Source organism: Dipteris shenzhenensis, chromosome 24 (genome assembly GCF_047967505.1).
Source record: "Dipteris shenzhenensis isolate YYH24624 ecotype China chromosome 24, Dip_SZ_1.0, whole genome shotgun sequence".
Classification (NCBI taxonomy): Eukaryota; Viridiplantae; Streptophyta; class Polypodiopsida; order Gleicheniales; family Dipteridaceae; genus Dipteris; species Dipteris shenzhenensis.
In genome coordinates this window covers 43,491,766-43,563,854 of record NC_141619.1, presented here as the reverse complement: position 1 = coordinate 43,563,854, position 72,089 = coordinate 43,491,766, and the positions used below count along the sequence as shown (strand labels likewise).

Here is a 72,089-nt window from a genome sequence, read left to right as displayed (position 1 = left end):
CCCAAAATCAACATTGGATACCGGTTTGCATTTTGGGGCTTGGCATTCTATGAGTAAGTTCCTGCAAGTCTTGTGAGTTTTTAATGAATGTTCTTTATAGCTCATGGCATGCCATTAAAAAACTCCAATCTCAAATGAGCCTAGAGAGTCATTGCTCAACATTGCTCAAGTAAAAAGTTTCTTCAAAAAGCCCAAGAAATTGTATGTGTACCAAAAAAAGAGGGAATTTTATGTTCAAAAAAATCAAGTGTAAATAACGTTCTATTGCTTAGCTCAATAATGGAAAATAATTGATAAATTCATAACCGTGTTTATCTGAGCTTTGTCTGCATGCCTATAGCCATGAAGGTGTCTAAGTAATTTTTATTTTAAATGGAAATAAATTTATATTATTCTATTTATATGATCATTCTAATATATTTACAAATTTCTCTATCTAGGAAAAACAATAGATCTTATGCCTTGTGGCCCATTACAAAGTGGTGGTCATATGTGGAACACATGTGCTACAACCCCTCCATGGCAATTATGTAATATGCACCCATTGATTTGGCCCAAAAAACTAAAAATGGTGGCATGGTCCAATAGGCTGTTGTAGCACTATCTTTGAATCTCCCCATGTGCTAGGCATTGAAGAAGATGTGTTGTCTATGGATTCCTTTGGATAGAGAGGGAAAGCACATCCCTTTTGGGTCATATATTGTTCCCCATACCATAGACCATTAGAAGGTAGAGTGTGCTTTCCTCATGTAGCAAAGAACTTCTGTTTATGTAAAGGGAAAATTTTGTGAGGTGAATTGTAGGTATCTCATCAAAGGAGTGGCATGTGCCCAATATTCCAATAGCCTAGATTGTAAGAAGGACTCACTAACGCAAAGAACTTCTGTTTATATACGGGAAAATTTTGTGGGGTGAATTGTAGGTATCTCATCAAAGGAGTGGCATGTGCCCAATATTCCAATAGCCTAGATTGTAAGAAGGACTCACTAACGCCCATATCTCGGTTATGTTTTGTGGTGAGATTTATTGCTTTTCATCTCCAGACCACTTCCTTGCATTTTCTATGCATCGTAACATATGAAATTTATTTTATTGTTATCTTGTTTGGATTAATTAGTCACCCATGTCATTTTTGTGAGGGGGTTTGCATTTTGATTTACTTTATGAAGGTGTTGGGCTCAGAGCCTTTATAACTTTCAATACCATACCCCTTGTTTCCATGAGAGGAATGGAGTAGGGGAGGTTCCTTCCAATAAGATACAAAATCATGCATCATAACTTCATGTTTGTAGGTTGAGCGTAAAAGACTTTAATTCTATGTCAGATAAAGCTACAACCAAGGTTTGGAATGTGTAAATTTCAAATGCCAACATCATATGTTTTCCTTCCTATAGTTATTCTGAAATGCAAGGCATCTTGCTTCTAGCCTATTTTCTATAGAACGAGTATAAAACCTTGCCACTTATCATGGGAAAGAAGTTCCACTCCCAATCTCGCTATGTTGTCCTTTGAAGGTCAAGTGCATTTTTTAATCAAAGAATTGGAAAAATGGAAAGTACATATAGGTATTTTTTTCTACTAGTATCTCGAAAGTATCTTCCTAGTATGCTAAAATTTGTTTCATGCAAACAACTCCATCCTACCTCGTCTGCCCTCCCTCCCCCCCCCCCCCTCTCTCTCTCTCTCTCTCTCTCTCTCTCTCTCTCTCTCTCTCTCTCTCTCCCCCCCCCTCCCTATCCCTCTCTTTTTCTATCTTTGTGTATGTGTGTTTGTGTTGTGCATGTGCATGCATGCACATGTGTGTGTGTTCTCATAGTAAATATGGATGACAAACATCATTTTGGTAAATACTCACAAAAACAACCAGCCAACCTCTTCTATAAGGGTAGCAAGGTTGAGGCAAGTTAATCAATCCTAAGAGATGGGGCAAACCTGTGTCAAGGGCACATTGACCACCTTTAGGTATTTACAGTTTAAGTTTCATTACTATAGGTGGAATGATTGTGTGGAGAAAAATAGAGCCAAGGTGGCAATAGTGAGGTTTAAAATGACTACAAGGTGACATTGTAGATATTCTTTACAAAATGTATGGAATAGAAAATGGAGACAAATCACATGAAGAGCCTTGGTTTTCATGCTTGAAATCTTTGAGGGATGATATGTGTATTGTATAACTCGATTACACAAGAACCAATGTCCATAAACTATCAAGTCTACCCTATCGGATTCAATGCAGCTATGTTTCCCTTCTCATGGGTGTAACTGCCAAAAAACTAAAAAAGTTTCTTATTGGCTCTAAATTGTAATGGGTATCATCAACCTACAGCCCACGTGCTATGATCCTTGGTTTTGCATAATGAGCCTAAGCGATTTTGTGCTTGTTCAATCGATTGACCACATACAATGTTAAAATCTATTGCTTTTGAATGATGTCCAAAGGGAGAAAGGCAAATGCCTACTTTTTAGGGCTGATATCTTCCACAAACTTCCATGGAAATTTGCACCTGTTGATCCATTCTATCGATGTTTCATGAATTGGTCCAGCAAATAGCATGAGCACCAGGGTGAAAGCATGCTATGGTGTCAAAAAAAGTACTCTTTTTGGCAAATTTTCTAGCATAGATATAGTACTAAATTGTGTACTAAAAGGCACTGATAGTTGGATTAGATTTCCACATATCGAGGAGTCCACGATTTTCAATTTGCAATCCACTCTCAATCGAGGATGATTTCCCTGCACATCGAGGAATCTGCGATCTGCAATATACTCTCAATTGACTCTCTTCTGTCTCGTGGAATCACTCGCACATGTTTGAAACCATTGACAGTCGACTCTCTTCTCTCTCGTGGAGTCCTATGTCTCTATCCTTGCAATTATCTCCGCTCATCTTCACTAGAGGTCCATTGCTCTCTCTCTCCCCAGCTCTCTCCATTCTTTGTGCAAACTGGCTCTCCCCTTCTCTCATTGAAGCCCTCGCACTTTGGACTGTATGTCCTCTCTAGCACAAAAACCAATTATGTTTGAGTGATTCTACAGCTCTCTTTCTCTCTCTCTCTCTCTCTCTCTCTCTCTCTCTCTCCCTCTCTCTCTCTCTCTCTCTGTCTCTCTCTCAAGATGACTTTCTCGTACAGTAAGATTGAGCATGCATGTTTTGACATATTGTCTTCTTGTATCATTCATTAATTTTTTATTTACCATTGAAATACGATTGTGTTCAGGATGGAGAACTCCGCACTAGAAGTGCCACACCATGAAGGGAACTCGCTCAATGCACTGCCACAACATTGCTCCGAAAGGAACATGCGACACTTGACAATAATAGTTGTGCAACATGGTTGTCAATGAGACTAATTTTCAAAGCCAGTCCATATCAATGGCAATAGTGGATAATCTAAAGACATCATTGAGTCTTGTAAAAAGAGTAGAAAGTGCTGATAAGTTAGCTGTGAAGAGAGCAACTCTGCACATGATTGCTAACACTTCAGCATTTAAAAAATATAGTGATAGCAAAGTAGCTAAAGCGCTTGGAATTCAAGCACGGATTCTGAAGAAACATCACATGGACATAAAACAAGCTTCCTTCAAATGGGCAGATGGAGGTCAAAAGCATAGACAGGATTCCTTAAGTTGTGAGGTTGTTCAATGTGTTGTCCAGCTCTAGAAATACAACACCAGGGCTTTCCCAAACAAGAAGGATTTTTGCAGGCATAGGCTTGGCCCAAAAAAGTATGCAATACATCCCACCCATTTCTTGGAGCTCGCAGAGGTCCATCCTCCTTCTTTCAACGAAGCCCAAGTTACACACTATTATTTGGTACTCTTTACAACTATATAGTACTGTCAAGCATAATATTAGTATTGTTCAGATGTTAAAGTTAACATTTAACATTGTAACAAACTCTTTATGAAGCGAATTTAGCACTAAATCAGAGAATCACAGTACGAGACTTAATATGTTTATAGTATCGACCATATTTTAGAAATCGGTCCTAGGAATAAAGATAGGACAAAATAGTATTGTTTGCTCTTTCAAACAGTTATTATGACTAAATAGTACTATTTAGTGTTAATTAGTAGTGTGTGTGATGTTTGAAATTGTTTGTATTAGAGAAGGACTTCGAGCATAATCATTCTCTCCTTGCACTAACCTTGCTACTAGTTCTATTTAGTACTATCTAGTACTATCCCTTGCATTAACCTTGCTACTAGTACTATATAGTACTGTTTAGATATTGTTCTCTTCCTTGCCTTAACTCTGCTATTACTACTATTAGTTCTATTTAGTATTATTTTGTTGTATTTTAGCACTATTTAGTACTATGTAGCACTTAGGAGCATTTAGCACTGAGTAAGTACTATTTAAGACTCAATAATTCTTAGGACTTAGTAATATTAGCACTTAGTAAGTACTCTTCAATACTATCTAGCACTTAGTAATATTAGCACTTACTATTCAATAATAATAGTACTATATATCACCTAGTAATATCACACTTACCATCTAGCACTTGCTATTTAGTACTAATAGTACTACAAATCAAGCATTTACTATTTAGTAATATTAGCACTTGCTATCCAGTACTTACTAATATTAACACTTCCTATTTAGTACTATCTAGCACTTACTGTTTAGTACTATCCAGCACTGGTAATATTAGCACTTACTAATATTACCACTTAATATTTAGTACTAACTACTAATATTACCACTTAATATTTAGTACTAACTACAACCTAGTAATATTAGCACTTACTAATATTAGCACTTAGTAATGTTAGCACTTTCTAATAGTACTATCTACTCACTATCTAGCACTTAGTAACATTAGCACTTACTAATAGTACTAATATCAGCACTTACTAATAGTACTAAACTAGCAATTAGTAATATTTGCACTTAGTACTATCTAGCATTTAGTAAAATATTTAGCACTTAGTACTATGTAAACATATTTAGTACTATCTAGCATTTACTATTTAGTACTATCTAGAATTTACAACAATACTTAGCACCTAGTACTATTTAGCATTTAGTACTATCTAGCCTCTATCTAGCACTTACTGGTATTTGGCACTACTAGTAGTAGTTAAGACTTAGTAATTGAGTGATTGAACTTAGAAAAATAATGATAGCACTCTAAGTTTTAAATAACTTATAGTTTTTTTGTTTGTTGTCTAGGTTTAAATAATATTGATTGTTGATGATTGATTTTGCAGGTAGAATTCTTCCTTAATTTCAAGGTGGAGCATCCTTCCATAGATATTGGTTTCTGTTCTTTTCAGAATCTGAAGCCCTATTTCATTAAAAAATTAAAGGAAAAGAATACTTGTTGTTGTATTTACCATATAATAATAGACTTGTTCCGACTAGCAATGAATTCCATGAGGCAGAATAGCACATTGTTGCATGGAGATATGTGTGATTGCTTGTGCAAGGTTGTAGGCCCCAAGGGGAGGACACGTGTGTTGCCCACACCAACAGTTGTTCTTCTATGTCTAAAATGTGGTGTTCGGCAGTATGTCGAAAGGAAGAGGATGCTAAATGGCACAAGCTTGAATGCTTATTGCCCAAATGTGACAAGTGCCCACAACCATTGTTTTGCCCATGTGAGTTGGATGATGCAAACGGTGCATTGATAAGATGGAATACGTATGAATATGTCACCGAGGATATGGGAAAAGGTGATGCAAAGAAAAGAATAAATTTCTTATACAAGGAAACTCCTCCATCCATCATCATTCCTCAATACTTGCAACACTTAAATGTGTTTATCACTCACAACTTCTGTAGTTACTGGCAACACTCTCAATTCAAAGAGTGCACCACAAATTTCCCTGATGATGTGTTCTCAGCTGTTTACTTTGCAGAGAACTATACATTCAAAGTGCAGAATGAGGTTCAATCAATGCATTGGCATAATGACCAAGTGACCATCTTGGTTCATATTTGCTATTGGAAGGAGACGAGTGAGATAAAAAAGAAATCCATCTTTTACATTTCAGATGACAAAGAACATGACACACTATTTGTGCAGCATTGCTTTATGCTCCACCATCAATGGTTGGTGTCTAAAGGCTTGAAGTTTAAAAGACACTGGGTTTGGTCAAATGGGGCAGCATCTCAGTTCAAGGCCGCTCACCCATTTTACTTTGTTGCAAGGTAAGACATTGGACATTGCCCCTTATTTTCTACATCACATTGAAGATGTTGCATATTTTTAAATGCAATATATATATTTGTTGCAAGGTAAGACATTGGACACTGCCCCTTATTTTCTACATCACGTTGAAGATGTTGCATATTTTTAAATGCAATATATATGTTGTTTAATGTTATGCTAGGTATTGCTCTTTCACTGGCATTCGGATGACGTGGAACTTTTTCAGAAGCGGTCATGGCAAGGGAGAATATGATGGGGCTGGTGCAGTCATAAAGCGTGCACTAACCAATGGATGTAAATGGTGAAAAGCTACAAAATGCACACGATGTTGTGGAATGGTTGGATGGAAGATGGGAGATGATTCTAAACAAATCCAACCCCTCTTTTGGGTAGTCTAAGTTGATACTTCTCTCCCAAGTAGAGAGTTCCCCTAGTACTTCATCTTCTCTCAACTTTTTGATGTATTAGATGTCAATAAAAAACAAATAGTCTCTATTTTTAATCAAAACATACAGAAGGGTTTGCATCAAAACCTCATCCATCTACTTTCATATCATACTACTTATTACTATTTGGTTAGTCCTATTTAGTTCTATGTACTACTATCTTAAGTAACTCATCTGTTGTTAATTGAGAGAGACAAAGAAGAGAGAGAGAGAGAAAGAGAACCATTGTACTACTGTCATATCATGCTACTTAGTACTATTTGGTTAGTACTATGTGATACTATGTAGTACTATCTTAAGTAGCACATCTGCTATCAATTGAGCGAGAAAGAGAGAAAGAGAGAGAGAGAACCATTGTACTACTATCATATCATATTTTTGTAATGTTGTTCCTCTTTTTAATATATTGCACTTATAATTTAGAATGAGCCATACAAAATCAGAAGGCACCATATAAAACCATAATGAGACATATAGAATCAGTCATATGACATTACGAAGCCTAAACAGCTTGGATACAACAACTTTGTGCTGCACTCCACACGCCCCAATATAAAACCCGGTCAGAGGCTTGGATACATACAGCAGCTCTACAGCACTGTACTCCACACATTCCAACATACTATGTCCTAGGAAGGAATGACCCTAGAATGTAGCTTGAGTTTTTTGCCCTTCTTCCTTAGCATCCTCATTAGTAGCCGACCCAAGGGACTGTCGTCTTGGACATCCAAAGTTGCTATTTCTTTTGGTCCATACCCTGCATCTGTAAGGTCTCTAAAGATGTTATCAGCCCTTTTTGCAATTCTAGCCTATAGCTCTAGAGCAAAAGAGTGTATAGCTCTATTACACATTGATGGATCTGTAATGCCAGTCAAAAATAGCCAACTGTATGAGCACCATAACAAACATGACACATGATCCCTTAGCTTAGACTTGACTAATAGTTAGTATTATTTTGTCCAGAACCAAATTTGGTATTTTATGGTTGAGCAAAAAATACCATAAAAGACAACATATAAAAAAGGACCATATATTTTATTGCATCAGCATTGGCTATTTATACACTGGTTAAAACAATGGCTCACCTAATACTTTTATCAGCAAACACCAATACCATTTAACAGCACCAATACCATGTAAGAACACCAGTACATTTATCAGCTCACCATTAATTTTATCAACAAAGTAACTAGCAAAGTCTGTATTACAAAGTAATCAGTACAAGTCTGTATTTAGAAGGTAACGATGATCTGTATTCATCAATGTACAAGTCCTTTACAATCTAGCCTTCAAGGCCTAGTGTATGGTGGGTATTGGTTTGCATAAGGATTATGCCTAAGAATCTGTTGGCACATCTCATGTGGAAGGTCTCCTATTCTTTGTTGGATGATAAACCAATCCGTGGGCTTTGGATCTTTAGTTAACAGTGAAATGATGGCATTAACATAGCCCATGTCAACATAATCTGCAGAAAAGACTTCAACGAATAATTTAGTTGGATGCTCACCACGGGCAACTGCAATGCACTCAATCACATGGCCTTCATAAGGGTATCTCATTGTAAAGGCAAAAACACTTTTTCTAGCATTTGCTAAATCCAATAAGTATGGGAGCAACTGATCTGATAGCTCATCATCATTAGGATTTCATCATAATCGAAAGGAGTTATGTAGGGATTGAGTGGATTTAATGCTGCTTTCAAAGGAGTGTCGTCAACCAAGAGTGTGTTCATGGGATCATAGTCAATGTCATGCATAGCCAATGCACTAAATGGCTTAAGCAGGCACATCTCATCTAGCCGTGTTGGGTGGCGGAATTCTTCCCTTGTACAACAATCCTCCTATGCAAAGTTGAACAGGAACTTGAACTCCCTAAACTCATCATATCCCAATTTGCTTTCTATCAAAGACACTATGGGACTGATATTTCTCCTTGTCATACTACTCCATGTAGCAATCTCAAAATGCTCCCACAAAGATTTCGTGAAATTGATCAATTGTGGCCCTGCAAAGAGACAATACGGTTGCCTAATTTATGAACATCACCACCTTGGGCCATTTCACGAGCAGTCTGCCACCACCTCTTTAACAATATTCCATTCAAATCAAAGATTAACAACTTTTTTTGAGGCAGAACATCTCCAGAGTCACCTAGAAGCAACAATAACACATATACAAATCCATCACACTTGAGTTGATGAATTCCAAAAAGAATTTTATATTAACTTACGAGAAGATAAATTTCAAAAAGAATTTCATTAAAAAAAACAAGGAAGATATATTGCAAAAATAATTTCATTCAAAAAAATTGTTAAAAAAACAAGAAGATAAATTGCAAAAAGAGTTTCATTTAAAGCTTACTAGACCAGCTCTCATACAATGTCATTTCATAGATGATCTGGTCCTAACATTTGGGGTTGGGCATTTGCTAGGATCAATCAAATACGACTTAGTAACTATTTGACTAAATTTCCTCTTCTTTGTCCCCGCAGGGAGAAGTCTAGGTCCTAGTACTGTGTCATCCTCCATTTGCTCTCCATCAGAGCTATCAAGCAGTTTAGGCTTTAGCCTTGATATATAATCTCAGTTGTCTCAGTGACCCTCTTACCACTATCTGTGTCGAGCTTTTCACCAGTATCCGTGTGTTCACGCTTACTGTTCTTTCCAGTCAAATCCCCACTGCCACCTATTTCTTCGTCCTTACTATGGTTTCTCGGCAAGTACTGCATGTCCAATCTTGCTATTGCTTCCTCTATAATCCTGTCCAGTTGCTGCAGATTTTCTTCATCCAAGTTCAGCAGATCATCTTCATCCAAGTGCTGATTGTCTTTGATGTCTCCAAGTAGATTGTCTACAAAGAAATAAAGTCAGATCAAAAATGCATTTGAGGTGCTGTACACAGAAGACTGTAAATGTGCATCTTCACAAAAAAATACCTACCCTCCTTTTCCTCTATATTCTTGCTTTTGTATAATGACCGCACATCAGATTTCTTCTTATGGTGTATGTGGTGCTTCATCTTAGTAAGGGCTTCCTTAACTAGCAAGCTTTCATCTGCTGAACAATATATAATACATGAATAGATGCAATATATAAAACAGGAATAAATGAAATAGATAAAACATGAACTTATAAAAATAAATACCCTCTTTTGGCCATATAGGAAAAAAAAACAGCCCTACCTCTCTCCTCTGCAACTTTCAGGTTCCCCTCTACCACTGCCTGCTCCTTTTTTACTTTGTCCAACATTTCATCCTCGTCATATTCCTGATCCCCAACATCCTCCAAGGAGTTGTCATCTTCCAACTTACAAGCACGCTTGTACTAATATCAAGCTGACCTTTCCCTCTCACTATTTTCCCAATAGGTGATTGATTATAGATAAGATAGTGCCAGCTAGTTAACAAGCCTAGCTGGCAATGCTAGGTTAACAGTCCTAGCTAATAGTGCTAGCTAGTTAATAGTTCTATCCAATTTGATTATTCTTCTTGACAGTGCTAGTTGACAGTATGCTAGGCAGAGCAACTCTATTGAAATATCTATTCAATAGGCTCATGTATGAGGGGTCTATACAGGTAAATGCTATGAATAATGATAATGCAGATGGTAGTGTGATCAAATACAAGATCCTCATTAGTATGGCATTGATTATGAAAAGGCCTTCATCCCAATGGCCACAATGGTAACAATCCATATGGTGGTTGCATTAGCTATAGCTAATGGCTACAAAATGCATCATATAGATGTCAAGAATGCATTCTTGAATGAGATATAATGGAGGAGTTCTATTTGCAACAACCTCTTGGCTATGAAGATGAGAGATACCTACATAGAGTATGTAGATAATTTTGGAAGGCAATTTAAGGACTAAAGCAAACACTGCAAGCTCGGCATACCTGGATTACTTTCTACTATAGTAATTAGTCTATTATGCATGTCCACCAGATTCATCTCTCTTTGCATTGGTACAAGGGACTGATAAGGTGCTCATAATTTTGTATTTTGATGCTTTGATAGTCACTAGAAGTAATGAGAATCTTATTGCTCAAGTGAAATCACTATTGCAGATTGAGTTTGAGATGGATATTGGAGAGAGATGTTTTTTCCTTAGCATAGAGGTCAACAAGGTAGATGATGACACATGGATGTTGCACCGTGGTGATAACGCATGGATGTTGCACTGTCAATATGCATTAGACATGTTGGCAAAGTATGGCACGACTACATGTAAGCCTATGTCCACTCCCTTGCATACGAATGTGAAAATGACAACAAATTTACCTAGGAAGCCACACTTGGATGTTGTCATGAGAATCATGACATGTGTGAAGCATACACTTGATTCTGGATTGCACTATAGGGGTGATGTAGAGCCTAATCTTTATACATACATATATGCTGATTGTGCAAGTAGTGCAAATGACAAGAGATCCACATCAGGATGTGTGCTCAATTTTGAAGGGGTGACAATGTCATGGTCTTCAAAGAAGCAATAGACCATTGAGAGGCTGAATATAGAGGGGTAGTAGTTGTGGAATGTGAGGTCATCTGGTTATGTAGTCTACTAGCACAAATTCTCTTTAATGTGGTGGATATTATACCTCTTTATTGTGATAATATTAATAGCATCACGCTAGCTAATAATCATATGTTTCATGCTCATACAAAATACATAGAGGTTCACTACCATTTCATCCAAAATTCTAGTGAAATATGAAATCTTGTGTTTTGTGATTTTATAAAATACGTAGTTCACTACCAGAGAAGATCCTCACTGGAGAGGTAGGCTCGTCTACCAAGGAGTAGATCATAGACATATTCATGAAGGCATTGCTCCATACAAAGTTTGACTAATTGTACTAGTTTATGGGAATATGTTGAATGAGTAGTGCAATCTCAAGCACTCATCCTTCTTGTGACTTCAACCTGAGGAGGAGCGTTGAGTTGTATAGAGACATGTATCCCTCTCGGCCTACTCATCATTTATAGGTGGAGCATACCAGTGACCTATAAGTGAGACATTTAGTCTATCTTATCCCACATTCTAATTCTATTTGTATTTTTGTTAGTGCCCATGTATATGTGGCACACTTAGTCTAGGTTGTATTTTGAGATGCTCACTAGAAGAATAAGAAGGCTTCCTTCATCTCCCTCTCTCTTGTGCGTGTATGTTACATGATCCCATGTCATTTTCGAAACAATTTCAATGCGATTTTATGACTTAAAGACTACAAGGTTCTAAGCGAAAATATCAAAATTCAACATCAATGTATTCCATAGTCATCATCAAGGTGGAATTTCAAGGAAATTTTACTCAAATCATGTTCAAGCCTATTCCATGTTTCAAAGACTTATAAGTTTCATGGTGTCCAAATTTTCATCTAAACAAGGTGGGTTTTCCACAAGTTCCACTAAGGCATATATGATGTCCAACCTTTGGTGCTTTATGTTCAAGATTTACATTCAAGTATCTCAAATTCAATGTCCTTGTAAATTGAAAATAAAGTGCTTTCATTTTAGCTTTTGGAATACATTCGATTGAGATGACTCTCAAGTGTCCATTGTATTGTTCATACTTGATAATACCACTTTAGGAAAGTAAGGACATAGATCTAGGTCAACACAAGGGAAGCATGAAAACGGGGGCATTTGCCACTTTAGCATATATTAGATTTAGGAAGATGTTACACCTTCTACTTTCATACAAATGCAGCATGTGGACATCAATGGGGAATTTCTCCCCACTATGTAGAGTACGATGGGGAAAGTCCAAGGAACACAAAAGTTGTACCACATTTGCCAAATAACTTAAACTCATGGGTCACAACTATCTTGTCGTTAGCAGAAAGAGAACCTACTTTGACCATGTGTTATCATAGGGTATGTACCAATGTATGATTTTGATTCTCATCTCATTGGCCTTGAGAGATTGTACATAGATGATACACTAATCATGACTCTAGATGAGATTGATTAGCAGAAAGAGAACCTACTTTGACCATGTGTTATCATAGGGTATGTACCAATGTATGATTTTGATTCTCATCTCCTTGGCCTTGAGAGATTGTACATAGATGCTAATATCCTAGTAGGGACCATCTTCACATCTAACCATGTGCATTTGATGGTAAGTCCTCAACATGAGGCACTTCCATTTACATTAGCATACATTGAATCTTGTGATGTAGGCCGTCATATGTATGCATAGATTTGAGTCCAAACTATGCAGATGCATAGTAGGAGGTCTTAAGTAGTGACCATGCTTGTAGGGATCCGAATCCACCTTTTTATCATGCAAATTTGGAGTAACTCCTTAGTACAAGGCTCTCACAACTCTAGTAGCATGTAAAGATATATGCTACATTTCATCCTTAGTCGATTTCATTTGATCACCCATCATTGATGTTTTCACCTCTAACATGAAGCATATCACATCCTTGGACCCTCAGTGATAAGTAAATTATTCTTTAGGACAGTACTTCATCGGCTTAGTTACGTCACATTGGATCACACTTGGAAAAAATATCACCACCACCACTTCAAATTGGCAAATTATTCCTTACCGCAAGGACACTTATGCATCATTGCAGTGGACATTATCTAGTTTGGCCATAGGGTAACCTAGAACTTCAGTGTTCCATCATGCAATTATGGTTATCGTAAATAGTCCATACTTGGCTCTAATTAGTGGTTGGACCCAGGATGCCATATGTATCTTGACATCATCAATCCATTTCTCACATGACTTGGGGACATCTTATGATGTTTTAGTTGTATTTTAGGATTTTAGGCCATTATACTATCAACTCCACTATGATCCTATGGAAAATGTTAAATCCTATGTCAATGGTGTATAGTCATTGTATAGTCATGCACGAATGATGGAGTCAAAAAGGCAAGAAAAAGACATCAACTCAAATCCTAGTACAAACTAGAGAAACAGCTTGAAGGAATTGAGACCCAAACAAGAAAGCTCAAAAAATCAAAGAAGAGGAAAAATCCTTGGTTGAGGGTGGTGATGACTAGGCCAATGAGTTCATGAGCATTGATGCCAAACAAAGAGAGGTAGAAGGGAGTGACAGAGGGAGTCAACAAGACACTGTAGCTCTAGTGATTTTTGGAAAGCTTATGCAAGGACAAGGGAGACGGTCCTCATTCCCATCACAGGAAAGAAGAATATTGAATCTGCAGAGTGAGTTAAGATGGAGCAAGCTAACAGATCTGATAGAGCCAACCTAGATGAAGCCGAAGGGCCTGGTAGGCGCAATTGATTTAACTAATTTGATTGAGAGGAGAGACACAAACGAGTTGAAGTTACCTCACCAATCACTACAATAGGTAGCTCACATTGAGGACCCGATGGAGCAAGAGGACCGAAGATAAGGATGAAGTTTCAACACTTCAAAGGGTATGAGGGAGAGCATCCCTACTCTCAGTTCACAATCTCCTAAGAAGGGCTACAATCCTACAAGTCATTCGGGAGGAGAAGTACTTGATGTATTTCCCATCACATTCACCAACAAGGCCATCAAATGTTATGGCCAATACGTCAATGGAAAGTTCACCATATGGGATGAGTTGAAGAGAGTGTTCTTAGCAAGGAGGACGTATTGCTGAAACTCAACCATCATAACCGAGCAAGGGCAAAATGGTATATGACTTCATAGCAAAGATGAGTGCGTCAACCAACCAGCTCACCAATGTGCAAGATGAGGCAGAATTGCGGACCTAACTAATGCTTCACCTTGTGAAAGCAGAGCCACGGAACATGGAGATAGCATACACAATGAGGGAATATGATGAATTTTCCAAAGACCAATTGCAATAGAGAAGGGAAACCCATAACCTTGAAAGAAAAAGAAGCCACTCGTCCAGAGTGGAGAGCAACAAGAAAGAAGCAGAAGAAATAGTGCCAAAAAAGACACTAAGTTGAGAATGAGGTGCTCAAGAAGCTCTAGAAGGAGATTGGCATTTGATGGAAATGCAAGAAGAGTGAGAACTACAAAACCCAAGGTCACACAATGAATGTGTATCAGTCATGCAAATGGTACAAAATGTGCAAGATGAGCAAAATGAGTGTCAAACGTGCAGATGTTGCAAAGTTTCATAGATGGGGTGAAATTTCACATATGGTGCAAATCTAAAGCTGCTCAACTCACTAAACCAAAGACTATTGTACAACAAGCAAAAGAGAATACTTTCCAACTTCTTTAACTTTGTGATCCATGAAAAACCTACACCAAAAAGGAAAGTGATATCATAATCAAAATACCATAATATAAGATTATGCACCAAGAAGAGTCAATCTACTAGCCTAGTAGAAGGCCCTTCTTTGTTTATAATATTAATAGATATCCCTTTTTAGATTGACATGATTTGCTCTACACCCACTATATTATCAATTGAGGCCATGATAAGATGTAGGTTTTTTTGGACAGATATGGATACACGACAAGGACTTGGCATTGAAGAAGAGCTTGGGAATAAAAGATGTACTTTTTTTTTTTGGGGGGGGGGGGGGGGAGGGGGGGGCTACTAGAAGAGAGAAGGTGCACTTTTTGGTAGAGTGCCCAAGCCTAAGATGGGTGCACTTTTTCAAGGGCTAATGGGACTGCCACTAGGCATGGTTAATCCTTAATTCATTTTCCTATTCCATTCCTTATGAGGCCATTTTGAGTCTAAATCTACCCAAATGGATGTACTACAATGGGACAAATTTTTGAAGGGGGTCTCACTTTCATTCACCAAAATTCTATGGTTGTCACTTGAAGAAAGCTCCAGTTCCCCCCCAAAAAAAAAACTATGATAAAAGGCACCTCGACTAGTTAATCATGGTAGAAAGAAAAAATTCGTTAGCTAAGTTCTTCACCTAATGGACGGGAACATACAGAGTCGTGATGAAGGCAGGAATCACAACTCACGCCCTTGAACAATATGTCCCCCTATAGAGCAAGACCAAACAAGTCATCTTTCACAAATCAAACCCTATATCTTTCACAAGGTCGCTTTTATAAGGGGGGGAAAGACATGATGTGTCCTAACATTTAGTAGGTGTGTCAAAAAGTGATTCATCCATGTGTAATTTGTAATTAAGTAAGACCCTACTGTTGTAATCAATTAGAGGCATTACTTCTTGAAATAGAGGAGACTCGAGGGAACATCAACAAAGTCCATTGCTCTTCCTCTCTCCATTTGAGATTGTCACACACTCCTCCCTTTGCCTAATTGGTATGCCTTGTATGATTGTCACAATGATATGGTTGGATCCCCTCTTCAATATCCTGCCCGAATCTTTCAAGGGTGCTCAAAAGGTTACACATGCAAGGCGATGGGCCTTGAGGACCCCCATACACTATGAATTTTTAGGTTAGGTACCATGTGACATTAGACCTAGCAAAACTATTAAGACCAGAGCCACATGACACAAATCCAAAAGTCATGCCACATATGGTAAGCCCCTCCACCCATCCCCAAAAAATCTTGAGCATATGGTAAGCTCCAAAAACTCATGCCGCATATGGGGGTCTGACCCATACTGTATTAAAGTCTAAGGACCCTCATATGTAGCGTGTCTGGTGCCATGTGGACTAGATGTAACAGTGGTATGAATCTATGATGGTAGTCCACTCACACCATGAGTTGTGACAAGTGGCAGGTGCTTGGTTTAGTTTCAGTCAAAGAAAAGGATGTGGTGTTGTGAGGTGGAAACCTATTGTGCAGTAGCAACCAAATCCTAAATTCATAAAAACAAGTGGGTGGCTCTCATGGGTATTGGATGGCCCATGGTGGTGGCTAATGTATGCTAATGCACATCCATGCTCGATGGCAATAGCACGGATTTCATGGGTTATAAGAGTCACAATGGCAATTGTCAACCACCACTCGATTATGGAAGAAATTAGACTATAGCTATAGTACCCAATCATCATAACGACAAGAATCTTATGGATGTAGGTTCGATATATATTGATAATCACTATGAATCATGGAGGTGCACGATCAAGCAACCACCAACACAAATATTAGGATATGGGTCGGTTAGCCTCGTGTAATGGGTGATTTTGGCCTAGGCGAGGGGATCGTTGTGCATAGGCCTCTTGCCCTTCTTGATGGCTTAAAATATATAATATTGCAAGCACGCACCTCCTTGATGTCTTAAAATATCCATCTTTGCATGCGCGTATGTGGATGTGTGCATGCATGGATGCATGTGCATGTGCATATGTACCTTAAGACTTTTGCATGGATATTATCCTAGAATAAATTTTGTGGTGATGTCATCTCAATCTCACAAATGAGGTGAAGCACAATGCAGATGGTTCTGTGAACAGATACAAGGCAAGATTAGTTGTCAAGGGGTATGTACAGACATATGGCATTGATTATGAAGAAACATTTAGTCCAGTTGCAAGGATGGCAACTGTAAGAGTAGTCATTGCTATGGCTGCATCAAAGGGATGGTCTTTACATCAGATGGATGTAAAGAATGCCTTCTTGCATGGTGATTTGCAAGAAGAGGTCTTTATGGAGTAGCCACCAAGTTATGTTCATGCTGTTCATCCTGAGTTTGTTTGCAGGTTGAAAAAAGCCTTGTATGGCCTAAAGCAAGCACCTAGAGCATGGTCCGACAAGATAGGATAGTATCTTGTCACTATTGGCTTTCAGATTTCTAAGGTAGATTTCTCACTTTATGTGAGAAAAACAAAGAAAGGTATTATGCTACTTGTCAATTATGTTGATGATTTGCTCATGCCTCATAGGAGCTATTCATAAACTAAAAACAACACAAATCAAACTTTCTCATGGAAAAGAAGCTAGCTAAAGAAGCCCTTCGACAAGACTAGCTTGAGTTTATAAAAAATGCAAGTAACATGCTACACACATTCTTACTTTGCTATAAGAGGTAAAATACAAAATCCTTGAGTTGTAATGCAATTCACATTCATTTGAACAATCATAGCATCTTTTTCCACAATATTACTAAGATACTAATTTCAACATTACATGGTCAAGAAGAGAATTATGTAGCTTTTAACTCGACTAATTCTATTGAGCTAGAGATTGTTGAGATTTTTGTCAATGGCAAAATCCCATGTGCATCTACAAGTTTTATACATTGTAGCTTCCATTTTGCCAACAAGAACTCAATGGTTCGATGCCCGCTGCAAAAAGCAAACCATTACGACTAAGCTCTTTTCATCCTTGCTATAACTTGGAAGAGTAAGAATTAAGAATTACAACTGAGAAGGCATGTTCAAGGATTTGATACATCAAATACCAGTAAATATTTTTTACTTCATTTTCTAAAGCCAAAAATGTATAGTACTCCATAGAGTTTTGAAGGTAAACAACTATAGAACAAGCAACTTGTGTAAGAAACAAAACGCAATTATGGCTCAAAAGGCATGTTCAAGGATTTGATACATCAAATACCAGTTTGTGTAAGATGGCACATAGGTTATTCTTTTTTGTACCCAAAAGAACAAATCTTATGATAAGATTAAGATGCAGACCCTCTCCCATACTTAGATTATGTTGAACTTACATGACATCTATATAAGCAAGTTAGGTAGTGAATAAAGCATGGTTGCACATGTTCATCCCATGCAAGGATACAGAAACCAAAGGGATACCAAAAAAGAAAGAATTCACTTGACAAATCGTCTTGAGATTTTGTTATTTTATCTTGGGCTAGGACCCTAGGAACTATCCTCAAACTTCAAAGGACAAATTGATGGGTCACTACCCTCCTCCATGCACTCCCATATGAAAGATGATGATTTTCAAAATGTTTCATGGATGGATGAGGTTCCTCGCAACGAAATTCTATTCTAGCTTGTTATGGCACTTGCTCCCACCTAGGGTGAGTTATGCCAACCACAATGCCCTCAATCTTGTATTTGCATTTGTTGCTTTGGATTTTGGTTCAATAGATGAGAGATAGTATTGAATGTTTCATACTAAGCCACGAAATAGGAGCTCATCCTAACATACAATATTTGGTAATGCTATGTTCCTCTCAGGACATTCAATTCTCAAGCATTATTGGAGCAATTTCAAATTCACCATGTCAACAAATCCACTTGCACTGCTACAATCTTACTTCCATTGCTAGAAAGAAATACTAAAGCACATAAAGATTATTCTTTATGGGACTAATGGGGAATCTTCTGAATTAAGAAAACAAATGTATCTCCTGAACAAGAAAAAGAAGCTTTAGGATCGTAGTGCTAAGAAGATGGCCGAGGAAACATAAATACCCCGTGGCCTGAACCCTACAGGTTCAATCAATGGCAAGCCAAATTCAATCGACCATCTATGTATCCACTTGGTTCAAAAAGAAATTAGATATTCTCAAATCTTCATTATGGGTTAAACATACCATTCAAGACATATACTACGTACACGCTTCACACCATACAAAGCTTTCTAGAATTTGTACACTTTATGCTCTCATCCATAAATCAAAAAACATTTGGCTACTACTCATAAACCTCTTCCTTAAATCCACCATTTAAGAAGGTATCTTTTGACATCATTTTCCTGTACACCATTGAAGGCATATACTGCATGCACACTTCACACCTTATAGAGCTTTCTAGAATTTGTACACTTTATGCTCTCATCCATAAATCAAAAAACATTTGGCTACTACTCATAAACGTCTTCCTTAACTCCACCATTTAAGAAGGTATGTTTTGACATCATATTCCTGTACAAACCCCTTGGCTAGCTAGGAGATGGCCTTGTGCTTTTCAATCGTCTCATCTACCAAGTATTTTATCATCAATTTTTTAGGTTTTGAATCATCCATCAAAGTAACCACAAGAGTAAGATGACATCCTTTTGTGCTCTTCAACACGCGCTAGCCAACCAAGCTCTAATCCATCCAGAGGAACAATTTGAGTATTGCCTATTATTCTCATCTCAGGATTTAAAACGAATGTTATTGCTCTAACAAACAATACATTAAAGAATTATTTTGATGGCGTTGCAGAACCAACATTGTCAATAGTAGTCCTATCTATTTTTGCTTGAAGCATGCATGGCCAAGAATCTTGAGAAAGAATGCATGTATGCCAAACAGCTAGGACACAATACAATAAGACAACAAAACCAGTGATTGAGGAGGCTTATGATATCATCCCATGTGAAATGGACCGAAAGGTGCAACCTATAGTTCAACAAGTTATTTACAAACACTAACCCAAATACTACCCAAAAATTACAACAGCCGAAAAGATGAAAGCTACCACCAGACAAACAACCAAGTCTACCCAAAATCACAAAGGCCTGGTGGAACTAGTAAACTCTTAGTTTGGCTACAAGATTATAACCTCAACCATAGGAAAAGACCACACCCTCACCAATGGACTAGAAGAAGGGCTCAAGCCATTCATTGGAGCAAAGAAATAGATGTGGGGCATGCACGAGGAATTTGACACAATCAAGCATTGCCAAAAGGATGCCAAGCTATCTCTCACAAAGTGGATCTACACAGTAAAATGTAAACCAAATAGAAGAATTGAAAGGTACAAGAAAATCCTTATTGCATCTAGATTCATATAGTGAGAAGGGGTATAGAGTAATATCAAACCCTTTTTCTCCAAATACAATACCACCACACTTTTGCACTTACGACAAGAATCAAAATACTACAATCAATTGAACTACCTCCTAGGATGGACCATCTCCATTTTTCAATGAACTTGGATGGGATCTCAATCAAATAGATGCCATAACAGCATTGATACATGGCAAGCTACTTGCAAAATACTACAATCGATTTAACTACTTCCTTGGGTGGGATCATTTTCTTTTTTCAATGAATCTTGGCCAGGATCTCGATCAAATAGATGCCATAACAGCATCGATAGAAGGAAGGCTACTTGATAAAACAAACAATGACTTAAGTCAATGAAGCAAAGAAAAGCACATTTGTAAGTTTAACAAAACTCTCTATCGCTTGAAACCATCCTCAACTTGGTACCAAATGTATGTATGTATGTATCGATAAGATTGACTCCTTCAACAATGGATTGACGTGTGTATGTGTGTGTGTGTGTGTGTGTGTGTGTGTGTGCATGCGCGCGTGCGTGCACACATGTACACACGCATGCACACTCACACACACACCGTACATGTACACACTTTTTTTTTTGTGAAACTAAGAACATTATCGTACATGTACACACACACACACACCGTACATGTACACACACACACCGTACATGTACATTGAAAAGTTATCCCTTCCGATAACCGAGCGACTCAAATGCCTTCTCCTCATATGGGGGGCTTACAAGTAGAGTTAGCTAGTTTTGGCATACCTTTACTCATAAATTAGTTTTGTGTTTAGATTTGTGATGTTTACTTTGTTAAGTACTAGACTCTACGTAATTTTACAAGTTATAGGAAAATTTTTCGGGTCATACTCCTGGTTAGTCACCTTCTCTCCTATGTTGTAGACAACCTTAATCAAACTCCATCTTGAGAGGGAGGAGGTATTTAATATTCTATTTTCTTCAGCCGACACAAGCAACGAAGGATCAAAAGGGTAACCTATGTTGGTAAGTTTGAACCACTGACTCATCATGAGGCAATTGCCAGGATTATTGAATCTGATTAATAACTTCAAAATTGACCATATTCAGAAATTGGACCCTTAGAGAGGCCATCATCACCAACACAAAGATCACCCATATTGGATATATCTCGCCATGCCTAAAGACCTTTTGAACTAGCAAGATATATCTCGCCATGCCTAAAGACCTTTTGAACTAGCAATGGTGATGACTTCTCCTTTACATACCAATGCACACTTCTAATATCACAAGGCATGTTGATTACTCACCTATCAAAAACCATGACTCTCATAGGCTGGAGGGAACCACTAAAAAGGAGTTATTTGGCCATAGAATTATTACATCCACCGTAGCAAAAGTCAATCTTTAGCTGATGCATAAAACCACTAAAATATTTCCTGCACATCATTGTTGTTTGGAATGCAAGAAGCAATAGTTTCCTCTCACCTATTAAGTTTATCCCGTTAAAATGTTAAGCAGCCTCTCCCATCGTAGTTACCATTTTTTAACAACCAATACAATTCCTCCAAAAGAAAGTCTCATTTTAGGATACGCTTACTTTATACATTTATATTTTGCAGAACAAGTGATTGCAATGGTTCAAATTTGAAAAACTACCTGCGAGGTTCGTAAGCTGTAATGAAAACACCCTGCGGCTTGTCACGGAGTAGAAATGCCACTGTTGCAAAGATATCATCGAAATCTGGATTTTACATCGAAGTCCACAATTAGATAAAGGGATAACATGAAGCAATAGCAAACGGTGAGTACCAACTCTCCACAAACTTAGCATCGACAACAGTCCTTAGTATAACAATACCCTTAATGATGTGATAGATTTAGAACATAATTATCAATTTATTTACTTACTTCTGGCTACTACTTCCAAAAACATGGACACTTTTAAAACGCAAAGACTAAACTATATGTTGTCACTTTTCTCTCATTTCCAAGTTCCAAGGTTCTAGTCACCTACAAGGTTAGATGTTGGTCATAGTAGAGTGTTCAAAATTATAGCATAGAGCCTCCAGTCGTATTTCGCTTGGATATACACGCTAAGGGTGGAGAGAATATTGCACATTTAGCTCAGTTGTAGGTTTTAGGAAAACGTTGCAATGTTCAAAAAGGGATAGGGTTGAGGAGTAGGGAGCTTGTCTCCTTCATGGATCAAAGGGGATAAGGTTGAGAAGTCTAATCTAGGAGTTTTAAGGGTTGCAAGAGTAGGAGAGAAGGATTGTGAAAGTAGAATGAGGTTGGAGTTAGAAAGTCTTAGAATTTAGACCGTGGAAGTTTCTTAAGCAGCCCAAAAATTGCATGAAGTCACAAACATAGAGGATCGGCATTTGTATCACATGAAATAACGGCGAGATAAAATAGCAAAAGACATAAATGCCCATAACTTTCTCCCTGCCAATCGTATGATTCTCAAAATGAAGAACCGGCACAGTAAATGTCTAAGTGACTCCTTTATTGAAAACACAAGGCTGGCTGCTCACCTCGACTAACTTTGTTGCAGGTTTACAACATAGATGGCAACTCAACTATGGACCTATGAGCAGATGCTTGTTGGAGATGTCATAGCCAAAGAGTGTGTGAGATGTGTTGTGTTGGTGTGTTGTGCTAGAGATCTAGTAGTGGTTTGATGTGTGAGTGCCATGTGTGCACTTGCCTCTCTCTCTCACTCTCACCATGTTTCTAACATGGTATCAGAGTAGGTCAGCCCTGCACTAACTCGCCCTGCCACGTCATCATCTTCGCCACCCTAACCCTAGTTCTGCTCAGCTCCTTGTGCAGCCGCCTCTAGCTGTCTCTTTCTCTCGCCTCATTTCTGCTTCTAGCTGCCTCTTCTTACAGTCATTTGCATCCGTCTCTGCCAGCCCACAGCCCGCCTCCATTGGCACCCTCATTTGAGAGCTACTCGAGCTTTGGGTGCTGTTCACGGCCTTTATTACTTGCTGGTCGGCAGTTCCTGCAAGAGGCGCCTGCATGTGTGGAGGTTTTCAATGCCCAAAACACTCTTTTTGCTATTGCTGTGTAGTCGGGCACCTGACAGCATTCTCTGCAGTATTTCGAGGCCTTTGAAGGCATTTTCGAGCAGTCTCTTGGCTTCCAGCATATCTGCATCAGCCGCCTTTCACACAGACAACCTGTTTTTACACTTCGGAGTGCCCTGATGAGCCGTTTTAAGGATTTCAAACCTGCTGCAGCACTCAGTTCTGCATTTCGGGACATCACTTGCTGCTCTTTGATTCAGATTCACATTTGGAGCACCACCAAACATCTATATCTTCCCTTTTGCACACAAGGAGTTTGCTGTTGTGTTTTGAAACCTGAGACCAGCCCATTCCTTTGCTGCTTCTTCATCTCAGCTTGCTGCCCGCCTTCACGAAGGCCTTTTCCATCATGACTTCGTTGTCTTCTAGTTCCTTGCTCATGGAGAAGTTCAAGGTGGATGGTTTTCCCACATCGCAAACCAAGATGCAGCTGCTCCTTATGCGCGAAGGAGTTTGGGATGTTGCTGAGGACGACAAAGTTGATACACTTGATCAGCAACAACGCAAGCTTTGGAAGCAGCAGAATGCAAAAGCCATTGCCCTCATTGGTCTTTTCTTGGCCAACTCTCTCATCCATCGTGTAGACTTCAAGTCAACTGCTAAGGTGATTTGAGATCTCCTTGAGACGTTATTTGGTAATAAAATCAGCAACTCCAAAGTCTTTTTGAAGCTCAAGATCTATGGTTTTAAAATGGAAGAGAGTGACGAGTTGAGTGATCATGTAGCAAGGTTTCAATCTCTTGCTCAATAACTCTCAAGTTTGAAAAGCGCACCTGATGATGAACATAAGATGGCTGTCCTTATGAAGAGTATGCACGGGATACCATGCTTTGAGGAAGCTCTTTAAGTACTCCGCCTTGCCACTACCATGTTTGATGATATGGTGGCTTTACTCGTTGAGAAGGTCTGTCGTAACAAAGAAGCCATTCTTGCCTCTCTTGGTAATCAAGCATTTGCTTCCACAAGCAAATGGAAGACCCACAAGAATATTCTTTGGAGGTTTTGCAAGAGGAAAGGACATATTGAGGCTCATTGCTTCAAGAAGGAGCAGGAACAAGAAAAGCACCATGCCGATCTTCTTGCTGAAGAACAGGCCAAACCTAAAGAGCCCCCAGAGAAGATACATGCAGCTACAGCTACGGTTCACGACCTCTCTCTTGAGGAGCCATATGACTCAGGTTGGGGTTTCTAGGCCCCATATGCTGGTGTGTTAGTGTTGTGGTCAATAAAGGTTCTCAGCCTTGAGTTGTCCCTCTAAAATGAATGTATTTGGAGTCAATAAGAGGTACTCTGCCTTGGGTTGTCCCCCCAAAATGAATGTATTGTCTTTTACTTTGGTATCATGGTATTGACCACCCAGTTCAAAGTAAGGGGGGGTGACGAGTGATGGTTTGCCCTTGCTGGTCGCAAGCTGACTAAGAAGTCACTATCACACGGGAGGTGTTGGATAGTTGGACTTGCTCTTTGCAGTATTGCCGTAGAGGGCGGATTGGTCGTTGTGTTTGGTGTGTTGTACTAGAGATCTAGTAGTGGTTTGATTTATGAGTGCCACATGTCACCATGGGGCTTATCCCATATGTACTTGGTGCTAATATGTGTGTGTAGCCTATAAAGGCTTGTACTTCACTTGGCTGATTTGGTGATGATGATGTCACATGCACCCCTGCACTTGCGTGCAAGGTGACAACGGGCTTCATCGACAAAGTGCAAATAGTTCCTATGATGGGATATTTTGTCATACGCTATCACCCCATTATGAGCCCTCGTCCAGGGACAGTCAGGCACGAGCTACGTAGGTCAATCTCTCAGCCTTGGGTCAAGTCATAAAGTCAGTACTTGTTCACTAGTACCCATTGGAGAACAGTAGGTTAGTGTTTCCGTCTAAGGGTTCTAGGTAGGTTTAGGTCTCAGCCTAGGATAGGAGACCAGAAGGGGGCTCAGACAATGACCTCCCATCAAGGGAGAATGGGCTGGGGGAAGGGCTGCCTTTATAGGCTTCCCTATGCCCCTCCCTAGACAGCTAGGGCTAGGGAAATGAGCCCAACCAGCCAGCCAACCAGCTGACTGGCTGGTCGGCCTGTTTCGGGCTCGTTGGCTCATTCCCTACCAGCCCTACAGCCCCCTATATAAAGGGGTGGCTGCTGCCTTAAGTTCTCGTCCAGCCCCCAGTAGAAAGCCTCCTTTTCTTCCAGCCCGCTGCAGCCCTCAGTCTTCCACAGTCCCCTGCAAGACAGCAAACATTCAGCAGTCCCTAAGGGTGATCCAGGAAGGAGTTTACGCAGCACCATAGCTCAGCTCGCAGTTGAGGTTTGGGGTTCCTGTTTCAGCAGTTCTTTTTACAGTTTCTTTTACAGTTTTCTCAGCTCACTCACAGATCTTATCACTCAGCTCTCAGTTCATATCTTAGCTCTCTTTTAGCTTCCAATACTCTCACATTTCCGTCTTCCCTTCAACTCTCACACTCATGTAGCTCTGCTGCATGCCTGGGGACAACACAAGCCTGTTCAATAGCCTTGCACAATGGTCCACATCTTCCGTGTGGGCAGCATGGTCTTGGTCGAGATTTGGGTTGCTTCTCAGGCATTTGTGGGTCAGCTCTCCGTATCAAAGGGTCGTCCTCAGAGTGTTCTCTCGAGCTGTCTGAAGGAGTGTCATTTGTATTCTTTTGTAGTTCTCCAAGATATAAAGCAGATTCCTTCCTAGTTGGGGAGGGGGGCCCTCAGTGGGTACAGGGACCCAATCTGGTGTCGTCTACATTCTCTCTCTCAACCCTACTCTCTCTATCTCTATCTCTTATGGGCATACGCATACGCCTCACACAAAAGTTTAAAGGTCTTGATGCGCATTACACGATCATTCACCGTTGCATGTTACAGATGATGAATGAATGAAATCCTTTCATGGCATTGACATTTTGAGTATCACTTCTCTCCCTAGCCTCTCTCTCTCTCAATGCTCTCCAACGTTTCTACTAGCAAGAGAGATATGTGTAGGCGACTCTCATAGAAGCTGCAAGCATATCGGCTCTCGGCCTAGCCAAAGAGACGGAGCCGTGTAGCATGCATTATATATATATACTTCATAAACCACCTCAAGTCGGACCTCTATAATCCCCAAGAGACATTGATTGCCCAAAAACATCGAAACCACTCAAAGATGATTGGTCGTCCATGCTGAAGCCACATTGCAAGCCATGCACCACCCTGTGTTGCCGCCTCCACGATCCATTGCATTTCAATTGGTTGCTCCATGTCCACATCGTTCCATCCAATCACGTCAAGCTGAAGACGTTTGGCCAATCACCTCAGAGGGTCTTCATAACTTATGAAACATGGAATGAAGGACCCCCCCATGAAGGGGTCGATCCCTCGAGATGAGATTAACCACATCATACAGTTAGATCTCCTCCAGCTCTATACATCTTGGACTTGAAGAGGGAGGACCACGAGTTCCACACCAAGATCCAGTTTTGTCGTGATCATTTCTTGAGAGTCATCACACCCCACTACCTTGAGGATAGAGGAGTCTCACATTCTGACACCATCTCTCCCGCTACAGTTTTCTCACCGATTATGACACCTACTTTGGAGGGGTCATTCACTGTTCCGCACTACGCCTCGACCTTTCTCTCCCCTCTTCCTCTCAATCAGCCCACGTTCCCACACCCTACTGGGATCGCCTCATCCAGGCCAATATCATCCCCATATCGCACCGATCTCACCCAGTCATCACCCGGCCTCCAATCTCATGCTCACTTTCATGCCGCAGTCTTTTTAGTTTCCGCTAGGGCACGGACGAGCTAACTCATCAGAGGTTTGGGAGGACTTGCTGATGGAGGTACATAATATCCGATAGCGCGAGATGGAGCTGTCACGCTTCGTACAGGAGCAGACACGCTTCACCCAGGAGCACATGTGCATTCTTCTATGTAGTGTTCACTGTCTCCGCTGTGTAGAGATCATATGGAATTGTGTCAATCTATGTGGAGAACGTCTCATACAGGAGCAGGCTCAGGCTATCCGAGACCAGGCTGATCTGATTCAGGGACTCAGACAAGAGATCTCACAGCTCTAATAGGAGGTCACAGCTATACGCACAGTTCCAAGGAGCACCCCAATGGTGGAGGCACAAATTGCGAGCATGCCATCTACCATCAAGGAGACGTCCAGATGGGTCGACGTAGCCAAACGGGAACTTGCAAGGGTAACTGTTTCGGCTACCCTACTGGAGCAACAACAGAGAGCCAGTAAGGCTCTCAACATCAGAGTACGTGGGATTCCACGCACTGAGGCTACACCGATGGCAGATGCGACGGTCTTTGTGGCCACTACTATGGGGGCAATTGAGCACAGGATTAAGAGAGCATGGTGGGTGGGGAGGGACCCTAACCGAGAGCAACCCCTGATCATACGGTTCCATGATGCTCACGCACGACTTTCGGCTTTACGTCGTAGGTCAGCCTTACAAAACCAGCCAGCGATCTCCATGGATGAGGACCTCACTCCACTACAGGTTGAGGAGAGGCGCTTCCTGTTGCAGTAGCAGGATCAGGCCCGCAAGGAGGGGAAGTGGGCAGTAGTACGAGATGGACAACTCCTTACAGGCACCCACCTCCCCTCCCACATAGGGAGACGGGGTCTATGAGACTCAGATATCCGAGACCCTATCCTGCACCATTTGGAACTGTAATGGTACCTTATGGTCAAAACCAGGGAACTTCTCAGAATCCTATACAGGTCACGACATAGTCTTTTACACAGAGACACATCAGAGTCCAGAGCATCCACTACCAGTAGTCAACGGGTATACATGGGAGTCTGCCTACAGAGATGAGATGAGAGATACAAGAGGGGTCCGAGGGTCAGGAGGAGTCGCAGTCCTTTACAAATCCACACTTTTGGGGGCCATCTCAGTAGAGCAGAGAGATGCACATTCCAGGTTTCTTTGGATACAGATTCGGCACATGGATAGCCGTTATTGCAATTTGCTACTTCCCCCCTGAGACCTTCCACTTTGCCAGAGATATTCAAGGTGAGGATGAGACATCTCCATTTGCTGCTCTTTATCAGCCCATTGTTGACTTCAGAGAAGTCCTCCTAGTTGAGGACTTTAGCGTGAGGACAGGCGCTCGTTAGGCACCACTCCTCGACTTCAGGGATGATTCCACTCTACTGCCAGACATTGACTTTAAGGAGGCAGGTATGCTACGGGTTTGAGCTGACAGACGAGGACCATTCATATCTTATGGGCAGGCCCTATTGGACCTCGACAGGATGCATGATCTCATTATTTATAATGGTCTTGATAGATGGCCCGCCTCAGGTGGTTTCACGTGCTTTTCACATGGGGGAGGCTCCAGTGTTGTTGACTACATCATGGGATCCCCTACCTTCACATCTCGCATCACTGACTTTACCGTAGCACCTCTTCCTCTAGGGGTTGATCATACCTATCTTTTCTTTAGCATTTCCACTCCCCGTCGCACAGCACCTTCCACCCCGCTGAGTTCTTACTCCACTTACCATGATATACACTTTGATCGCGATCACTCACCTACTTACTCTGGCCGTCTATACATACTTCTCGCCTACATTGACTTCATACCCCTATTAGAGGATCATGCTGCCCTAGTCACCCGCTCACTACACGAGGCTGTTCTTCACGCTTTCCCCCACACCACCTCATAGTCACAATGAAACATGTTTCATTGAATTTGAAACGTTTCGAAACGTTTCATGTTCAATGAAACGTGGCTAGGGTACTATAGGTTTAGATTAAAAATTGTACTTTTTGACTTAGACTATAGAGGCGAAATCTCTCATACCGCGACGTGCATGCGCAGGTGACAGCCCTAGATAATGCAAGTATTTGTCAGCGCATGGGTGCGCTACTTGAGAGTGACTATCCGCATATCTTATAGACTCCCTGTGCTGCACACAGTTTGGATCTTCTTATAGAGGACATAGGGAAGCTTCCTTGGATTTCCTCGGTGGTTGACAAGGCACGGAGCATGGTGACTTTCTTGACAAGGAAGCATAGAGCCCTTGCAATTTTTCAGCAGCATAGCTCCCATGAGATTCTGAAGCCCTCAAAGACCCGCTTTGCCTATCTCTTTATAGTCTTGTCACGCTTGGTAAAGGTGAAGCCTAACTTAAGGCGCATGGTAGTCAGTGAGGAATGGTTGAGCTGGGATAAGTCTGTTTGATGGTGATTTTTGGCATGCAGCTGAGGAGATTGTGGGGATTGTGCAGCCCCTTTTCAGTACCCTTCGACTTGTTGATAGAGAAGGATGCACAATTGGACTCGTGTATGAGTTCATGGAGAAGGTTGGAGAGGCACTGAAAGGGTGCACATGGCTTGATGCAACAAGGTAAATGCAAATCAGGAATCTTGACTTGTCAATTCACTGTTGGCTGCAATTAATTTTCTTATTTGCAGCTTTAAGGCTTTGCACGTATGATGTTACATTTGTATTTAGAATCTAGAATCTAGATTCTAGATTTGCAGAAACCTAAATATATTTCATTTGCACCCTACAGAGAACAAGAGATTATGGCCTTGTGGGAAAAAAGATGGACATGGTTCCATAGGCCTATTCATGCAGTAGCACACATTTTGCATCCTCTATGGAGGAGGGAGGACCAATCGGATGATGCTGAGTTGACTGCGGGTGGACAGGTTTCCTTGAACGTGCATATCAAGATGCAATATTGCAAGATGCTTTGGAGGACCAACTCCTCTCATTTAGGAACTCCTTTGAGGAGTTTGGCTCAGCTTGTGCATGTCTCCGTGATGCTCAGTTGAGGCCTGTTACCTGGTGGGAGAAGTATGGTCGGGGCACGCCGGAGTTGAAGTGCATTGCCCTCCGAGTCCTTTCACAAGATTGCTCATCTAGCGCCTGTGAAAGGAATTGGAGTGTGTTCTCACTTATACACACTAAAAAAAGGAATAGACTAGGCACTGGACAACTTGACAGGTAATTCATATTCGCATTCATAATTTTGTGTGTGAGCACTCACCATATCTATTTTCTTTTATATGCACTCAGCACACAGTTCATTATTGGCATTTGAATTATAGTTATGCTACAACCTACATGTATTTACTGTTAATTCATTTGGTGTATGGTAGGCTTGTATATGTCCATGCCAATCTACGACTTATTCGACGAATGAAGACCATTGAAGGTCCACACGAGGTGGATCCTGATAAGATACGTGTGCAAGTCCCTGAGGATGAAATGCTTCATCCTGTGCATGAGGATGATGATACATATGCATTCATTGCTGAGGAGCGGGCATCGTTGGCACGTGCCACACGATCTCAGGCACGCAGACGAGCAGGGAGAACAGAACCAACTTTAATAGCAGTTGCTCCAGAAGAGCAAGAGACCTCCTCATCATCAGAAGAGGATTCATCCACTTCTGCAGATTCTGATAGTGATGATGGGGAGGAGGAAAAGGAGAGGGCTGAGGGCCAGGGAGAAGATGCCCAAGCACCTACAGATCTTGCTGATTAACTTGCTACTTTCTTTCAGATTTCAGTAGAGTTTGAACTTTAGTTTTGTTTGAAATTTAAAGTTGATGCCTTCACTCTTGACTCTTGAGTTATGTAATCTAGGTTCTAGTAGACTATTTACAAGAGTGAAACTGAAAACTTGATTTATGTCCAGACTCCATGGTTGTGATTCGTATATGATTAAGTTTAAGGCTTGAGCTTGTAAATTGTAATCTGAAATCTGATTTTGCGACCTATCTAGTATCTACTCAACAGAAATCTAAAATTTAAAGGCTTAATTGAGCTTTGTAATCTAGACTCTATTCTAATTTCTAGCATTGGCCATTATAGGCTTGATTGATAAAGTTGAAGGCTTGATTGAGCTTTCTAATCTAGAGTCTATAATCTATTCTACCATTGGCCATTATAGGCTTTCTGTCAAGTCTTTTTCTATGTTTTTAGCTAGTTTTGCACAGTTTTGGCATACTAAATGTATGCAGGGATAAATTTTATATTTTTTAGACCAAAAAAATACAATCTGGTTTTTTGAAACTTCACCTATTTTTTTGAAACGTTTGAAACGTTTCACGTTTCAACCATCTGAAACGTTTCATTGAACTATGCACCACCTGCCCACCACCCCCTCGTACCGTACCCTGTAATAGCTGGTACGATGATGAGTGTAAGGCTTTACACCGCCAGCTCAGATTCGAAACCAAAAACAGTCTTCCGAGCGAACCAGAGATGCTACGCCAGTACCATCGACTGGTACGCAGAAGAAACTAGACTTTGTTCGTCGAAACGAGGAGGAGCTACTGAACATTTTGTTCAGTAACAACTCTAAGGACTTTTGGCGGAGATTTCTAGAGGGACGGTCCCCTCACCACTCACTAACACTCAGGTGTGGTTTGATTATGCACGCACACTCTATGATATCCCAAATCATCCAGTCCCTAACCTCTCACATAGGCCACGCCCCACATCTTGCACCCTCTTCACTGGGGGGGGGGTAAAAGATGCCGTAATGAAACTTCATAATGGCAGAGCGAAGGATAATGAGAGACTATGCACTGAGTTCATTGCATATGGGATTAACCTCCTAGCCCCAATCTTAGCAAAGCTATCTAATGAAGCTGTTTGTTTGGGGTTTCCACGCACTTGGGCCATTAACACTATCTCACCCATTCGCAAGGCAGGGGATGTTGGGGTAAAGGCACATTGCCAACCCTTCTTTAAAAGATAGGACACCTATGACTGTCCTAAGACAGTCATAGGGTAAACCTAATCCTAATAAAACATAAGTGAGTTTGTCGTGTGGCTCATTCTTACTTCACACTCGCACTAGAGTGTCACTCTCTCTCACTCTCACTCTCTTGCTCTCTTCCACTACTCTCCCCCTCTCAACTGGTATCAGAGCCTATCAAGCCTCCTCTCCCTAGCCTCATCCGCCTACCTCATCCTTTCCGTACGGACAGATCCGTACGGCCGTACGTCGTCCGTACGACCGTACGGACAGATCTAGACAGATCTCGACAGATCTCGACGGGCGCGGGCATCGTCAGGTTGCAGGCGGCGCATTTCGTAGGGCTGCAGGGTGAAGGCGCGGGCGCGGGCTGCAGGGTTTTTGCGCGGGCTGCAGGGCGTCGTCGGATTTTTTGTTGCAGCTGTGCAGCAGCTGCTGTACGCAGCATTTCGTCGCTGCATCAGGCAGCTGCCTAGCTGCTGTGCGTAGCTAGTCATACGGCAGCCGTACGGACTGTCCGTACAGTCGTACGGACTGCCGTACAACTGTGTACGGGCGTCTCCTTCACGGTTGTACGGACGACTCCTTCACTCGTTTGTTTTTTTGCTGCAAGACTCGATTTTTGGGGGAAGCGTGCCTGCTACAAGCACCGATAGTACACAGGTACTCTGCAGGGACAGAAGTACAGCAGGTACTTTGCAGGTACTGAAAAGTACAGCAGATTTTTTGATTGGAAGAGGAATAGTGCTGAAGCACTCTGTTTTGTGCATGTGCGCGCAGTACATGAAGTATTTCTGATACATTCCTGAAGCATTTCAGCAGTATACTGTGCATTTATTGAGGTACATCAGGTACTCTCGTGTCACTCACGCTTGAGGTGACTTGTGCCACAGTGGTGGTGTTTGCGCAGTTACTTGTCTTTCAGGAAGGTCAGATGCTTGTTTTGCCGAAGCTTCTATGCATTTACTGAGTGCAATTCTCAGTTTTGGGTGACCATTTCAAAGGGCTTTTGCCTGGATGTGTTTGCAGTATATGCCTTGAGGCAGTGTGTAGCCAGGGATGTGTAGCCAGGGAGCACACATTTGCTTTGTTTCCGCAGTGCATTTGGTGACATTTGTTGCAGGTCACATTCTTTGTACGCACTTTGAAAATCTCAGTTGAGCCACGCTTGGTCAAGGCGCATCGAGTTTACTCGGTCCCTAACTGCCCATCGTTGACAGTGCTCAAAAGATTTTCTTCTTGGTGTTTGTACTTTGTGATTTGTGTTGTTACTGAGTACACAGGGGCAGTCTATGCATTGCACATTGTCAGGTACAAGTGTCAGAGAGATTTCATATTGCATGTTACCTCAGTGTTGAGGTGTTCTCCACTTGATTCAGGTGTCAGATCAAGGGGCTTTTGCCCAGACTTTGTTTGATAGCACTTGGGTTACCGACAGAGATCTTCAGATGCATTTTCTCCCCTTGGTATAAGGGTGATTGCTTGGGATTTATCCCATTTACTGTTGCAGGTTTTGTGACAGGCTGAAGGATCATTTACTGTTTTTGGGGTGTTTGTCAAGTGGTTTCTGCAATTTAACTCAGTGCAATACCTCATCTGAGGTGGGAGAAGTGATCAGTACAGTCAGTACAGCAGTGTTTACAGCAGTGTTGGTGGTTTTGTCAGATGATTATGCACTGTTAAGCACTTGTTGAGCAGCAGCAGCAGTCTGAAATTACTGTTTTCATGCCTCTTTGAGCTCAGAACAGTTTGTCAGAAGGTACAGTATTTGCAGGGTCATTTACTGTTTTGCTGCAGATTTTACTGACAGTAAAAACAGCACCATTGAAAGTGCTTCTGGCTCTTGAATAGAGCAGGTTTTTTCTGAGAAATCAGAATTTTTATTCAGTCTTTTTACTTCCAGGGAGTCAGGTACTTTCCTCATCTGATATGGCATCAGGGGGAGGTGATTCTTCAATTCTGAACATAAAGAAACTGGAAGGAGCACACAACTATGCATTATGGGCAGAACAGTGCTTGAATGTACTTCTGTTAAAGAAGATTGCTAAGCCCATAAGGGTGAAGGGTGTCAAGCCATCTGATATGGCAGCTGATGACTGGGAAGAGCTTGATTTGTCCGCGAGGGCAGCTATCATGCTCACTATTTCAGACACTCTTGTGTTCAATGTACAGGCTGAAAAGACCTCTTATGGTCTATGGCAAAGACTAGAAGAATTATATGCCCAAAAGAGCTCAGCCAGTAAGGTTTATTGGCTGAAGAAGCTGGTCGATCTTCGCATGAAGGAAGGTACAGCTATGACCTCACACTTGAGTGAGTTCAATGCTATCTTTACACAGCTGATTGCACAGGGGTTGAACCTTGATGAGGAGTTCAAGGCTACTTTCTTGCTGTGTACCCTCCCCGAGAGTTGGGACACTTTCAAGACCACCCTGTCAAACTCGAATGCCACTCTTATTTATGCTGATGTAGAGAGCTCTCTCCTTATGGAGGAGATGAGCAGGAAGAATAATGCGGGCAGCAAGTCTTCAAATGCTTTGCAGGTACAGGACAGAGGCAGGACTCAGCAGAAGGGGAGATCTGCTAGTAAGTCCAAATCCCGCAGTCAGTCCCGTGGCAAAAAGGACATTGAATGCTTTTATTGTGGCAAGAAGGGACATGTGAAGTCGAAGTGCTTCAAGTTCATACGGGATCAGAAAGCCAAGAAGGCTGAAACAAAGGATGCAGGAAATGCAAGCAAAGGCAAAGGCAAGGCCAAGGCAGATGACTTGATGCAGTGAATGTTGCAGCAGAGGACAGTGACAGTGACATACATGATGTTTTATGCTCTTCTGCTGTAATAGCACATGCCTTGGTTATTGATGGCCATGACATGCACACCTGGCTCTTGGATTCAGGTGCTTCTTTTCATGTTACTCCTCATAGGGAGTGGTTTACTTCCTACACAGGTACTCATGGAGTTGTTCATCTTGGGAACAACTATGCATGTCAGATTGCAGGGATTGGCAGTATACAGATAGTATTTCCTGATGGACAGTCATTTATGCTTGATGGTGTTCGCCATGTGCCGCAAATCAAGAAAAATCTGATTAGCACTGGCTTATTAGATGACAGTGGTTACCACACCACATTTGGGGATTCCAAATGGGTGATTACTGATGGCCAGACTGTAGTGGCTGAGGGTTTTAAGAGTGATACCTTGTACCCTCTTTATGTTTCCAGTGTGGGTAATCATGTTGTTGCCATAACCGAGCTGCCAAAGGTTTCATTGTGGCATAGCCGGTTGGGACACATGTCTGTTAAAGGAATGCAAGAACTGTCACGATTGGGTTATCTGCCGCCTCTCTCTTTTTCAGATTTGCCTACTTGTGATCATTGTATTTTTGGCAAGCATTCTGTGACTCCTCATAAGAGGAGAACTCCCCAGAATAGAGCACCACTTGATCTAGTGCACACTGATTTGTGTGAGATGCCACAGTTATCACTAGGGGGTGCAAAATATTTTATTGCTTTCATTGATGATGCCACACGTAAGGTGTGGGTCTATTTCTTGAAGCATAAGGGAGATGCCTTAGATGCTTTCAAGAAGTTTGTCGCTCAGGTTGAGAATCGGACAGGTCGTAGGCTGAAATGCCTCAGATCCGATAATGGGGGTGAGTATGTGTCACATGCTTTTGTGCAGTTTTGCCAAGCTAAGGGCATTAAACAGGAACTCACAGCCCCTCATAATGCATCTCAAAATGGTGCAAGTGAGCGGATGAATCGAACTATTCAGGAGAAGGTTCGATGTATGTTGTCTTATGCTGCATTACCCCATGGCTTTTGGGCAGAAGCCGTGCAAACAGCAGTTCACATTATTAACAGGTCACCAAATAAGGCTTTGGAGTTGAAAGTGCCAGAGGAGGTGTGGTCTGGCAAGCCACCCTCATATAAGCACTTACGTGTATTTGGCTGCGAGTGCTTTGCTCATGTACGCAAAGATCTACGCACCAAACTGGATCCAAAGTCTATCAGATGCATCTTTATGGGTTATGGTGACGAAGGTGAAATGGGGTACAGGTTATGGGATCCCGTTAAACGGAAGATTATACGCAGCAATGATGTCATCTTTAAAGAAGATAGTGTACACAAGGAACCCGTGCAACCTGTGGAATACAGGAGGGTTATTTATGATGATGTTGGACAGCAAAGAATGCCCATTTATATGCAGCAGCAGGCTGCTGCAGATCACCCTGTTCAAGAGGGTATACAGGCTGAAAATCAGCCAGATAATTTTGCCAGTGATGCACCACTGGATGTGCCAACAGATGGGGCTGTAGTACAGCCAGATATGGTGGTACAGCCACCCGTCATGCATGAAGAACAGGTTGGACAGCAGCCTAATCCGGAACATTTTGTTAGGAGGAGCACCCGTGCACAACGGCCTCCTGCCAGGTTTGTTCCAGGAGCCAATAATGTGGCTGATTTTATCATGCTGACAGATTGTGGTGAGCCTTCCAGCTTCGAGGAAGCTATGGGAAGAGCAGAGAAAAAGAAGTGGGAGAAAGCCATGCAGTCAGAAATGGACTCCCTACTTTAGAATGATACATGGGACTTGGTGCAGCTACCTACAGGCAGAAAGGTTTTGCCATGCAAGTGGGTTTACAAAGTCAAAGTGGATTCAAATGCTTTACCTCGGTATAAGGCCAGATTGGTTGCCAAGGGATTTAAGCAGGAGAAAGGCATTGACTTTGATGAGATTTTTTCCCCGGTAGTCAAGATGACTACTTTGAGAGCAGTGTTAGCTCTTGTTGCTCATGACGACATGGATTTATGTCAGATGGATGTGAAGACAGCCTTTCTTCACGGAGATCTTCATGATGAGATCTATATGAGTCAGCCAGAGGGATATGCTGTTAAAGGGAAAGAACAGCTTGTGTGTAAGCTCAAGAGGAGCTAGTATGGACTCAAGCAGGCGCCAAGGGAATGGTACAAGAAGTTTGATGCCTTCATGCAGTCCCAAGGGTATCATCGGTGTGAGACCGATCATTGCTTGTACACCAAACGGGCAAAGGATGGCAGTTTGATGCTACTCATTCTATATGTCGATGACATGCTTATTGCCAGTAAATCTCAGCATGAGATTAGTGCTTTGAAGAAACAACTGCATAAGTCTTTTGACATGAAAGACTTGGGTGATGCAAATCATATTCTTGGCATGCGTATTACTCGTGACAGGTCCAAGGGAATTTTGTTTCTGTCACAGAAAGAGTATATTGACAAAGTACTGCAGAGGTTTAAAATGGAGGGGGGGAAGTCTATTAGTACCCCGTTGCCTCCACATTTAAAACTCAGCAGTAAGGACAGCCCCAGATCAGATGATGATAAGGCTGAAATGGCCAAGGTTCCGTATGCATCTGCAGTTGGATCTTTGATGTATGCCATGGTTGCTACTCGTCCGGATATTGCTTTTGCGGTGGGAGTCATCAGCAGGTATATGGCAAATCCAGGTAAGCGGCATTGGGAAGCAGTGAAAGGTGTCTTGAGGTATCTCAAGGGTACCAAAGACTTGTGCATATGCTATGGTAGGCAGGATGCATTGGTGCATGGTTTTACAGATTCAGACTATGCAGGGAATGCGGATAACCGGAAGTCTACTACCGGTTATATTTTCACATTTGCAGGAGGTGCTATATCATGGGTGTCTCGGTTGCAGAAATGCGTTGCACTGTCAACCACAGAAGCTGAATATGTTGCAGCCACTGAGGCTTGCAAGGAAGCAATATGGCTTACTCGGCTGGTGGGAGATTTGGGCATTACAGGAGATATGCCAGTTTTGCATTGTGATAGTCAGAGTGCTATCATGTTGGCAAAGAATCCGGTCTTTCATCAGAAGACCAAGCACATAGAAGTGAAATATCATTTCATCAGGGAGGTACTGGAAGACAAGCGACTTGAGCTTGTGAAAGTACATACTGATGATAATCCTGCAGATTTGCTCACTAAGAGCTTGCCTACAGAGCGGTTTGCACATTGCCGCCACATCATGGGATTAGGATGAGACCATTCTTATTTTATGGTCTTGTATACAGTAACTGTATATTGCTGTAATTTTTATTCTTTTCTCCCCTTTAGGCACATTGGCCTTTAGGTGGGAGGTTGTTGGGGTAAAGGCACATTGCCAACCCTTCTTTAAAAGATAGGACACCTATGATTGTCCTAAGACAGTCATAGGGTAAACCTAATCCTAATAAAACATAAGTGAGTTTGTGGTGTGGCTCATTCTTACTTCACACCCGCACTAGAGTGTCACTCTCTCTCACTCTCACTCTCTTGCTCTCTTCCACTACTCTCCCCCTCTCAGGGGATCCCATGAGCCCGGAGAACTACACGATCATTATGATTGGACATGTCATGTCCAAGATTTATGCATCAGTACTTGATTCCAAGGTCAGTAGATTTGCGGAGTGTCGAGGACTTAGAGCAGCAGGATAGGCCAGATTCCGGCGTGATCATGGGACCATGGAACACATTCTCACGCTCAGATGTATCATCAAGGAGGCGAGGGCACGAAAGCAGAGGGTTTACTGTTGCTTTGTGGATTTTTGCAAGGCATTTGACACGGTCCCGAGAGCCCGCCTCATACGGCGCCTACAGGATCTGGGTTACGACCATGAGATCATTTGGGCTGTCATGGCACTTTACGAGAGCGTTTCAGGAAGAGTCTGGGAAAGATTAGGTGTTTGAAGGTCAACCTGGGTAAAACCAAGGTTATGATCTTCAATACATCTCGAGCTGTCATGCGCCAAGAGCAGTTCGCATTTGATGGGTCACCTATTGAGGTAGTTTCATCACACACTTATCTTTGGGTTGTCTTTTTCGGACCCATCTTTACTATGAGACCTGCGATGCAGGCACGCTTGAGCAGAGGATATACTTCATTGGCCAGACTAGAGAGGCCGTGTTTCCGCACTCACTTTCAGGATCCATGGACCAAAGGGTTGCTTCTAGCTTTTCACTCTCTCACTCACGCAATAACCCTGCATTCCTCTTCCTTGCCTTGCAAAAGCGTCCTACATCGTCAGTGTGGACAGCATCAAGGTCTCGGTATTGGTCGGCGTTGCCTCTCAGGTCTTTGGGTTTGCTATACGTGCGCACAGTGAGCTCTTCAGAAGCGTGTTCCGTGCTCTCTTTAAGAGTGTTCTTTGTATTTCTCAGTTCTCCAAGTATAAAGCAAATTCTCCCCCGATTGGGGGAGGGGGCCCTCAGTGGGTACAGGGACCCAATCGGTTGTCGACTCTACTCTCTCTCTACCCTCATCTCCTTCCTCTCTCTATGGTAAACAACGCTCATTCCTCGCTAAAGGTTTAAAGAAGGTCTTGCTGTGAATTACACGATCAGATAACCGTTGCATGTTACATTGGTATCAGAGCTTCGGTCTGTATCCAGCTTGACTACCGCGAGTGTATGATTGTGATGAGATCCGGAAAGGACACACAATCAAGCACCATGGAAGGGTCAGAAAAGATTTCAACCGTGAAGACTTTGAAGAGGAGAAAGACTACCAACAAGATACGCTTCCGCCAAATGCTCAAGAAGTGATGGCGAACCTTCTAGAGCAAAATCGGGTCCTGCTGCAGCAACTCGAAGAACATTCATCCCAGCTAGAAGAAAGCAGAAGACAGCTGGACCAGACAAAACAATGTCTGGAGGAAAAAGAAGCAGAAAAGTCGCTAGAAGAAAGAAGAACCACAGATTTTGAAAAACTGCTCTTGTTGATGCATGAGAAACGCAAAAATGAGGAGGCACTGCGATGCGCAGAGCTCGCCCAGGCAGAGAGGCAACAAAAGCTAGACCGAGAGGCGATGCTTCTCCAACACAAACAGATGTTAGCCGCTATGCAGGCAAGTTTGAGCGCAGCGGCCGTCTCCGCCACAACTTCGCCATCGACAAAGGTAACAAACACCACTCACTCGGTCCACTCCAAATTTTGTTAAGTATGATGGTAAGTGTGATCATTCAACAATTTTGCAATTTATTCATCAGTTTGTAGCTCATTTTCCATTAGCGCGGATTCAAGATGAGCAAGATAAAGTCCACCTTGCAGCCCCTCATCTTACAGGTGAGGCGGTGACTTGGTGGCAGCATTGGGCTAGTAAGCATACTGACCCAAAAACGTTTAAGATGAATTTCGTTTAGGCAACATTTGTGGCCGACCTCAAAGCCCGTTTTCTCCCACCCCAATATATGCTTAACCTCAAGGATGAGTTCGCTCGTCTCTCCCAGAATGGTTTGCGTGTGTTGACATACAGTAATAAGGTCATCACACTGGCGCAACAGTTGGGCGTGACGGAGAGCGCCAAGATGAAGCAATTCATTCGAGGTTTGGACACGAACATACGTTTTACCATTCGGAACTTCGACCCACGGATTACAAGCGGGCGCTGACTCTCGCACAGAATCAGGAGATGATGCTAAACGGGGAAAAGCCCAAGCAGGTCCAAAAAGATTCCAAAGCCCTGCAGCAGTCAAACAACACAGCGGGTAAGGATCAGAAGAAGGACAACCAGTTCCAAAAGAAAGACGGCCAGGCATCTGGTCAAAAGAGGGAATCCAAGCCAAAGATGACTCCGAATGAGAAGGCTAAAGCGAGTATTACAGGAGGCTATCTACAACCCGACGAGCAGAAGCGGTACCACCAAGAACATCGCTGCTTTCATTGCCACCACATCGCTGGGCATGGCAAGAAGGATTGTCCGAAGTGGCTTGCCAAAAAGGCTACGAAATCACCTACTTCGTCCGTCGCTAATGTATTGGCTCTTCCAGCTCCGCCTCCATCCTCAACTACGAATGCCGTCTTCCCTGCTTTGAACGCCGTTCCCACGGTGGTCTTTCAAGGTAAGGAGGGCGACTTCTCAGATCAAAAGAAGGCGCTCATTCGAGCGTATGGCATAGCTAACGGGCATCGGTTTATTGTCCTGTTCGATATGGGGAGTTCAGAAGATGCCATCTCCCCTCAACTTGCCAAGACACAGGGGGACACCTTGGTGCCTCACGAGCTTGCAACGGACGGGTTCTCGGTCTCACACACTTTCCACATGAGAGAGGCTCTAGGTTGTTGATTACATCATGGGATCCCTTGCCTTCATATCTCTCATCACTGGTTTTTCTGTAGCACCTCTTCCTATAGGGGCTGATCATACCTATCTTTCTTTAGTATTTCCACTCCCCATCGCACAGCACATTCCACCCCACTGATTTCTTACTCCACCTATCATGACATGTTCTAGGGACACCTAGATGCACTACAATTTTTTTGTGAGTCTCATGATTTGAAGGTCAACCTTGGTAAAACCAAGGTTATGATCTTCAATACATCTCGAGCTATCATGCACTAGGGGCAATTCACGTTTGATGGGTCACCTGTTGAGATAGTTTCGAGAGATGCTTGGCGGCCTTTATTCATGAGGCAGCTAGGCACCGCGAGATCACGGACTTCCTGCCAAATCACATAGATCCCCACGATACAAGGCCTCGACACGATCGTGACCCAAAGCCAGTGACTCGATAGCTCACACAGAGGGTTGATGCGCAGATTACACTTGGGGATATCCCCTCTTTGTTCAGAGTCGGTGATAGGGGTTACTGTAGCCCTTGTTAGGCACAGAGCTATGACCAAGAGGCGTCACAAAGCCACACCCGCCGTGAGCAGCCGATAGCACTCTCGCCAATTTGATGCCTCCATTGCCCCACCCACCCTGATGTCCTGATGATGATGAGATTGATATGTAGTCGACCACTGACATGACTATGTTGTACTAAGTACTATCATTGTGCATTTTTTGCATTCTGCATTCTCCATTGGTGTTGATGCTTGTTTAGTAGCTCCACCCTCACAGCTCGTTTGTAACAGGATTTTCACAGTCTCATAGACCCATCGGTCTTCCGAAGACTTTAATAAACTCTCTCTCTCTCTCTCTCTCTCTCTCTCTCATCCATGGAAGCTTCCACTTCCTATACTCCCAATTTATTTTAATAAACAATTAAGATGGAGACAACACATGATAAGATAACAATTACAACCTGCACTCAAAAGCATAACGAAAAAAACCAACCTCTTGCATTGTAAAGTATATCAGCTCCAAGAATTATGTCTGGATTCAAAGTTAATGAAGTTGAATCCCAATCACCCCAAGTCAAACCCATGATCTACAAACCACCAAAGCAGCACAATCAAAAGACCAGAGTACGTGGAACCTTAAAAATTACCTGGACCAATTTTTTGAAGAATAACCCTTGTCCAATAAGAGCACGTATAGGAGAGTGCATTGATGACACTTTTAAAAAGGGAAATGAAAGACCAGAAATTTGCTTCAATAGAAGCATGATAAATTCTTTAAAAAGATACCTGGCAATCAACTCCGTTTTGCTCACATATTCTCTCCATGTTCTGAAACACCTATCAAAATGACTAAAGGTTCAAGTTAGACAAAATTGAGGGGAACAAAACCAAACAAACTATGAAATTAAAACTAAATTCACCAGTTAAGACCAAATATATGTACATAGAGACCAATAAAACCATTTTTGGGTACTATTTGTCTGCACGATGCTGCCCCCCCCCCCCCCATGCTGCCCCCCCCCCCCCCCCCCCCCCAAAAAAGACAGCTATAACCTGAAAAAAGTGGGCCTCAATTACACAGCAGATAATATGCAAAATGTGACAACACAAGGGAAAACAGTACAGGAGGAGAGGAACAGCTAGGGAGCAACCAAGCAGATAACTAATTGTACAACACATTGTTAAAAAGAATAAATATATACATGAACCCTGTATGGCTAGGATTAGGGCTTCCAACTCTGTTTTGCTTTTTGCACTCTATAGCTTGTATTCTCAACAAATGTGTACTTAAGTGTTTCAAAAAACAAGAGACAAAAGGTGTGAAGTTCTCAACCAAATGGATCGAGAGGGCATCCAAGTAGAGCTGTACGCCCCGTCGGAGCTGCTGCTGCTAAGCCGCCGTGCTGCTCCCTGGCTGCCCCGCTCTTCCGCCCCCTTCTGCAGCCCTTCGCCATCCCCGCCGCGCTCCGCCCCTGCTGCCTCCCCCTCCGCTCGTTGCCCCCCCCAGCTCCGCCCCTGTCACCTCCGCCTCCCCGGCCTCTTCCGCCGGCCGCTCCCTCCTCCTCTCCCTCGCCGGCTCCCCTCCCCCGCCTCCTCTCCGCTCCTTCACCTTCTCCTTCCCTCCTCCTCTCCTTCTATCCTCCCTCCTCTCCTCCCCCCTTCTTTCCTTCACTTCTTCCACCTCCTTGCCTTCTCGTCCCCTCTCCTCTTCCGCCTTCCGCCATCCCCCCCTCGCCTTCCTTTCCCTCCTCCTCCTTCCACCTCCGTCATTGCCCTCTCCCTCCTTCACCCCGCCTTGTCTCCACCTCCCCCTCTGACGTTCTTCCTCACCCCCCTTTTTTCTTCTTCCTCCCTGCAACGGGAGCATTTGTGCTTGTTAAGGCGAAAGAAAGCCTTGGTGGTGACCCTTGGTCTGGCCAGAGGGGCTCTATGGCAGCACCCTCGAATCCCACAGCTGTTAAGGTTCTTCTTTCCCCAGCTAACAAGCAATAGGTACAGCAGGCAGTTCAGTCCCTCTAGGACAAGGCGATAGTGGGCAGAATTGTGGGCCTCACTCCTACAAGGAGATAGGTGCCTGAGTGGATCCAGGCAAGCTTGGCATTAGAGGGTGACCACATCCAAGACGTCACCATCTATGGAAGAGGTGTATTCCTCATCCAACTGAGCTCCCCTGACACTACCTCGACACTCGTGGAGCAGAGCCCCATCCTCCTTGGCCCGCATCTAGTGTACCTCTTTCCTTGGTACCATGGCTTTACAATGGAGGAAATGGACACGACACACCATGTTCCCTGTTCTCCGGTTACGCTCCGCTTCCCAGGGCTCCCAAAGGAGTATCGAGCGATCCTCCCCTCCATTGGTCGGGCATTTGGCGCCATGCTCGAGTCCCCGCCAGAGCCAACCGCCTCAATTGTAGTAGATGCGGGATCCCAAGGATCAGACTGGTGGTTAAGAGCCCAGAGTTGATCCTCCTAGAGACCCTCGAAGGGGGCACACTTCGCCAGCGAGTGGAGATTTCTGGGTTACCAGGCCAGTGTCTTGGGTGCAGACAGATGGGTCACCTCGCCAAAGATTTTGCCCCCATGGCCATGGCCGAGCGCCTCCCCACCCCCCCCACCCCCGCAGAGTAGGCAAAGTCAGCAGACCAGAGTCCAGCACCCCCTCAGACAGGAGCAGCACGAGTCTCAGACCCCTTGGGTGACCCCCTCAGAAGGGGACTGGACCAAGGTTAAAAAGAAAAAGAAACCAAGCAAACAGGCTCGCAAGCGCCGCAGACAGAGGGCCAAACGCAGAGAGAGAGAGAGAGACAGGGTTGTCTGCGAGGCACCTGAGGAGCAGCAGCAACAGGAGCCCTTACGTGGAGATCCACCTCCCCCAACAGAAGGGGCCACCGCCCAGCCAGATGATCCTCCCGTGATGGAGGTTCAACGTCCACATCCACCCTTTCATCAACAGCGAGCCCCAGGAGTTTCAGATGAGGCGATGGCGGACGTTAGCCAGGCACCGACTGAGGAGGAGCGGATCCAGAGCCCCGATGAGCCTAATCAGCAAGGGGGGCCTGTGGTCGCCCCTATTCCCCCCCCTCCCCCTCCCCCTCCAGATCCTTCCCGCCCCCTCCCCCCCCCTCGCCCCTCCTACTATGATCACTCTCACCACCCGCCCCCTTCCTTCCAAGCTCCGCCCCCCACCTCCTCCCTCCCCCGCCGCCCCCCTCTCCACCTCCGTAGCAGGTTCCTCAACCTCCCTGCCCTCCCCTGCTTCGACACCCCTGCCAGCAAGCAAGGGTAAGACGACGTCCCCTTCTACTCCCTCGTCGCAGCATCAAGCCCATTCGAGGAGCGAGCCATAGGGACGGGGCTCGTCCTCTCGGTCAACAGCTCCCCACCTCCAACCTAGGTGTCCCTTACCGCAGGACTTATGGAGGTTGGGACCTTGGAATTATCTGGAGATCCCGGACTCTTATTCTTTACCATTGGAGGTAACACTTATGGTCCTGCAACCACGGAAGGGGGGTTTGATCAACACAGTGGGCTCTCAAACACACCCCGTTTGGAGTTTCTAGTTTGCCTCCACAGGGTTGGAGAAGTGGACCCCAGAGGTGTTTGATGCTATTATGGGAGATTAGATTTCACGCATGATGGACGAGTGGATGGGAGCACGGGGACTAGACCTTGGGATAAGGTGAAAACCCATCACAAGGCCACTGACGTTGGGAAGCAGCTTGTACTCCACAGCGCAAGTTAAAACCTCCTCAATGATGTAAGGCACGTCTACATAGATGTAAGGCACGTATACATAGATGTAAGGCACGTCTACAGAGAGCAACATGCTAATGTACTAAGTTTTGAGTCTTCTCAGGGGCCCTCTATGCTAAGTTTCGACAAATGTCTAATGGCAAAGGGCATTGGTGTTCATGTTTCTGTCTCGATTTCCAGGTCATCAATTTACCCTCCCTTGCACCTCTGCCATTTCAAGCTACTAGGGGACTTATGCTTTGTAGCTGTCAAAGAAGTAAATTTTTGTTATGGTCGTAACACAAAACAGAGAACGAACACATGAGGGCTACTCCCACGACCCTTGACTTCAGGGGCCTCTATGACAAAGCTTTGTTAATTGCAGTAGACAGCATATGCACAGAAGCTGGGACAAAACCATGGCATGACTTAGTGTCACAAGCCAAGGCAGTTTGAAGTTTCAAACAAAGTGCATTTTCTGTGTCATCGATGATTTTACATGACTCATAGTTGAAGTCAATGCAGACTCCTCACTTGCCACGATTATGGAATCAACATCCTGGGCGAGACCCTATCATGGAAGCTACATCAAGATCCAATCACTTGCCTTTGGCAGACAAAGACATCTCACCCAAATGTTTGGTCTCATCTGGCATACTAGACCGAGTGTTGTGCAAACAAGGTAGGTTCATGTTAATGGCTTTGCGTTACCAGACTTCTTAGATTGCTGTGAGTCGTGACCCATACTTGACAGTGCCAAGTGCCATATTTCACACTGGCTCTGTGCTTTTTGTTTTGCTATTGTTGCACTTAATTAGGAGAATGGTTAAGACTATTGTTGCACTTAATTAGGAGAATGATTACAACTGACCACCATATGATTGATAATGTCCTGATGCAAGGATTTGGTACTCAAAGAACAATAGAATCACACTTACCGTGGGTCTATCCGTGCGGTCTGTCAAAGTGACCACTGCTCCAATCTTGGCAGCAACGATGCCAGGCAAGGCCGTTCCCGCACCAAGCTGCAAAAGCCACTAGCAAAGCTTTGAAAATTTCTTGTCCTAAAAAGAATCCTGGCATGCGCCTTCTAAATTTTTTGTCTTATGCTCAAATGTTCATAACGATTCCATTAATTTGAGGGGTCTCGCCCACTTATCAGCCCCAATTAATCTAGGCCTTCTAGATTGATCAACTTTTCACTTATTGGCCACCCCCATGGAAAGATCTAATTGGAGGTTCCACTTTGAGAAGCTAAAAAATGTTGTTTTTTCTAAATTGCCATTTGGATTTTTATGATTGGGCTAAGTTGCACTTGCTATTTGCATCCCATCTTTTTCTGCCCCCCCCCCCCTCTCTCTCTCTCTCTCTCCCTCTCTCTCTTCGTCTTCTCTATCTTTCTCTTGCTATTTGTGTCCCATCTCTCTCTCTCTCTCTCTCTCTCTCTGCAGGACATGAATGAAATTCATCTTGTTATAATTAGGGAGGGACAAAATTTGCCAAAAGATAGACAAGCAACAAGTTTCAAAATCACGACCTGTTCCACCAAGCTATAAGCCTTCTGTGCGGACAGACACACAAAATAGGAGGGACACCCTCTCCCAAGGGCCCTCTCTTCCAAATTGATTGCCCTCCTCTCTAGCGTCCTCGTGCTTAGCTGATGCTAACTTTCACCTCTCCCTCTCCTCAATTAATTATCACAGCGTACAATGATGAACGAAGACGGAAACAACGAAATTTGCTGTTTTCTTACGTATATAATGGAGAGTTGACAAAGCCTGAGAGATTATTTGTTCATTTCTCTTACCTACGTTATTGATTTGGCCATTTTTTTCAAGAGCTGGAGATTACCGAGAGTGGGAAAACTGGAGATTACCGAGAGTGGGAAAAAACTAAAGAGAAATCGAAAGTTTCGACTCTAATGTGCCAATGCGCGATTCAAGCCAACCAGATATATCAGCTTAAAGTGAATGAAGCTTCACCTCTACGACATTGGATCCCGAAAAGCGATCTTTCTGTTGCCATACGTACTCTGCGAGAGCAATGCTGCAGGGCCAAACGTGTAGACCATATTCCTCGTCGATCACCTGCAAATGTGAGGGGCGATGAATTAGCAAGACTCGGGGAAAGCAACACAAGCAAGCAAGCAAACGCTAGGATCGGGACCTCGGTGATGGAGATGCAGAGCTCATCATGCTGGGATGGATCTCCAAAGCGATGACTGGAGACCGTGATCATTTGTTTGTCTCCCAAAGAGGATTTCCTTTCCACTAGGCCATAGATTGTGAGTTTTGTCTTGTTTTGAGAACACCAGCAACGTGACTAGAGACCCACGTCTCAAAGTTGCCATCATAGGTTACCTTTATTAAAATTAAAGGTTTGATTTTTAAATCTCAAACTTTGAGAAAATTTTCAGAAAATTTGTGAAAAACATATGCGGCACACACACACCCACCAAAAAAAAACACTAAATATTAAAATATAAATAAATATCTTATAAACTCTCTCTCTCTCTCTCTATATATATAGAGAGCTTATATATATATATATATATATATATATGTATGTATAATATACATATATATATATATATATATGTATATATATATATATATGTATGTATATATGTATGTATATATGTATATTATACATATATATATATATGTGTGTGTGTGTGTGTGTGTGTGTGTGTGTGTATATGTATATTATACATACATACATATATATATATATAAGCTCTCTCTCTCTCTCTCTCTCACACACACACACATTCTCTCTCCTCTTTCTTATATATATATATATATGTATGTATATATATACATATATATTTATACACACACACATATAAGGATGCATATTATATTTATTTATTTATTTATTTATATTCTTTTATGCATTTCCTCTTTTCTAAATGTATATATAGGAGATATATAAATATAAGAGATATATGTATTTAAACTAAATAAAAATAAAAATATTTGTGTGTGTGTGTGTGTGTGTGTGTGTGTTTATTTATTTATTTATATGATATGTGTGTGTGTGTGTGTGTAACTATTTTTCACTTTAAAAAAAGGTGTGTGTGTGTGTGTAACTATGCCACATGAGTAGTCGTGTCCCCCTTCCTGACCCAACTGTCCGATTTCAGTACATCTATCGCTCTCTCTGTCTCTCTCTAATATATATAGATATATAAAATATAAATATATAACTAATAATCCTTATGTATATAACACTAACTCTCTCTCTCTCTCTCTCTCTCTCTCTCTCTCTCTCTCTCTCTCTCTCTCTCTCTCTCTTATATATAATATTAATGTAATATTACATTTATTTATTTATTTATATGCATAATCTCTCTCTAAAAGACCTAAGTATCAAGGCTTGCATATCAACACTCAAGGAAGTATGCAAGATACAAGACATTGAAATTGAATGCCTACGCAAGAAGCTAAGAGAGACTATAGGAGATGAGCTCTCAAACCTCTGAGCCCAAATGCAAGATGAAATGAAGAAATGGCAAGAGGAGATGCAAACCAAATGGACATGTGAAAAAGGTAAAATGTTGCAGGACATGAATTGTGTTCTAGATGAAAAAACCAGTCATTTGGCCTCTCAGATTGCTACCCTTAACTATGAGAATGACAAACTGAAGGCAAGTTCACATTGGGAGGAAGGGGAGTTTCAACCACCGTTAAATGAGGAGCTGAACACCATTAAAGAACAAATGCAACAACTCAAAGATGCAAAGTGGGTGCCAGAGGAAGGATGCGAGATCATTGATGTGCTGAAATCAGAGAATGAACAACTGAAAAAGGAAATGGCAGCTTTGCAAACAACGGTACAAGGGAAACATGTTGAGTTCATACATCAAATCATGAAGGGGAAGGCAAATATGCTTGCATGGAAAGCTGTGCTAAAGAAAGACACAACACCAAAGAAAAGGGAGCTCATCTCTGAAACATTTGAAGGAGAAAAACGACAGGGCAGCAAGACTTTGAATGTGATGGTCAAAGGCCTACCTGTAGGTGATAGCCCCATGTCAAATGCCAAAACCCTCTTTGACAAGATGGGAATCAACCTTACTTGTGAATCAGCTTGGAGAGTGGGTAAAGCAAATGCACTGATGAGGCCCTTGGTTGTAAAGTTACAAATAGCCACAAATAGATCCACCCGCATGAGTACATGGGCAACACTGAAGGGGACCAAGATCTATCTAGATGAAGATCTCACACTCCTACAGCAGGAGCAAAGAAGGGAAGGAATGGTGCGGGTCATGGCTGCAAGACAAGAGGGGAAATGGGCAGTTTATAGAGATGGTAAGGTGATCATTCGTAAGAGGGCAGAAAGAGAAGTACGAGATGTAGGAGAAGGGGATAGCACATGACAATGTCGGAATAATGGGATGAGTATGCAGAACAAATTGAGGATGGCAGTGTGGAATTGTAATGGCACCCTTTGGTCTGACCCAGGAGGGTTCTTGGAGACATATAATAACAAAGATATGGTATTCTACATCGAGACACATGAGAGCCCAGAGAGAGGGCTACCCACAGTGACAGGATACACATGGGAGTCTGCACATAGGAGGGACCTAAGGAGGGATAGTGGGGTACGAGGATCTGGAGGTGTGGCTGTTCTCTTCAAATCACATATGAGGCCACTCGTCTCTATGATACGCAGGGAGGAACATGCACAGCACATGTGGATTCGTATTTAGTTACCAAACACACAATCGATCTTCATTGCAATATGCTACTTTCCCCCATACACATCATCCTATGCGCAAGAGGTCACCACTGACGGTTGGGCGCAACCCATATGAGACTATCCATGATGGCATCACAGAGTTCTCCAGACAAGGGGACACTCTCCTCCTTGGTGACTTCAATGCACGTACTGGGAACAAAAAAGTGGGCCTAGATTTTGATGAGGACTCCCTCATTGTACCGGAGATGGATGTAGCAGATCTGGGGATCGTGAGGCAATTGGCAGATGCAAATGCACTAGTGACAGCATATGGGAGGCATCTACTTGAGTTGGGGTCTATACATGACTTGATCATATACAACAGTCTCCGTAGATGGCCATCATCTGGAGGGCTCACTGATTTCCCACATGGAGGGGGGAGTAGTACATTGGAGTACATGCTCGGTCTACTAGCCTTTGCCCCATGGATACATGATTTACTATACCCTTTCTTCCACTTAGACCCGACCACTCATATCTTACCTTCTACATATCGATCGCCACACCAGCCATGAGGAGGGCCCCAGCCATGCACTTGCGTTCATATCCATTTTGACCGTGCTCTTGACCTAGTGTATGTGAGCCACCTGGCTTTTGAATTTCCAGTACTACTTGGAGAGGGGATGGACCTCGCACAATGTCATGCATCAGACACCCCTATCTCAGTGATACAGGATGTTGCCACCAGATCTCTTCCCATGACACGATTTGCACGTGTTCTAGATGGGAAGATGCCCCAAAACCCCCTGTTCGATGATGAGTACAGAGAGATGAGATCCCACCTTACACGTGAGCGAGCACTGGGACACTTGACTTCACGCCAAGTGACACATAAGAAGCGGGCTTTCCTTGTGCATAGAATGGATGAGGTGATCAGCTCCTTTTGCAGAGGAGACCCTACTATGGAATGAGGTCTCTTGTCATAGGGGAAGTCGCCCACCCACAATATGGCACACATAAGCATGCTCCCTATATGATGTCCTAGGTCAAGAACCACCTAATATGTCCTTGTTGACTCTATGCCAACATGGACTTAGGTAGAATAGAATGTGTGTGTAGAGTAGCGCCAAAGCTCCGCTTGTACTTGCATATAAGGCTAGAAATAATCCCTCTTAGAAACCCAACTTGCATGTTCTACATGCAAGTTCTACATACAACTTCTACATGCAAGTTCTACATGCGAGTTGCGCATGCAAGTTCTACATACGACTTCTAATACAACTCCTACATGCGAGTTGTACATGTGAGTTCTACATGCAAGTTGTACATGCAAGTTCCACATATGACTTCTACATACATAACCTACATGCAAGTTGCACATGCAAGTTCTACATATGACTTCTACATACAACTCCTACATGCGAGTTGTACATGCGAGTTCTACATGCAAGTTGTACATGCAAGTTCGACATACGACTTCTACATACAAGTTCTACATACAACTTGTACATGCAAGTTCTACATGTAGAGAGAGAATGTGTTACACTTCCTACATGCAGAGAGAGAAGCTCTCCAACTTGTATAAATACCCCATAATGGAATGAAGCCCACACTCTTTGGGGCATTGTGTTGAGTTCTACTTTGGTATTCCAAGCAATTGTCTCAAGTGTCCATGCTTCCTTGCACTCCACGTCCAAAAGAATGTCCTAACCTTGCAACCCCTCCTCCCCTCTCCTCCAACCTTGCAACCCATCCTCTCCCTCTCCTCCTCCCTCCTCCTCCTCCTCCCTCCTCCTCCTCTCTCCTCCTCCCTCCTCCTCCTATATCCTCCTCCTCCTCCCTCCTCCTCCTCCTTTGTCCTCCTCCCTCCTCCTCCTCCTCCCTCTCCTCCTCCTCCCTCCTCTCTCTTCTTTCCCCCATGTTCTTAGACCTTCTTCCTCTCCCACTCCTATGCTCCCCCTAAACCCTTTGTTCCTCAACCCTTAACCACCATGATCTATGAGGGAGACGAGTTCTCTACCATGTACTCTACTCTAAACTCTGGAACCTCCTTCCAAACCTTGGAACTCCTTCTAACCCCGGAACCTCTTCTAAACCTTGGAACTCCTAAGTCTAGAACCTCTTCTAAACCTTGGAATCTCCTTCTAACCCTAAAACCTCTTCTAAACCCTGGAACCTCCTTCTAAACCCTGCAACCTCCTCCTAACCCTTAAACTCCTTCTAAACCCTACAAACCCCAATGAAGACCAGAGTCTTCATTACCTCAACCATGATGATACACATTCCTTTTACACATGCATGCACTATGTTTGCTAACCACACTTAAGCCTACGTCTCTCACCGAAATATGACTCGAGGTCCTAAGCTACATGTATACTACAAACGACAACCCCAATATATCTATAGGTGACAAAAAGCCTCGGAACCCTGCATACTGAGAATACCCTGCTCTTCCTACGCAAACAGTAGGAAAGAGCTAACATTTGGTGCCGTTGCTAGGGAACGACCCGGGTCACCCGCGTGATAGGCGGGAATACTTACTACTATACTACAACTTCAAGATAGTGGTCCGCAAAGGTGCCCAACACTACATTGCCGATCACATGTCTTGAGTCAAGTCGTGAGAAGAAGCCACGGGAGTTGAAGATGACTTACCAAATGCCACACTATTTCAAATAGATGCTATTCCAGAGTGGTGTGGAGATATCATTGGGTACTTGATGGCAGGAAGACCACCCCCTGAAATGAAAGCAATAGATGCCAGAAAATTTATTCTAAAGGCTGCACCTTATCAACTCATTACAGGACAATTATATAAGATGGGCAAGGACCAGATATTAAGAAGATGTGTAATGCCTCATGAGATCATGCCAATCCTGAGTGAAGTCCATGAAGGCATTGCAGGAGGACACTTCCGAGGGGAAGCCACAACAAGAAAAGTTCTCCTCGCATGCTATTGGTGGCCAACACTGTGGGCAGATGCCTATGAATATGTAAAAGGCTGTGATGCACATGGATGCAGGTTCAGAAAGATGCCGCCACTAAAGAGGATGCGCAAAAAGAGCCCACCCCCTCAACCACGAGACCCCCTCTAGAGTTCGTAGCCATCATCCTCTCAACCACGGCGACCACTGCCATTCGTGGTCCAGAGCGATAGCTCCGAAGAGGATTCAGTGAATGACCAAGAAGAACAAATGCCACCCCAGTCACCAACGACCTACACAGCCATTGAAGGGGCCCAATCAATGGAACTTGTTTGGCCACCTCCATCGACTTATGCGCTTTCCTAGGAACCAACATCTTACTTAGAGCAAAGGGGTCTAGGTAGTCTGCATGAGAGCCTAAAATCCTTGGAGGACAGTCCTATAATGATCACATACATCAAGGATTTTCTTCATTCTTACCACTCCAGTAATGCTAAGGTTGGCAAGTACGGTACAATCATTGTACATCAAAGCAAACTAAACATTATCCTCGACAGTATAGTCATTCAAAGGGCTTTCTCACTGCCAACACAAGGTGCCAAATACCCTAAACGACCTGCCGATGCAAAGTTTATCAAAGTATAGTCTCTCCTCACCAAGGGCACACTGATCCATAGAGATGGCATATTGCTTCGCACAATCCTCGACCATCGCCTCAAGGAAGCAGCACAATTCCTATCCACAATCCTGGGGGTTAAGTGCGGCAAGAATCGATCCCTTCCACTCCGCACATTTGTTTTGTTGAGTAAAAAGCTAAAACAAGACTGGGTCCAGCACTTAGTCATCTTCTTTACAAAGAAACTGGAGGGTTCTTTAGGCCAAAAATGTAAAATTCCACACTTATTGGCTATAATCATCAAAAAAGAACTATAAGAAAGAGAAATGACTCTGCCCCAGTCACCAAAACCAATTGAGGAGTTGGACATACCCTTCTCACCATAATGGGAGCCGTCACCAACTTCTCCTACTATCACATTGATAGGTGCAGCTGCCTTAGAAGAAATACCTATTCTGGAGGTCGAGATTGTGGAATTGCCCCAAGAGATGCTACAACTCAGTGCACAACTACAACCAATATATCTCCAACAACAGCAGCAACCAGAGCCCGAGGCAAGATCGGCACCAGGACCTGAGGAAAGATTGGCACCAGAGCCTGAGGCTACATCAGTACTAGAACCGCCCATCGCTGCCATGCCAGTCGATGAGCCACAAGGGGAGCTAGTGCCAGATCAATAGTATGACTATTATACACAAGGGACTGAAATACCATTGGAACAACCTCCCCCAAGTACTAAAAAATCATCGAGCTGGCTACATGGGCACCACTTGTATCAACAGTATCGCCAGACCTCCTCACCGTCTATAATTCTCCAACATCAAGCTAGCCAAATGATCCAAATGTCAGAACTATTCACTAGCTTATGTAAGGGAATTGGAAAGACAGACTGCAATAGAAATCAAAGACCAATTCCAAGCAATTGCCATAGAGGTCAAGGCACTTTCGGTGTTGATAGATGAGAAGGAGGTAGAAGAAGTGCGCATGAACCAAGCTCTCCAAGCTCAAGAAAAGGCAGTGAGGGATGTGACCTCCAACCTCCACCAAAGTCAAACACAGCTGACAGAAGCAGTACAAGCAATGGCAATCCTACAGACCTACTATAACTCCTTAACATCTGCACATGCTCAATAGACGGAGGTAGTGGCACAAGCTTGACTCACTCTAATTCACAAAGAAGAAGAGCTCCAGGATTGCAAAGACAAGCTTGATGAAATGAAACAATCTTTGGCAGTGTGTGCCTTCAGGATTAACGAGCTTACACGGGAATGCAGAATCTTAAAGGACCAACTTGCTACTGCTCAAGAGGCCAGCACTTCACAAGCACGAGTCTTGGACCAATGGTCCAATACCATTGAAGACATTCCTCAACAGGCAAAGGTCACCTTGCAAATGACAAAGCTTAAGGAGGCCTATACAACCATCTACCATCAATACAAAGAAAAAAGCTTGTGGCTGCTCTACAAGTGGAAGATCACCTCAACGCACGCGTGCTTATCCAATGGAAGAAACTCCAAATCAGGATCATATCTGCTCATCCAACAATCAAATGGGAACATTCCATTGGGACCAAAACCCTGCGCATAATTTGCCAAGACTTGTCCGAAGATGAGAAAAATATCTTCTGCCTGTCTACACATGCCAATTTTATAACACTTAGGACAGATGCTTTCATTACATATGTCTGCCTCATGGGTAGTCCTCCCCTCAGGGTTATTGCAGGTTTGTTGCGATTGCTACAAAGGCCATCCCTATTATTTACAAGGCACGACATAACCGACATCCCACCCATGCAGATGATCATCCCATCACAACAACAACAAGAAGTGTCGGAAGATGATAGGGCCTATCTCACATCCAAGTTCCCATATCTAACCACTCTTTCTGCCAACATCATAACCTCACTTACCCTTGCTACTACCACCCTCTTAACCTTCCTCGAGCTCCATCCTAACATCTGTTCCCTCCATCGTCTCTTTGCTCATGCCTCTCACCATTTTCAACTAACCCAATAGTCACAAACTTACGAGCCCCTCACACCTAGCTTTTTCCCCTCCCTTGCTAATCCTACCCTTGAGGATTACCAAGTTGCTCAAACCATTTGCCCAGTTCTTCCCCCCCTCCCCTCTGCTCCCCCTTCCGCAACTATCACTTTGCCATATTTCTCCCCCATGTCCCCAGATTCTCTCCCTACCCCGTCATCACCTCCGACACTTCTTGTGCTTCCATTAGCAGAAAATGACACAGTATTTGATTTTGAATATCAAGATCCGGATAATCCAATTCGTATGCCCATGCCAAGTGCCAATGATGGGTATGATTTTGATGAGATACCACTTCCCAGTAACCCCATTAAGGAATTTTGGAGCAAATATCCTAATATGAAAACTCGAGGTGGATGGACCCTGGACAACTTTCCTACCAACCTTCGTTAGCGTCAAATTAGTGAAGGTTGGATTAGCAAGTTGGATCCACAACCTGATTGGCGCTATCCCAAGCTCTTTGATGTAATCTTCTTAAAGGAGTACTTATGGGCACCTCCATGTTTCAGAACCCATCCCAAGTTCTATGCAGTTCCACGGCATAAAAAATGGGAAGCCAACATACACACTTTGGCTGAAGATCGAACCATTAATTGGCCAATGATCGAACCATACTCTGGTGTAGAATGGAATATCCAAGGAACAATGGTCCAAGCACTTTAGCAGCATGAGCAAATAATGCGTGGCAACATTGATCGCTTCCTTCGCCTAAGTGCTATATTCTGTAAAACATTGGAATTCATTCTGGAGGTCCCATGTTACCTTGATTCCCATGCCAATGGAAGGGTTGATGCTCAAATTACAAGCCGACTCTATCAAAGAGTGATCTTCTTAGAAGCATGCCACATATCTCTATTCGAGCAAATGGTGGATATAGGCTACCTGGAAATTGTGCAAAAATTGTATGGTGCTAAGGCTTTAAAGCAGGATCAACTAGCCCGACACAAGTTCCACAGCCACTGGACTAAAAGCATGGCAACCAAGGTACATGCTCGCAATCAGCCGTAACCCGAGGACGGGTAATCAAATGGATCCGGGAGTATGTTGACTCTGTGTCAACATGGACTTAGGTAGAACATAATGTGTGTGTAGAGTAGCGCCAAAGCTCCGCTTGTACTTGCATAAGGCTAGAAATAATCCCTCTTAGAAATCCAACTTGCATGTTCTACATGCAAGTTATACATACAACTTCTACATGCAAGTTCTGCATGCGAGTTGTACATGCAAGTTCTACATACGACTTCTACATACAACTCCTACATGCGAGTTGTACATGCGAGTTGTACATGCAAGTTCTACATATGACTTCTACATACAACTCCTACATGCAAGTTGTACATGCGAGTTCTACATGCAAGTTGTACATGCAAGTTCTACATACGACTTCTACATACAACTCCTACATGTGAGTTGTACATGCAAGTTCTACATACGACTTCTACATGCAAGTTCTACATACGACTTCTACATGCAAGTTCTACATGTAAGTTCTACATGTAGAGAGAGAATGTGTTACACTTCCTACATGTAGAGAGAGAAGCTCTCCAACTTGTATAAATACCCCATAATGGAATGAAGCCCACACTCTTTGGGGCATTGTGTTGAGTTCTACTTTGGTATTCCAAGCAATTGTCTCGAGTGTCCATGCTTCCTTGCACTACATGTCCAAAAGCATGTCCTAACCTTGCAACCCCTCCTCCCCTCTCCTCCAACCTTGCAATCCATCCTCTCCCTCTCCTCCTCCCTCCTCCTCCTCCTCCCTCCTCCTCGTCCTCCTCCCTCCTCCTCCCTTCTCCTCCTCCCTCCTCCTCCTCCTCTATCCTCCTCCTCCTCTTCTCCTCCTCCTCCTCCTCTATCCTCCTCCTCCTCTTTCCTCCTCCTCCTCCTCTCTCCTCCTCCCTTTTGCTCCTCCTCCTCTTCCCTCCTCCTCCTCCTCTCTCCTCCTCCCTTCCAATCCATCCTCTCCCTCTCCTCCTCCCTCCTCCTCCTCCTCCCTCCTCCTCCCTTCTCCTCCTCCCTCCTCCTCCTTCTCTATCCTCCTCCTCCTCTTCCCTCCTCCTCCTCCTCTCTCCTCCTCCCTTTTGCTCCTCCTCTTCCCTCCTCCTCCTCCTCTCTCCGCCTCCCTGCTCCTCCTCCCTCCTCCTCGTCCTCCTCCCTCCTCCTCCCTTCTCCTCCTCCCTCCTCCTCCTCCTCTATCCTCCTCCTCCTCTTCCCTCCTCCTCCTCCTCTCTCCTCCTCCCTTTTGCTCTCCTCCTCCCTTTTGCTCCTCCTCCCTTTTGCTCCTCCTCCTCTTCCCTCCTCCTCCTCCTCTCTCTCCTCCTCCTCCCTCCTCTCTCTTCTTTCCCCCATGCTCTTATACCTTCTTCCTCTCCCACTCCTATGCTCCCCCTAAACCCTTTGTTCCTCAACCCTTAACCTCCATCATCTACGAGGGAGACAAGTTCTCCACCATGTACTCTACTCTAAACTCTGGAACCTCCTTCTAAACCTTGAAACTCCTTCTAACCCTGGAACCTCTTCTAAACCTTGGAACTCCTTCTAACCCTGGAACCTCTTCTAAACCTTGGAATCTCCTTCTAACCTTGAAACCTCTTCTAAACCCTAAAACCTCCTTCTAAACCCTGCAACCTCCTCCTAACCCTTAAACTCCTTCTAAACCCTGCAAACCCAATTGAAGACGAGAGTTTTCATTACCTCAACCATGATGATACACGTTCCTTTTACACATGCATGCACTATGTTTGCTAACCACAGTTAAGCCTATGTCTCTCACCGAAATATGACTCGAGGTCCTAAGCTACACGTATACTACAAATGACAACCCCAATACATCTGTAGGTGACAAAAAGCCTCCGAACCCTGCATAATACTGAGAATACCCTGCTCTTCCTATGAAAATAGTAGGAAAGAGCTAACAGTCCTCCATGCCTAGACCCACTACATGTCATTTGTTCACTGTGCAAAATGTACGAGCTGCCCTTCTCCGGCTTCATAACCGGAGATCACAACATCATGAGGGAGTACACGCTAAGCATTTTGCACATGGGCAGGAGATCTTGACCCTAATCCTAGCACAGTTGTTCAAACATGCTGTATGCCATGGCTTCACACCTACCTGGAGCACCACCACCATAGTATAGATACAAGGCAGGGGATCCCATGGACATTGGGAACTACCGCACTCTTATGATTGGCCACACTGTGGCTAAGATATTTGGGTCGATACTAGAGAGGGAGATCAGTAGCCACACAGAGGGTCATGGGTAGCATGCACGAGGCATGCACTTGGGCAGGTAAGCTTTCAGAGGCACTGACACTCTACCTTGGACCACATTTTCACCCTAAGGGCCATTATTGAGGAGGCGAAGTAGAGGCATCAGCAAGTCTACACTTGTTTCTTAGACTTTTGTAAGGCCTTTGAGGGAGATATATAGGTTTGTAATAGAGAGGCAGATCAGTAACCACACAAAGGGTCATGGGCAGGCAAGCTTTCGGAGGCAACACTCTACCCTGGACCACATTTTCACCCTAAGGGCCATTATTGAGGAGGCGAAGTAGAGGCATCAGCAAGTCTACACTTGTTTCATAGACTTTTGTAAGGCATTTGATACTGTCCATGGATGATTTTTTCCTGTTAGTTTCATTAAGAGGCAAAAGTTTTCTATTCGTTTTGAAAGTTTTTGTGACCTAATAAAAATAAAGGTTTGAAACATTTATGAGAAAAACTTTAAAGTTTCGCCAAGATTTACAACATTTTCTTCAAAGTTTAAAACAAAATATAAAAATTTATAATATATTATATCATTATATATGAAACTAACAAAAATAGCTTGATAAACTTTTGCCAGGATTTTATATTAATATATACATATGTATACCTTCGATAAAAACATCCCTGATACTGTCCCATGATCTCGCCTGATCAGGAGGTTATAGGAGTTATATCTCCCAGACTCCTCCTAGAGATCATGATTTGGGGGGTCGTAGGAGAAGTTGGTGAAGGCTCCCATACTAGTGAGAAGGGTACATCCAACTTCTCAATTGGTTTTGGTGACTGGGGCAGAGTCATTTCTCTTTCTTGTAGCTCTTTTTTTATGATTATAGCCAATAAGTGTGGAATTTTACATTTTTGGCCTAAAGAACCATCTGGTTTCTTTGTAAAGAAGATGACTAAGTGCTGGACCCAGTCTTGTTTTAGCTTCCTACTTAGCAAAACAAATGTGTGGAGTGGAAGGGATCGATTCTTGTTGCACTTAACCCCCAGTATTGTGGATAGGAATTGTGTTGCTTCCTTGAGGCGATGGTCAAGGATTGTGCGAAGCAATATGCCGTCTCTATGGATCAGTGTGCCTTTGGTGAGGAGAGACTATACTTTGATACCTTTCTTCTACGTTTTTTTGTTATCATGGCATGGTAGGTGACTAATATTGTCTCTATATGCTTTTCCAACTGATAGAGCCTTTCTTTCAAGGATTCATGGTCTCCCATGCATTCCTGTACTACTATGCATAGACTTGGTATTACAAATTCGAGTGGGACCACAACTTCAAGGCCGTACACCAATTAAAAAGGTGTGTTCCCTATACTGACCTTGAATGTGGCTCTGCATGCCCATAAGGTTGCATTCAGTTTCTCTGCCCAATTAGAATGCTGTGGTTCTACTACCTTGGTGAGGATAATGCATATTATTTTGTTGGTGGATTCGTCTTGGCCATTCCCTTGAGGGTAGTAGGGTGTGCTTTTTCTATGGATTACCATGAAGCGAGACAAGAGTTCTTCGATTACCTCATTGACAAAATGTGTGTCTCTATCCGGCACAATTTCAATGGGGCATCTGAATCGGGTGATCACATTTTCGTATAAGAATCTTGCTGTGCTACTCGCATCTGCCTTTCTGACTGCTTTAGCTTCAGCCCATTTTGTAAAGTAATCAGTGGCCACAATGATGTAGCATGCCTGTGTTCCTTTTGCTGCTGGATGTATGGGACCCACATAGTCAATCCCCCATTTTTCAAATGGTTTTTGCGCAACAACTGTTGTTAGGGGATTGAAGTCTTTGTGTTGTGGTTTAGTAGTCCATTGGCATACATCACAGTGTTTTACATATTCATAGGTATCTGCCCACAGTGTTGGCCACCAATAGCCTATGAGGAGAACTTTTCTTGCTGTGGCTTCCCCTTAGAAGTGTCATCTTGTAATGCCTTCATGGACTTCACTCAAAACTGGCATGATCTCATGAGGCATTACACATCTTCTTAATATTTGGTCCTTGCCCATCTTGATAGGGTATAGCCTTTAAAATCAATTTTCTGGCATTTGTTGCTTTCATTTCAGGTGGTGGTCTTCTTGCCATCAAGTACCCAATGATATCTCCATACCACTCTGGAACAGCATCTATTTGAAATAGTGTGGCATTTGGTAAGTCGTCTTCTACTCCAGTGGCTTCTTCTCCCGACTTGACATGAGACATGTGATCGGCAATGTAGTGTTGGGCACCTTTGCGGACCACTATTTTGAAATTGAATTCTTGAAGCAAGAGGAGCCATCTGGTTATTCTTCCTATTGTACATGGACAGTTCACAAGATAAAGCAATGCTTGATCGTCGGTGTAGAAGACAAAATCATTTGCCAGTAGAAAGTGCTAAAATTTCTTTACACTTTACATCATTGCTAGGGCTTCTCTTTTTGTGGTGGTATAGTTGATCTCTGCATCATTGAGTTGTCGACTGGTGAAGTAGAATGGGTAGTATTTCTTATGTTCACCAGGTTGACAAAGCACACTCCCAATTGCATACTTGGATCCATCAGTATGAACATGAAAATCAATATCCCAATTGGGAGATATAAGGATGGGTGCTGTGATTAGGCGCAACTTTAAAAGCTCAAAATCTTGGTCGCACTCTTCGGTCCATAAGAATTCCACTAATAATTTGTAAAGTGGTCTAGCTATCATGGCATACCATAATATAAACCTTCGATAATAGCCGGCATGTCCCATAAAGCCCTGTACACCTTTGGAATTTGTAGGAGGAGGCAATTCCATGATGATCTTGATTTTGTCCATGTCAGTTGCAATCCCATGTTGAGAGACGATGTGTCCCAAAAAAACTCTGTGGGTGACCATGAACTAGCATTTTGTTGGATTTAGGGAGATGCCATACTCCCTGCATTTGATTAGTACTACTTCAGGATATTTGAAGTGGTCTTGTTTGTTTGAATGGATGCACAAATCATCCAAATACACCTGCAAAACTTATTCAAAAATGACTTGAAAGCTGTGAACATGACTCACTGGAATGTGGCCGAGGCATTACAAAGGCTGAATGGCATGACTCTATATGCAAAAATACCCCATTCTATAGCAAATGCTGTTTTTGATTGGTCTTTAGGAGCAATTTGCACTTGGTTATAGCCACTGCCATCCAAGAAGCTATATATTTCTGAACCTGCCACCTTTTCCAACACTATTTCTGTTAAGGGTAGGGGATAGTGATCCCTAATTGTGGCAGCATTCACATTTTTTAAGTTTATGAATATTTTGAGCTTCTTGTTGCGTTTAGGCACAATGACAATGGGTGAAACCCAATCAGTGTGCTCTATCTCGTAGATGAATCCGGCATCTAGAAGTTTTTCCAGCTCGTCATAAACCATGGTGCCATATTTAGGATTTGTGCGATAAGGTCCACATACCTTAGGGTGAGCACCTTCCCTTATAGGTATCATGTGTACTGCCACTTCTGGTGAAATTCCATTCATCTCTTTGTATGACCATGCTAGGCAGTTGCGGTATTCCATTAGGACTGCTTTGAGTTTGGTTTCATCTTCTTGTTGAAGCTGTTTTCCAATGAAAACTAGTTTTTCTTCCTCCCCTTCAAGGGTGAGGTTTATTGTGCATGTTTTTGCCGGTCCCCGATAGATTGGAGTTTCTCCAATGCTTTCGGTTTCTTGAACTTCAGATTCTCTTAGTGGTCTTGGCATTGCTATTGGCGCACTGCCACTTGTGTAATTCTTGAAGTATTTCGGCACTTCTCGAAGATCGGCCTCTGATGGTGTTGAACTAGCCTGACATGTGCCATGTGTATTGGTCGCATCGTTTCATTTACCAATTTGTTAGGCTCGTTTTGACTTTCTTTTTTCTGAATCGAGCTTCATCTGCACATGTGGCTTATATTTTCGAAACTTCTTACGTTGGGAACTATGGGGTAACTTTTCCACTGGTAAGGTGTTTCCAAGTAAGGGTTCATTTGCTGCGCATACTCCTTCCAGTCCCTCAGGGGACCATTCAAGAGGCAGTGGTTCTGATTTCGAGGGAGCTGACTTGGCAAGGTAAAATTTGATGATCCTTGTTTGGACTCATTCGAATTCATTGAAGCGCTCGGCCTTGGCTTTTCTATGATTTCCTCCTTCAGCTTTCTTGCGGGATCTTTTGCTATTATTCAACTTTGGAGGTTCAACTTTTAAGAGCTCAACTGCCATTAGGGTATGCAGAATGGCTAAGCATTATCAAAGATTTGATCTTCAATTTCAGCATTCTCAGCCTCTATTTTAAGGCCCCAAGGAAAATCTGAGTCATCATTGGTATGGGTACCTTCTTCAGGTTCATTATCCCACTCGAGGTTAGCCATAAAGAATGGCATCTCTAGATCGATTGGTTCTTCATGTGGGAGTGGAGGATCTACGTGTAACGCCTTAGCATCTATCTGTGAGAAGATGGGGTCTAATGAATGGTAGTTGTCAATGATTGCCAACGTTTGTATCCAGTTATTGACATTGCTTTGTGAGTCACCTGCTATGGCATGATGTTGCAAGGGAGCTGATTTGCTTGAGATTGTCATTGAAGATGTGTCATCCAATGCCCTAGGCACAATTGGTTTTATAGATCCTATCCCCACATTCACCCTGATTGCGGTGTCGTGATTCTAGATTGTCAGTCAGTCAATTCCCCAGTCAAGGAGGACTGATGCTTCCCGCAACCAAGGGCGTCCTGGTAAGATTTGATAGGATTTTTTGGGGAGATCCAAGATTGTGAATTGAAGGGAAAAGTGGACTCCTGTGATTTTTGTGGACACACCATTTACTATTCCCAAGGGTTTAGCTTGGGAATCATCGGCAAGGCGTATGTTAAAATTAGCCTTTTGCATTGGTGGGAGACCCCATTCTTTGTAGAGCTCCTTTGATAGGACATTTACACTTGCTCCACCATCCACTATGGCTTGGACTTCATTATATGCCTTGTGGATCAAAGGCACAGTAATGTTGCGTATGTCATCTCTTTCACCCATCCGCACAGGGATATCTTCGATGTCGTTCATAGGTGGAGGGGGATTTGCGAGTTCAATCCATCCTTTGAAACTCTCCCAGAGATTGGGACAATTTTATAGGAGGATTCTGATGGGAATTGACACAAGGTAACTCAGGATGCTAGAGAGTGTGGCCTTCAAGTTGACGTGGCAGTACATTATGTTGTGGAGTCTGTTGTTGGAACAGAGGCTTGAGTACAGTATCAATACTTTGTGGGGCCAAGTCATGGATTGGGTCTTGAGCTTGTTTCTCACCCTCAAATTGAGCTTTTTTGTTTTGTACCCATTGTTGAAGTGCCTAAAAATGAGCCTTCTCCACCTCTCCATTTGGGTATGGAGCTGTTTTTATTTGAGGCTCGGGAGTTGATGTGGATGAGCTTGGTTGCTCATTTCTTGGACGAGGTGGAGGCATTTGTTCTTTCTTTTTTAGAAGTCGCTTTGGTTGGATTGGAATGCTAGGGTCCTTGTTGGCCTCTTTCTATTGGCATGTAATTACATTTACAGGTTGTGATATTACACTGGCTGGACCCAGACTTTGATGGTCCACCCAATGATGCCGATTGGGACGTCAGGCTTAACCTTTGGTTGTTCTGGGCCTTTATTTTTCATGGGACAATCCATACAGGCATGTCCTATGCCACAATCTCTACAGAAGGGTTGGAAAGTAGTTGGGCTACCATGATGAGGGCACTCGATGATCCGGTGATTTTCTCCACAATTGTAGCACTTGATTGGTTTGTGATATGTGTTGGGATGTACTTGATTTGCATAAATTGGTATTAGACCCTCTGCACCTTCTACATAGTACACTAGGTACTCTGCTTCATACTCAAATGGCGACTCTACTTCCTTGACTTGTAATTGATGTAGTGGAACTGCCTGAGGAGCTGGATTTGGTACTCTTGTCCAGATATGGTTGTGGATTCGAATTCCTGAGTAGTTGTGGGACTTGTGTTCGAATGGGAATTGGATTTAGCTTCGGAGCTGGGGGCGCTTATGCAAGTGCCAGTTGCCTGTACACTGGCATGGGTGCCGCTTGGTATTGTTGAGGTTGAGGCGGGTTGTTGTGCATGTTGAAGATGCAACTGTTTTCATCATGACCGCTGCTGACGCAAATATGGCACCACAACCTTGGTGGTGGATTTGCTTGTGCAGTGATCTTGGCTCTTAGGACTAGGCACTCATTTGTTGTATGATTGGCCATGCAGTGTGGGCACCAGACATTTTCTTACCGTGGATATGTCTGAGTTGGCAGCTGAGACAAGTGAAGTTTTTGTTCCATGGCCTGCATCATGTCTTCTTTCAGCTTCAAGGTCATGGCCTCTAGGCGATCTTCATTTGATGTTTCGGTAGAGGCCTTTGATTTGCCCTTTTTCGAGTGCTTATTGAGTGTACTAGATCTGCCGTCATCACTGCTAGTGTCTGAGTCGGTCATGCCATCCTGGATGTCAATGGCTGCCGCATGAGCAACACTGAACGTTTCATAGCTCCTTATCTTTTTCATATCCTTTCGGATTTTCTTTCTTAGTCTTGCAATGAACCATGCCGTGAGGTACTTTGCATTTGGGCATGGGTCACATTTGGCGATTAATCTTTTCATCTTACCCAGGTACGTGTGCACATCTTCTCACCGGCCTTGTTCGATCTTGCTTAGTTGGAGAGCGGGATCATCTTGTAGCCTCTTTGTTTGAAAGCGTCATTTGAATTCTGTTTGAAGTAGGTCCCATGTGGCGCGCTCTTCCACTAGAAGGTCTAGGTACCATTTGGACGCTTCATTAGTTGAGCCCATGGGAAACCAAGCCACCTTGGTTTCATGGGATTGATCTCCACCTGCTCGGCATGCAGCATCAAAATGCTAGAGGAAGCGGGCTGGATCTCCCTTACTTTTATATTTGGGGAGTTTCAATTTTCCCAAGGGGCATCTGCCTTGATTGTTATTATTTCTTCGATTAAAGAAATTGTCAGCTTCTGCATCGAGGTCGATATCCCCATCATTGTTGCGATGGCGTCCAGCCATGTTGGGGCGTGGAGGAGTTAAAGGGAGTGATTGAATGTCAGGGGGGGATTCGGGGTAGAGGATTTGCGGGGGTGGTGGTTGCAGCGGAGTTATATGTGGATGTGGTGAGCATTGGAGTCGGAGGCGTTGACCGGAATGTAGATGCATGTAGATTGGGCGAGATTTGCCAAAAGTGTCTCTGACACAAGTGCAGGGGTGGATGAAGTTTTATGGATCGTTAATCGGAGGTCACGGCATGAAGATACGAATGAATTTTTGCGAAACGAGGCCCACACGGGGGTGCAAATGAGCGAGTGCTAGGGATGCTGAAATGGTGTGCAATGGGCTGGAAAAATACCCCATAGCGTGGTTTTTCCATGCGTGAAATCTGGGTTCAAACGGGGTCCAGTTTGGGTCCCAAATGGATGAGATACAAGGGGTTAAAGTAGGGGTAAAATTTGCTTTTTACGAAGGGGGTCCTAAGGGTGGTGTGAATGGACTTTAAGTCCAACTGAGGGGTTGGAACCGAGTTAATCTAGTTAGGTTAACTATCCTAGATCCTCCCAGTTATAGTAACTAGGAGGTTAACCTAACTAAATTAACTAACTATAGTTAGTTACTAACTGAAGGTTAGTTAGACTAACCTAATTGTTATTAACTAGCCGAGGTTAAACTAACCTAACTAACCTAACCTAACCTAGGTTAACTAATCTAGGTTAATCTAACCTAACCTAGGTGTGACTAACCTAATCGAGGTTAATCTAACCTAGGGTTAGTTTAGTGGTTAGGTTAGTTTTTTAAAAAAACAAGGGGGGGGGGGGTTCCCAAGCAGGGGGGGTGCAAGGGAGGGTGGAAGGGAGGGGGGCAGGGGGCGGAGGGATGTAGGGCAGGGGGGAGAGGGGATGAGGGCGGGGAACAGAGGGCAGCGGGGCGGGGCGGGGGGAAAGGGGAGGGTTGGAGAGGGGGGTGGAGGGGAAAGCAGAGGGGGGGCAGGTGGGCGGGGCGACGAGCGGGGTGAGGCACAGGGGGCAATTGGCGGGTGCGGGCGGGAGGGGCGGGCTGGGGCAGGGTGGGCAAGTTTGTGGGGGGGGGTTTGTGGTGCGGGGAGGAGGAGAGCAGAGAGGGGGAGGGGGGTGGGATTGAGAGAGAGAGAGGGGGGGGGGAAGACAGCGAGAGAGGGGAGAGAGAGAGAGAGAGAGAGAGAGAGAGAGAGAGAGAGAGAGAGAGAGAGAGAGAGAAGAAAGAGAGAGGGGGAGGGAAAGAGAGAGAAAGAAAGAAAGAGAGAGGGGGAGGGAAAGAGAGAGAGAAAGAAAGAGAAAGAGAGAAAAAGAGAGAGATAGAGAGATAGAGATAGAGAAAGAGAGAGACAGAGAAGAAAGAGAGAGGGGGAGGGAAAGAGAGAGAGAAAGAAAGAGAAAGAGAGAGAAAGAAAGAGAGAGAGGGAAAGGGGGAGGGGGTGGTGGTGGAGGGGGGTGGTGGAGGTGGAGGGGGGAGGGGGGGAGGGGGAGGGGGTGGTGGAGATGGAGGGGGAAAAGGGGGAAGGGGTGGTGGAGATGGAGGGGGAAAAGGGGGAGGGGATGGTGGTGCAGATGGAGGGGGGAGGGGGGAGGGGGGGAGGTGGTGGTGGAGATGGAGGGGGGAAAGGGGGAAGGGGTGGTGGAGATGGAGGGGGGAGGGGGTGGTGGAGATGGAGGGGGGGAGGGAGGGGGGGGGTGGTGGGAGATGGAGGGCAAGGGGAGGGGGGAAGGGGAGGGGTGGTGGAGATGGAGGGGAGGAAAGGGGGAGGGGTGGTGGAGATGGAGGGGAGGGGGAGGGGGGGGTGGTGGAGATGGAGGGGGAAAAGGGGAAAGGGGGAAGGGGGAGGGGGCGGTGGAGATGGAGGGGGGAAAGGGGTGGTGGAGATGGAGGGGGGAAAGGGGGAAGGGGTGGTGGAGATGGAGGGGGGAGGGGGTGGTGGAGATGGAGGGGGGAGGGGGTGGTGGAAATGGGAGGGGGAAAAAAGAGAGAAGAAAAAAAAACTTGATGGACGAAAATCCAAAGGGAGGAAGAGGTGGTCACCTGAACGCTCTCCAAGTCTTTCTCGATGTAACGGGATTGTTGAGGAACAATGGACGGTGGGTGGATGGCTAGGTTATCGCTGCGAGATGGGCTCAAAGTCACTTACCTCATGAGGATGGGAGTAAGGTGGTGGTCGATGGAGAGGGAGGAGTGTCTTGCGTAGGGCTCGGAATGAAGAAGAGGATGGAGGCAAAATGTGAAAGATGAAGAATGAGGTGCTGGAGTGGGTTTTTATAGGAAATGAGTTTAGGTTTAGGGTTAAACCCTAAACTCTTCCCGAGCCATAACTTTTTATGGATAGCTCGGTTTGCTCTTCTGCAAAAAAGTGAAATGGTCAAAATTGCAAGCTCTACGCATTCGTGTCCACTACCTAGCCTGATTGTTTAGCAAGTGGCTTCTATTTAAGAAATAAAGAAAATTTCTTAAGGTAATATGCTTGGGGTAGATATGTTTGGCTAGAAATGGAAAAAAATTTTACTCTCCTTGCCCTTGAGTGTTATGTTCGTGAAAGTTCAAAGTAGCTTGTTTTTTTTACACATACCTGCGTATGTTTACTCATTACTTGAGACACTAGTCTCCCCGCAACAGTGCCAAATATTGGCTCTTTCCTACGGCTTTCGTAGGAAGAGCAGGGTATTCTCAGTATGCAAGGTTCCGAGGCTTTTTATTACCTACAGATATATCGGGGTTGTCGGTTGTAGTATATGTGTAGCTTAGGACCTTGAGTCATGTTCCAGTGAGAGACGTAGGCTTAAGTGTGGTAAGCAAACAAAGTGGATGCATGTGTAAAAGGAACATGTATCATCATGATTGAGGTAATGAAGGCTTTCGCCTTCATTGGGGGTTGCAAGGTTTAGGAGGAGTTTAAGGGTTATAAGGAGGTTCTAGGGTTAGAACGAGTTCCAAGGTTTAGAAGGAGGTTCCACGGTTAGAAGGAGTTCCAAGGTTTAGAAGGAGGTTCCAAGGTTTAGAGAGAGGTTCTAGAGTTTAGGAGAGGTTTCAGGGTTAGAAGGAGGTTTCAAGGTTTAGAAGGAGTCCAGGGTTAGAAGGAGGATCCAAGGTTCAGGGTAGAGTACATGGTGGAGAACTCGTTTAAGGGTTGAGGAACTAAGGGTTTAGGGGGAGTATAGGAGTGGGAGAGGAAGAAGATGTAAGAGCATGGGGGAAAGAGGAGAAAGGAGAGAGGAGGGAGGAGGAGGAGGAGGAGGAGGGAGGAGAAGGAGGAGAAGGGAGGAGGAGGAGGACGAAGGAGGAGGAGGAAGGAGGAGAGGGAGAGGATGGGTTGCAAGGTTGGAGGAGAGGGGAGGAGGAGTTGCAAGGTTAGGACATGCTTTTGGATGTGGAGTGCAAGGAAGCATGGACACTTGAGACAATTGTTTGGAATACCAAAGTAGAACTCAACACAATGTCCCAAAGAGTGTGGGCTTCATTCTATTATGGGGTATTTATACAAGTTGGAGAGCTTCTCTCTCTACATGTAGGAATTGTAACACATTCTCTCTCTACATTTAGAACTTGCATATAGAAGTTGCATGTAAGAGTTGCATGTAGAAGTCGTATGTAGAACTTGCATGTAGAACTCGCATGTACAACTCGCATGTAGGAGTTGCATGTAGGAGTTGTATGTAGAAGTTGTATGTAGAACTTGCATGTAGAACTCGCATGTACAATTCGCATGTAGGAGTTGTATGTAGAACCTGCATGTACAACTCGCATGTACAAGTCGTATGTAGAACTTGCATGTAGAACTCGCATGTACAAGTCGTATGTAGAACTTGCATGTAGAACTCGCATGCACAACTCGCATGTAGGAGTGGCATGTAGGAGTTGTATGTAGAAGTTGTATGTAGAACTTTCATGTGAAACTCGCATGTACAACTCGCATGTAAGAGTTGCATGTAGGAGCTGTATGTAGAAGTCGTATGTAGAACTTGCATGTAGAACATGCAAGTTGGATTTCTAAGAGGGATTATTTCTAGCCTTATGCAAGTACAAGTGGAGCTTCGCCGCTACTCTACACACACATTTTGTTCTACCTAAGTCCATGTTGGCACAGAGACAACAGGCGCGGCGGCTCAGCGTCCATGTTCCATTGCCTCACATAAGCTGCCAGCACCACAGCAAGTGACTCATGTGAGACGACTGGCTACCAATGGCTAAAGCTCACCCACGAGCAAGCCTACAGTGACGTTGATGCCCATAGCTCTAGAGATTCACATGCCAGAAACCCTGGCCACTAACTATATCTTCACAAACGGCCTGCATCTGGAAGTGGCTCTCTATGACCTGCTTAGCCACCTTCAACCTCCAATGCTGCTCTACTGGGATGACTTTAGTGACACATTTATGCTACCCACACACTGTGAGCAAGGAAGCATTTCTTACATGGACATCATTTGTTGTTCAGCTTCATCAAAAGATTCGATGAACATATCATGGATTTTTATTTAAGGTGGTCTTTCAACCCGATCGAGTGGTCAACCAGTGGTGGTTTGTGATTCAAGTTGCACCTAGAAACTGACATGTATTTCAAGATGTGGAAGTAGAGAATGAAATGAAAGAGCAAGAAATAGATGGGTTAGAAGCTAGCACTTCCAGTACCCCTTCTACCAGAGTTTTGGAAAGTGAAGATGGTTTGAGCTCTTTAGAGGGTTTCTTAGATACATTTTGAGAGACCTCGATCTACATGCTGAAGATGTGTGAGACTTGGCAAGGGATGATTGAGAGGATGAGCATCAATCTCACAATGAAGATTCTAGTGACGCTTCAATTGATTAAGAAATGGAGAACAACATTGATCTAATATATGTTGAAATGTGAAAACATTTCAATTTGATTTGAATTTTGGAAGGTTTAGCAAGGATGAATATCAACACTTTTTCCGACGCTGTGTGTTTTGCCAAAGCCTTTTTTGACTGAATTATCAATGTTAATATCGACACTGCCTCCAGTAGATGATGCTAATATCGATGAAAATATGGAAGTTATGACTTTTTGGCTGAAATATCAATGGAATGCTTCTTGGCCAAAAAATGCAGTAATCCTCCAAAGGATTGGTTTTCTTGAGTTTGTTGCATATTCTGATTTCTACCACGGCCTCTAGATCAGCCTCCTCTACCTCTATCTCTACCTCTGCCAGCATTTGAGTAGAAGATAGTTTCTTTTGAAGTTCCTCCTGAAGAAGATGCACCACCATTTCTCTGCTCTTCAGAAGTTAGAAGAGCAAACAACTCCTCAAAATCAGGATATTTTTCACGGACGGCAATGGATGTAATACCTAGAGTTTTTTAATCTTGTAGATTTTAATACTCCAAAAGGGCACCCATCGGAGGTTGCATATCTTTGATCCACTCCGAAACTACGGCACGAAATTATGCTTGTGCTTGCCATTTGATTGGCTGTTTGTCTTTCTTGGTAGAACACCCTTTTGGTAATGCAGGACTCGGTAGGATGTTCATCACCCTTGTCACAACATTGATCGCCGCAACATCATCGACATACAAAGAAAAAAGGTTGCACGTAGAGCTACAAAGTCAAAACACTAGATATCAGTGTATTGGGATGCCCAGAGTGATCTTTTTGCTAGCGTGTTAGAAGGAACGTGGACATTTTTTGTGCTTTGATGCATTGTGTTATCAAAATATTAGGCTACCAAGCATTCTCAAATAACATAACATGGGCATCAACGTTTTCAATGTTTTTGGGTTCATCTGGAACCCTTAAACATATTCCAAATAGGGGCTTTTAAATATTTCATCACTTAGGAAGTAGGGAAAAACTAATCAACAGCTCATAAACATTGTACAACAACATATCATGTTGACAGCAACATCTCTGTGTGTGTGTGTGTGTGTGTGTGTGAGGAGATCAGAGATAGACACGGGCCACTTGGACAGATTGCTGCCACCAGATTACTGATCATGAGAGCTATTCCTCAGGAGTGGAGGGATATGCTTACAGATCTAGCTTATGTTCATCCCATCTCTACTTGGTCAGGTTGTTTTAGTGAGGCTGGGCTATGCATTGGAGCTCGTTTAGGACCGGCACCGTTTACTTATTTTGAGTCGAACTCCTCTCATAGATTGTATCCCACTCAGCATAGGACAATAATTAGCATGGACTTCTTGAGGTGATCAATCAAGTTGCAAGGC

The 72,089-nt window shown here is 43.5% G+C and overlaps 1 protein-coding gene across 2 annotated transcripts; it reads right to left on the bottom strand.

The window, feature by feature from the left end:
* Nucleotides 1-17,426: 17,426 nt before the first annotated feature.
* Nucleotides 17,427-47,571, bottom strand: LOC147886631 (Putative methyltransferase family protein). 2 transcript variants are annotated; one of them, XM_087395707.1, is made up of 7 exons: nucleotides 47,486-47,571; nucleotides 47,302-47,406; nucleotides 46,258-46,344; nucleotides 42,372-42,422; nucleotides 42,079-42,172; nucleotides 21,811-21,895; nucleotides 17,427-17,769 (listed from the first exon to the last, which is right to left on the bottom strand). In XM_087395707.1, the coding sequence occupies exons 1-7, from the start codon at nucleotides 47,555-47,557 to the stop codon at nucleotides 17,628-17,630; spliced, it is 636 nt and encodes a 211-aa protein (XP_087251833.1). In that variant the 5' UTR covers nucleotides 47,558-47,571; the 3' UTR covers nucleotides 17,427-17,627. The 2 variants fall into 2 exon arrangements, with proteins under 2 accessions (XP_087251833.1, XP_087251834.1); XM_087395708.1 differs by having other exon boundaries at nucleotides 42,372-42,413.
* Nucleotides 47,572-72,089: the final 24,518 nt, after the last annotated feature.

Bases quoted from the DNA above. Each gene is read 5' to 3' on its own strand.
- LOC147886631 (XM_087395707.1), bottom strand. From the start codon at position 47,557: ATGATCACGGTCTCCAGTCATCGCTTTGGAGATCCATCCCAGCATGAT. The intron at 47,407-47,485 runs GTCCCGATCCTA...TCACATTTGCAG, and splicing joins TCTGCATCTCCATCACCGAG to GTGATCGACGAGGAATATGG. The intron at 46,345-47,301 runs GTGAAGCTTCAT...TGGCTTTTGCAG, and splicing joins CGGGATCCAATGTCGTAGAG to CTTGGTGCGGGAACGGCCTT.